The following is a 72,089-nucleotide window of genomic DNA, read 5'->3' as shown; positions in this document are numbered from 1 at the left end:
AGACAACGCAGGAGTGGCTTCGGTACAAGTCTCTGAATGTCCTTCAGTGGCCCCGCCAGAGCCCGGACTTGAACCCGATCAAACATCTCTGGAGACACCTGAAAATAACTGTGCAGCAACGCTCCCCATCCAACCTGACAGAGCTTGAGAGGATCTGCAGAGAAGAATGGGAGAAACTCCCCAAATACAGGTGTGCCAAGCTTGTAACGTCATACCCAAGAAGACTAGAGGCTGTAATCGCTGCCAAAGATGCTTCAACAAAGTACTGAGTAAAGAGTCTGAATACCTATGTAAATGTGATATTTCACATTTATATATATATAACAAAAAAATGTATGGGGTGTTGTGTGTAGATTGAATTTTTTTAAATACATTTTAGAATAAGGCTGTAACGTAACAATGTGTAAAAAGTTGAGGGGTCCGAAGGCACTGTATTACTGTGTGGTACATATTAGTGTACTGCATAGTACAGTAGAATACGCCTGTCTCCTCTGTCCAGGCAAAAGCCAGCCTAATAATGAGCTCCTTCCACCATGTTGTCCAACCACTTCACATTTCTCCATCGGTGGAAGTAATGAGGAGGAAGCCAGGCCAGATTTTTAAGTCATTGATATAGAGCCTCTCTCTTCCTCTTGGGTGTCATGTCAGCTGTAATGGAGCCAGTTGTCGACACTAAATCACACTCCTGAATCCCACCAGGCAGAACCTCAACGGTGGCAGTCATAAAGTAATTGTCTGACTAATGTAGCAGACTGGGTTTGTGGTCTAGAAGCTAATTTGATGTAGACAATGCAACCATGAGGAGGGAGGGAGTGACTTCCTGTTATCACTGTTCACTATGAGACACAGTCCACTAGACTTCCTGTTATCACAGTCCACTAGACTTCCTGTTATCACTGTTCACTATGAGACACAGTCCACTAGACTTCCTGTTATCACTGTCCACTAGACTTCCTGTTATCACTGTTCACTATGAGACACAGTCCACTAGACTTCCTGTTATCACTGTTCACTATGAGACACAGTCCACTAGACTTCCTGTTATCACTGTCCACTAGACTTCCTGTTATCACTGTTCACTATGAGACACAGTCCACTAGACTTCCTGTTATCACTGTTCACTATGAGACACAGTCCACTAGACTTCCTGTTATCACTGTTCACTATGAGACACAGTCCACTAGACTTCCTGTTATCACAGTCCACTAGACTTCCTGTTATCACTGTTCACTATGAGACACAGTCCACTAGACTTCCTGTTATCACAGTCCACTAGACTTCCTGTTATCACTGTTCACTATGAGACACAGTCCACTAGACTTCCTGTTATCACAGTCCACTAGACTTCCTGTTATCACAGTCCACTAGACTTCCTGTTATCACAGTCCACTAGACTTCCTGTTATCACAGTCCACTAGACTTCCTGTTATCACTGTTCACTATGAGACACAGTCCACTAGACTTCCTGTTATCACAGTCCACTAGACTTCCTGTTATCACTGTCCACTATGAGACACAGTCCACTAGACTTCCTGTTATCACTGTCCACTATGAGACACAGTCCACTAGACTTCCTGTTATCACTGTCCACTAGACTTCCTGTTATCACTGTTCACTATGAGACACAGTCCACTAGACTTCCTGTTATCACTGTCCACTATGAGACACAGTCCACTAGACTTCCTGTTATCACTGTCCACTATGAGACACAGTCCACTAGACTTCCTGTTATCACTGTCCACTATGAGACAGTCCACTAGACTTCCTGTTATCACTGTCCACTAGACTTCCTGTTATCACTGTCCACTATGAGACAGTCCACTAGACTTCCTGTTATCACTGTCCACTATGAGACACAGTCCACTAGACTTCCTGTTATCACTGTCCACTATGAGACACAGTCCACTAGACTTCCTGTTATCACTGTTCACTATGAGACACAGTCCACTAGACTTCCTGTTATCACTGTCCACTATGAGACAGTCCACTAGACTTCCTGTTATCACTGTCCACTATGAGACACAGTCCACTAGACTTCCTGTTATCACTGTTCACTATGAGACACAGTCCACTAGACTTCCTGTTATCACTGTCCACTATGAGACACAGTCCACTAGACTTCCTGTAATCACTGTCCACTATGAGACACAGTCCACTAGACTTCCTGTTATCACTGTCCACTATGAGACACAGTCCACTAGACTTCCTGTTATCACAGTCCACTAGACTTCCTGTTATCACTGTCCACTATGAGACAGTCCACTAGACTTCCTGTTATCACTGTCCACTATGAGACAGTCCACTAGACTTCCTGTTATCACTGTCCACTATGAGACAGTCCACTAGACTTCCTGTTATCACTGTCCACTATGAGACACAGTCCACTAGACTTCCTGTTATCACAGTCCACTAGACTTCCTGTTATCACTGTCCACTATGAGACACAGTCCACTAGACTTCCTGTTATCACTGTCCACTATGAGACACAGTCCACTAGACTTCCTGTTATCACTGTCCACTATGAGACACAGTCCACTAGACTTCCTGTTATCACAGTCCACTAGACTTCCTGTTATCACTGTCCACTATGAGACACAGTCCACTAGACTTCCTGTTATCACTGTCCACTAGAGGGCAACAGAGATGTGCATGAGGGCTGAACATTGAAACAGGGGACAGAAGTGATTGTTTTGCGTTTGACTTTGGCTGAAACACGCTAAATTCTATGCATTTCATCATTCTGTCATTGTCTCTCTCATAACCACACCTGTTCTCTGTCCAATCAGGAAACTGGCCCTGAAGTTCCACCCAGACAAGAACCCAGACAACCCCGAGGCTGCTGATAAGTTTAAGGAAATCAACAACGCCCACTCCATCCTGAACGACTGTACCAAGAGGAACATCTATGATAAGTACGGATCCCTGGGACTGTACGTGGCCGAGCAGTTTGGAGAGGAGAACGTCAACACCTACTTTGTCCTCTCCTCCTGGTGGGCCAAGGTAAGACAACGTCTCGTCCTCCTGGTGGGCCAGGGTAAGACAACGTCTCGTCCTCCTGGTGGGGCCGAGGTAAGACAACGTCTCGTCCTCCTGGTGGGCCAGGGTAAGACAACGTCTCGTCCTCCTGGTGGGGCCGGGGTAAGACAACGTCTCGTCCTCCTGGTGGGGCCGGGGTAAGACAACGTCTCGTCCTCCTGGTGGGGCCGGGGTAAGACAACGTCTCGTCCTCCTGGTGGGGCCGGGGTAAGACAACGTCTCGTCCTCCTGGTGGGGCCGGGGTAAGACAACGTCTCGTCCTCCTGGTGGGGCCGGGGTAAGACAACGTCTCGTCCTCCTGGTGGGGCCGGGGTAAGACAACGTCTCGTCCTCCTGGTGGGGCCGGGGTAAGACAACGTCTCGTCCTGCTGGTGGGGCCGGGGTAAGACAACGTCTCGTCCTCCTGGTGGGGCCGGGGTAAGACAACGTCTCGTCCTCCTGGTGGGGCCGGGGTAAGACAACGTCTCGTCCTCCTGGTGGGGCCGGGGTAAGACAACGTCTCGTCCTCCTGGTGGGGCCGGGGTAAGACAACGTCTCGTCCTCCTGGTGGGGCCGGGGTAAGACAACGTCTCGTCCTCCTGGTGGGGCCGGGGTAAGACAACGTCTCGTCCTCCTGGTGGGGCCGGGGTAAGACAACGTCTCGTCCTCCTGGTGGGGCCGGGGTAAGACAACGTCTCGTCCTCCTGGTGGGGCCGGGGTAAGACAACGTCTCGTCCTCCTGGTGGGGCCGGGGTAAGACAACGTCTCGTCCTCCTGGTGGGGCCGGGGTAAGACAACGTCTCGTCCTCCTGGTGGGGCCGGGGTAAGACAACGTCTCGTCCTCCTGGTGGGGCCGGGGTAAGACAACGTCTCGTCCTCCTGGTGGGGCCGGGGTAAGACAACGTCTCGTCCTCCTGGTGGGGCCGGGGTAAGACAACGTCTCGTCCTCCTGGTGGGGCCGGGGTAAGACAACGTCTCGTCCTGCTGGTGGGGCCGGGGTAAGACAACGTCTCGTCCTCCTGGTGGGGCCGGGGTAAGACAACGTCTCGTCCTCCTGGTGGGGCCGGGGTAAGACAACGTCTCGTCCTCCTGGTGGGGCCGGGGTAAGACAACGTCTCGTCCTCCTGGTGGGGCCGGGGTAAGACAACGTCTCGTCCTCCTGGTGGGGCCGGGGTAAGACAACGTCTCGTCCTCCTGGTGGGGCCGGGGTAAGACAACGTCTCGTCCTCCTGGTGGGGCCGGGGTAAGACAACGTCTCGTCCTCCTGGTGGGGCCGGGGTAAGACAACGTCTCGTCCTCCTGGTGGGGCCGGGGTAAGACAACGTCTCGTCCTCCTGGTGGGGCCGGGGTAAGACAACGTCTCGTCCTCCTGGTGGGGCCGGGGTAAGACAACGTCTCGTCCTCCTGGTGGGGCCGGGGTAAGACAACGTCTCGTCCTCCTGGTGGGGCCGGGGTAAGACAACGTCTCGTCCTCCTGGTGGGGCCGGGGTAAGACAACGTCTCGTCCTCCTGGTGGGGCCGGGGTAAGACAACGTCTCGTCCTCCTGGTGGGGCCGGGGTAAGACAACGTCTCGTCCTCCTGGTGGGGCCGGGGTAAGACAACGTCTCGTCCTCCTGGTGGGGCCGGGGTAAGACAACGTCTCGTCCTCCTGGTGGGGCCGGGGTAAGACAACGTCTCGTCCTCCTGGTGGGGCCGGGGTAAGACAACGTCTCGTCCTCCTGGTGGGGCCGGGGTAAGACAACGTCTCGTCCTCCTGGTGGGGCCGGGGTAAGACAACGTCTCGTCCTCCTGGTGGGGCCGGGGTAAGACAACGTCTCGTCCTCCTGGTGGGGCCGGGGTAAGACAACGTCTCGTCCTCCTGGTGGGGCCGGGGTAAGACAACGTCTCGTCCTCCTGGTGGGGCCGGGGTAAGACAACGTCTCGTCCTCCTGGTGGGGCCGGGGTAAGACAACGTCTCGTCCTCCTGGTGGGGCCGGGGTAAGACAACGTCTCGCCCTCCTGGTGGGGCCGGGGTAAGACAACGTCTCGCCCTCCTGGTGGGGCCGGGGTAAGACAACGTCTCGCCCTCCTGGTGGGGCCGGGGTAAGACAACGTCTCGCCCTCCTGGTGGGGCCGGGGTAAGACAACGTCTCGCCCTCCTGGTGGGGCCGGGGTAAGACAACGTCTCGCCCTCCTGGTGGGGCCGGGGTAAGACAACGTCTCGCCCTCCTGGTGGGGCCGGGGTAAGACAACGTCTCGCCCTCCTGGTGGGGCCGGGGTAAGACAACGTCTCGCCCTCCTGGTGGGGCCGGGGTAAGACAACGTCTCGCCCTCCTGGTGGGGCCGGGGTAAGACAACGTCTCGCCCTCCTGGTGGGGCCGGGGTAAGACAACGTCTCGCCCTCCTGGTGGGGCCGGGGTAAGACAACGTCTCGCCCTCCTGGTGGGGCCGGGGTAAGACAACGTCTCGCCCTCCTGGTGGGGCCGGGGTAAGACAACGTCTCGCCCTCCTGGTGGGGCCGGGGTAAGACAACGTCTCGCCCTCCTGGTGGGGCCGGGGTAAGACAACGTCTCGCCCTCCTGGTGGGGCCGGGGTAAGACAACGTCTCGCCCTCCTGGTGGGGCCGGGGTAAGACAACGTCTCGCCCTCCTGGTGGGGCCGGGGTAAGACAACGTCTCGCCCTCCTGGTGGGGCCGGGGTAAGACAACGTCTCGCCCCCCTGGTGGGGCCGGGGTAAGACAACGTCTCGCCCCCCTGGTGGGGCCGGGGTAAGACAACGTCTCGCCCCCCTGGTGGGGCCGGGGTAAGACAACGTCTCGCCCCCCTGGTGGGGCCGGGGTAAGACAACGTCTCGCCCCCCTGGTGGGGCCGGGGTAAGACAACGTCTCGCCCCCCTGGTGGGGCCGGGGTAAGACAACGTCTCGCCCCCCTGGTGGGGCCGGGGTAAGACAACGTCTCGCCCCCCTGGTGGGGCCGGGGTAAGACAACGTCTCGCCCCCCTGGTGGGGCCGGGGTAAGACAACGTCTCGCCCCCCTGGTGGGGCCGGGGTAAGACAACGTCTCGCCCCCCTGGTGGGGGGGGGGGGGGGGGGGGGGGGGCGTTATGTGTGTGCCTCTATCAAGAAGATGGAATCAATGAGGGGGTCATCCGGGCTAGTGGCTAGTTAGACCTTCAGCTTAGATAGCCAAATGATACCCCAGTAAATGTAGTGATGGACGTGGGGGTGGTGATTAGTCCCCAGTAAATGTAGTGATGGACGCGGGATGGTGATTAGTCCCCGGTAAATGTAGTGATGGACGCGGGATGGTGATTAGTCCCCGGTAAATGTAGTGATGGACGCGGGGTGGTGATTAGTCCCCGGTAAATGTAGTGATGGACGTGGGGGTGGTGATTAGTCCCCGGTAAATGTAGTGATGGACGTGGGGGTGGTGATTAGTCCCCGGTAAATGTAGTGATGGACGTGGGGGTGGTGATTAGTCCCCGGTAAATGTAGTGATGGACGTGGGGGTGGTGATTAGTCCCCGGTAAATGTAGTGATGGACGCGGGGTGGTGATTAGTCCCCGGTAAATGTAGTGATGGACGTGGGGGTGGTGATTAGTCCCCGGTAAATGTAGTGATGGACGTGGGGGTGGTGATTAGTCCCCGGTAAATGTAGTGATGGACGTGGGGGTGGTGATTAGTCCCCGGTAAATGTAGTGATGGACGCGGGGTGGTGATTAGTCCCCGGTAAATGTAGTGATGGACGCGGGGTGGTGATTAGTCCCCGGTAAATGTAGTGATGGACGCGGGATGGTGATTAGTCCCCGGTAAATGTAGTGATGGACGTGGGGTGGTGATTAGTTCCCGGTAAATGTAGTGATGGACGTGGGGGTGGTGATTAGTCCCCGGTAAATGTAGTGATGGACGTGGGGGTGGTGATTAGTCCCCGGTAAATGTAGTGATGGACGTGGGGGTGGTGATTAGTCCCCGGTAAATGTAGTGATGGACGTGGGGTGGTGATTAGTCCCCGGTAAATGTAGTGATGGACGTGGGGTGGTGATTAGTTCCCGGTAAATTTCACCCCTCAAGATCAATTAAAAAAGTCACCAGTTTGTGTGTCTCACCTCTGACCCCTCCCTGACGGTCTCCTCTCTCTGCAGGGCCTGTTCATCTTCTGTGGCTTGGCGACTGGCTGCTACTTCTGCTGCTGTCTGTGCTGCTGCTGTAACTGCTGCTGTGGGAAGTGTAAACCGCGGCCGCCCGTGGATCAGGAACCAGAGTTCTACATCTCCCCTGAAGACCTGGAGGCGCAGATGCAGTCTGACGAGAGAGGTGAGGAGTTTAATCAATCAATCAATAGAACTAGTTTAATCAATCAATCTGTTTTAAGTAGAGTGGATTTTCACTTGGTTAAATGAAGGGAAGACCGATAAAGAGGATTTGATCCCAGGCAGGGAACTGTACATAAAAACAGTTTAACTGGTCAGTCCTCTGTGTCTGGTCATTATAACAGTTTAACTGGTCAGTCCTCTGTGTCTGGTCGTTATAACAGTTTAACTGGTCAGTCCTCTGTGTCTGGTCATTAGGACAGTTTAACTGGTCAGTCCTCTGTGTCTGGTCATTAGGACAGTTTAACTGGTCAGTCCTCTGTGTCTGGTCATTAGAACAGTTTAACTGGTCAGTCCTCTGTGTCTGGTCGTTAGAACAGTTTAACTGGTCAGTCCTCTGTGTCTGGTCATTAGGACAGTTTAACTGGTCAGTCCTCTGTGTCTGGTCATTAGGACAGTTTAACTGGTCAGTCCTCTGTGTCTGGTCATTAGGACAGTTTAACTGGTCAGTCCTCTGTGTCTGGTCATTATAACAGTTTAACTGGTCAGTCCAACCTGGTCATTATAACAGTTTAACTGGTCAGTCCTCTGTGTCTGGTCATTAGAACAGTTTAACTGGTCAGTCCTCTGTGTCTGGTCATTAGAACAGTTTAACTGGTCAGTCCTCTGTGTCTGGTCATTAGAACAGTTTAACTGGTCAGTCCTCTGTGTCTGGTCGTTAGAACAGTTTAACTGGTCAGTCCTCTGTGTCTGGTCGTTAGAACAGTTTAACTGGTCAGTCCTCTGTGTCTGGTCGTTAGAACAGTTTAACTGGTCAGTCCTCTGTGTCTGGTCGTTAGAACAGTTTAACTGGTCAGTCCTCTGTGTCTGGTCGTTAGAACAGTTTAACTGGTCAGTCCTCTGTGTCTGGTCGTTAGAACAGTTTAACTGGTCAGTCCTCTGTCTGGTCGTTAGAACAGTTTAACTGGTCAGTCCTCTGTGTCTGGTCGTTAGAACAGTTTAACTGGTCAGTCCTCTGTGTCTGGTCATTAGAACAGTTTAACTGGTCAGTCCTCTGTGTCTGGTCGTTAGAACAGTTTAACTGGTCAGTCCTCTGTGTCTGGTCGTTAGAACAGTTTAACTGGTCAGTCCAACCTGTGTCTGTGGGTATATGTGCCAACAGAAATTGTATTTTAATTCCATAATTTTGCATTTGTATTAGATGATTGCATTTGAATTTGTAATACAGAAATTGATTTATTGACTTAATAAATGTAATTTGTATTTTTAATATTTGAGACCGAATTGAGTAAATGTTGCAATGTTTTAAAATTCAATTTAATTGAATATTCAAATTGAATATTTATATATTCAATTTCAATATGGTAGATTGTATATTTTTCTTTTTCTTTTTACACACTCCCTTCCAACGTGGCCTGTGATCATCATAGAGGGGAACAGGAAGCACATCCATGTACCAGAGAGTCTTTGCTTTCAGAAATGGGGTCATAACAGTTTATAGCCAAAACAGTTCAAATGCTAGAGCCAAATTCATAGGAAGAAAATTAATTCAACATGTCAAAATTGGCTTCAGAGCCCGCCAGAAGCTTCTGTTTACCGCAGTGAGCTTTTAATTGTATCAAATCAAAATGTATTTGCCACGTGCGCCGAATACAACAAGTGTAGGTATACCTTACAATGAAATGCTTACTAATTGTATCTGTTCTCCTCTACTTTTCCTGGCTGGCAAAGTACCAGGATGTTGTTTCTGGTTTAGAATCTGAATTTAGAGAACTGAATTTGAAAATTGGAATCTGAATTTAGAGAACTGAATTTGAAAATTGGAATCTGAATTTAGAGAACTGAATTTGAAAATTGGAATCAATTTAGAGAACTGAATTTGAAAATTGGAATCTGAATTTAGAGAACTGAATTTGAAAATTGGAATCTGAATTTCATCTGAGAAGTTGAATATATGAAACTTTGATTAACTTGAAATTGTAGTTTGTAAACTCGATACACAGAATAAAAGCAACATCTACCGTATTGAAACTGAATATATAAAGTTCAATTTGAATATTCAAATGCAATGTACACTCAATTCAGTTGCAAACCATGAAATACAAGTTCAATTTATGAATTCAATGATTTTAAATTTGTGCATCACAAATAAAATAAAAAATCTTACATTTAAGTTCAATATCCTAATACAAATTCAAAAATGAGGCGATTCAAATAGAATTTAGTTTGGCACTGAAATCGCTCCGTATGGGTTGGTCATTAGAACAGTTGAACTCTGGTCAGCCCAACCTGGGCCTGTGGGTTGGTCATTAGAACAGTTGAACTCTGGTCAGCCCAACCTGGGCCTGTGGGTTGGTCATGTGGTTGAAGCTGCCACCAATCACACAGTTATTTAGATTTGTAACATCTGTGTTGTTCTCGCCCCCAGACGTTGGTGGTGACCCCATCATGATGCAGCCGTCTGGAACAGAAACCACCAGGCTGACGTCAGACAACCACTCCTCCTACCGGACCGACACCGGACACAACTAAACCCTCTGTACCCCTACCCTCTACACCGGATACAACTAAACTCACCTAAACCTACACTCTGTACCCCTACCCTCTACACCGGATACAACTAAACCACCTGTATCCCTACCTTCTACACCGGATACAACTAAACTCACCTGTACCCCTACCCTCTACACCGGATACAACTAAACTCACCTAAACCTACCCTCTGTACCCCTACCCTCTACACCGGATACAACTAAACCACCTGTATCCCTACCTTCTACACCGGATACAACTAAACTCACCTAAACCTACACTCTGTACCCCTACCTTCTACACCGGATACAACTAAACCACCTGTACCCCTACCCTCTACACCGGATACAACTAAACTCACCTGTACCCCTACCCTCTACACCGGATACAACTAAACCACCTGTACCCCTACCCTCTACACCGGATACAACTAAACTCACCTGTATCCCTACCCTCTACACCGGATACAACTAAACCCCATGTACCCCTACCTTCTACACCGGATACAACTAAACCACCTGTACCCCTACCCTCTACACCGGATACAACTAAACTCACCTGTACCCCTACCCTCTACACCGGATACAACTAAACCACCTGTACCCCTACCCTCTACACCGGATACAACTAAACCACCTGTACCCCTACCCTCTACACCGGATACAACTAAACTCACCTAAACCTACCCTCTACACCGGATACAACTAAACCACCTGTATCCCTACCCTCTACACCGGATACAACTAAACTCACCTGTACCCCTACCCTCTACACCGGATACAACTAAACTCACCTGTATCCCTACCTTCTACACCGGATACAACTAAACTCACCTGTACCCCTACCCTCTACACCGGATACAACTAAACTCACCTGTATCCTTACCTTCTACACCGGATACAACTAAACTCACCTGTACCCCTACCCTCTACACCGGATACAACTAAACTCACCTGTATCCCTACCCTCTACACCGGATACAACTAAACTCACCTGTACCCCTACCCTCTACACCGGATACAACTAAACTCACCTGTATCCCTACCTTCTACACCGGATACAACTAAACTCACCTAAACCTACCCTCTGTACCCCTACCCTCTACACCGGATACAACTAAACTCACCTGTACCCCTACCTTCTACACCGGATACAACTAAACCCCATGTACCCCTACCCTCTACACCGGATACAACTAAACTCACCTAAACCTACCCTCTACACCGGATACAACTAAACCACCTGTACCCCTACCTTATACACCGGATACAACTAAACCACCTGTACCCCTACCCTCTACACCGGATACAACTAAACCACCTGTATCCCTACCTTCTACACCGGATACAACTAAACCCTCTGTACCCCTACCCTCTACACTGGATACAACTAAACTCACCTGTACCCCTACCTTCTACACCGGATACAACTAAACCACCTGTACCCCTACCCTCTACACCGGATACAACTAAACCCTCTGTACCCCTACCTTCTACACCGGATACAACTAAACCCTCTGTACCCCTACCCTCTACACCGGATACAACTAAACTCACCTGTATCCCTACCCTCTACACCGGATACAACTAAACCACCTGTATCCCTACCTTCTACACCGGATACAACTAAACCCTCTGTATCCCTACCCTCTACACCGGATACAACTAAACCCTCAGTACCCCTACCCTCTACACCGGATACAACTAAACCCTCTGTACCCCTACCCTCTACACCCCTACCCTCTACACCGGATACAACTAAACCCCATGTACCCCTACCCTCTACACCGGATACAACTAAACTCACCTAAACCTACCCTCTACACCGGATACAACTAAATCCCATGTACCCCTACCCTCTACACCGGATACAACTAAACCACCTGTACCCCTACCCTCTACACCGGATACAACTAAACTCACCTAAACCTACCCTCTACACCGGATACAACTAAACCCCATGTATCCCTACCCTCTACACCGGATACAACTAAACTCACCTGTACCCCTACCCTCTACACCGGATACAACTAAACTCACCTGTACCCCTACCTTCTACACCAGATACAACTAAACCACCTGTACCCCTACCCTCTACACCGGATACAACTAAACTCACCTGTATCCCTACCCTCTACACCGGATACAACTAAACCCTCTGTACCCCTACCCTCTACACCGGATACAACTAAACTCACCTGTATCCCTACCCTCTGTACCCCTACCCTCTACACCGGATACAACTAAACCCCATGTACCCCTACCCTCTACACCGGATACAACTAAACTCACCTGTACCCCTACCTTCTACACCGGATACAACTAAACCCTCTGTACCCCTACCCTCTACACCGGATACAACTAAACCACCTGTACCCCTACCCTCTACACCGGATACAACTAAACTCACCTGTACCCCTACCCTCTACACCGGATACAACTAAACCACCTGTACCCCTACCCTCTACACCGGATACAACTAAACTCACCTAAACCTACCCTCTACACCCCTACCCTCTACACCGGATACAACTAAACTCACCTGTATCCCTACCCTCTACACCGGATACAACTAAACTCACCTGTACCCCTACCCTCTACACCGGATACAACTAAACTCACCTGTATCCCTACCCTCTACACCGGATACAACTAAACTCACCTGTACCCCTACCCTCTACACCGGATACAACTAAACTCACCTGTATCCCTACCTTCTACACCGGATACAACTAAACTCACCTAAACCTACCCTCTGTACCCCTACCCTCTACACCGGATACAACTAAACTCACCTGTACCCCTACCTTCTACACCGGATACAACTAAACCCCATGTACCCCTACCCTCTACACCGGATACAACTAAACTCACCTAAACCTACCCTCTACACCGGATACAACTAAACCACCTGTACCCCTACCTTCTACACCGGATACAACTAAACCACCTGTACCCCTACCCTCTACACCAGATACAACTAAACCACCTGTATCCCTACCTTCTACACCGGATACAACTAAACCCTCTGTACCCCTACCCTCTACACCGGATACAACTAAACTCACCTGTACCCCTACCTTCTACACCGGATACAACTAAACCCTCTGTATCCCTACCCTCTACACCGGATACAACTAAACCCTCAGTACCCCTACCCTCTACACCGGATACAACTAAACCCTCTGTACCCCTACCCTCTACACCCCTACCCTCTACACCGGATACAACTAAACCCCATGTACCCCTACCCTCTACACCGGATACAACTAAACTCACCTAAACCTACCCTCTGTACCCCTACCCTCTACACCGGATACAACTAAACCACCTGTACCCCTACCCTCTACACCGGATACAACTAAACTCACCTAAACCTACCCTCTACACCGGATACAACTAAACCCCATGTACCCCTACCCTCTACACCGGATACAACTAAACCACCTGTACCCCTACCCTCTACACCGGATACAACTAAACTCACCTAAACCTACCCTCTACACCGGATACAACTAAACCCCATGTATCCCTACCCTCTACACCGGATACAACTAAACTCACCTGTACCCCTACCTTCTACACCGGATACAACTAAACTCACCTGTATCCCTACCTTCTACACCGGATACAACTAAACTCACCTGTACCCCTACCTTCTACACCGGATACAACTAAACTCACCTGTACCCCTACCTTCTACACCGGATACAACTAAACTCACCTGTACCCCTACCTTCTACACCGGATACAACTAAACCCCATGTACCCCTACCCTCTACACCGGATACAACTAAACTCACCTGTACCCCTAACTTCTACACCAGATACAACTAAACCACCTGTACCCCTACCCTCTACACCGGATACAACTAAACTCACCTGTATCCCTACCCTCTACACCGGATACAACTAAACCCTCTGTACCCCTACCCTCTACACCGGATACAACTAAACTCACCTGTACCCCTACCTTCTACACCGGATACAACTAAACCCCATGTACCCCTACCCTCTACACCGGATACAACTAAACTCACCTAAACCTACCCTCTACACCGGATACAACTAAACCACCTGTACCCCTACCTTCTACACCGGATACAACTAAACCACCTGTACCCCTACCCTCTACACCAGATACAACTAAACCACCTGTATCCCTACCTTCTACACCGGATACAACTAAACCCTCTGTACCCCTACCCTCTACACCGGATACAACTAAACTCACCTGTACCCCTACCTTCTACACCGGATACAACTAAACCCTCTGTATCCCTACCCTCTACACCGGATACAACTAAACCCTCAGTACCCCTACCCTCTACACCGGATACAACTAAACCCTCTGTACCCCTACCCTCTACACCCCTACCCTCTACACCGGATACAACTAAACCCCATGTACCCCTACCCTCTACACCGGATACAACTAAACTCACCTAAACCTACCCTCTGTACCCCTACCCTCTACACCGGATACAACTAAACCACCTGTACCCCTACCCTCTACACCGGATACAACTAAACTCACCTAAACCTACCCTCTACACCGGATACAACTAAACCCCATGTACCCCTACCCTCTACACCGGATACAACTAAACCACCTGTACCCCTACCCTCTACACCGGATACAACTAAACTCACCTAAACCTACCCTCTACACCGGATACAACTAAACCCCATGTATCCCTACCCTCTACACCGGATACAACTAAACTCACCTGTACCCCTACCTTCTACACCGGATACAACTAAACTCACCTGTATCCCTACCTTCTACACCGGATACAACTAAACTCACCTGTACCCCTACCTTCTACACCGGATACAACTAAACTCACCTGTACCCCTACCTTCTACACCGGATACAACTAAACTCACCTGTACCCCTACCCTCTACACCGGATACAACTAAACCCCATGTACCCCTACCCTCTACACCGGATACAACTAAACCCTCTGTACCCCTACCTTCTACACCGGATACAACTAAACCCTCTGTACCCCTACCCTCTACACCGGATACAACTAAACTCACCTGTATCCCTACCCTCTACACCGGATACAACTAAACCACCTGTATCCCTACCTTCTACACCGGATACAACTAAACCCTCTGTATCCCTACCCTCTACACCGGATACAACTAAACCCTCAGTACCCCTACCCTCTACACCGGATACAACTAAACCCTCTGTACCCCTACCCTCTACACCCCTACCCTCTACACCGGATACAACTAAACCCCATGTACCCCTACCCTCTACACCGGATACAACTAAACTCACCTAAACCTACCCTCTACACCGGATACAACTAAATCCCATGTACCCCTACCCTCTACACCGGATACAACTAAACCACCTGTACCCCTACCCTCTACACCGGATACAACTAAACTCACCTAAACCTACCCTCTACACCGGATACAACTAAACCCCATGTATCCCTACCCTCTACACCGGATACAACTAAACTCACCTGTACCCCTACCCTCTACACCGGATACAACTAAACTCACCTGTACCCCTACCTTCTACACCAGATACAACTAAACCACCTGTACCCCTACCCTCTACACCGGATACAACTAAACTCACCTGTATCCCTACCCTCTACACCGGATACAACTAAACCCTCTGTACCCCTACCCTCTACACCGGATACAACTAAACTCACCTGTATCCCTACCCTCTGTACCCCTACCCTCTACACCGGATACAACTAAACCCCATGTACCCCTACCCTCTACACCGGATACAACTAAACTCACCTGTACCCCTACCTTCTACACCGGATACAACTAAACCCTCTGTACCCCTACCCTCTACACCGGATACAACTAAACCACCTGTACCCCTACCCTCTACACCGGATACAACTAAACTCACCTGTACCCCTACCCTCTACACCGGATACAACTAAACCACCTGTACCCCTACCCTCTACACCGGATACAACTAAACTCACCTAAACCTACCCTCTACACCCCTACCCTCTACACCGGATACAACTAAACTCACCTGTATCCCTACCCTCTACACCGGATACAACTAAACTCACCTGTACCCCTACCCTCTACACCGGATACAACTAAACTCACCTGTATCCCTACCCTCTACACCGGATACAACTAAACTCACCTGTACCCCTACCCTCTACACCGGATACAACTAAACTCACCTGTATCCCTACCTTCTACACCGGATACAACTAAACTCACCTAAACCTACCCTCTGTACCCCTACCCTCTACACCGGATACAACTAAACTCACCTGTACCCCTACCTTCTACACCGGATACAACTAAACCCCATGTACCCCTACCCTCTACACCGGATACAACTAAACTCACCTAAACCTACCCTCTACACCGGATACAACTAAACCACCTGTACCCCTACCTTCTACACCGGATACAACTAAACCACCTGTACCCCTACCCTCTACACCAGATACAACTAAACCACCTGTATCCCTACCTTCTACACCGGATACAACTAAACCCTCTGTACCCCTACCCTCTACACCGGATACAACTAAACTCACCTGTACCCCTACCTTCTACACCGGATACAACTAAACCCTCTGTATCCCTACCCTCTACACCGGATACAACTAAACCCTCAGTACCCCTACCCTCTACACCGGATACAACTAAACCCTCTGTACCCCTACCCTCTACACCCCTACCCTCTACACCGGATACAACTAAACCCCATGTACCCCTACCCTCTACACCGGATACAACTAAACTCACCTAAACCTACCCTCTGTACCCCTACCCTCTACACCGGATACAACTAAACCACCTGTACCCCTACCCTCTACACCGGATACAACTAAACTCACCTAAACCTACCCTCTACACCGGATACAACTAAACCCCATGTACCCCTACCCTCTACACCGGATACAACTAAACCACCTGTACCCCTACCCTCTACACCGGATACAACTAAACTCACCTAAACCTACCCTCTACACCGGATACAACTAAACCCCATGTATCCCTACCCTCTACACCGGATACAACTAAACTCACCTGTACCCCTACCTTCTACACCGGATACAACTAAACTCACCTGTATCCCTACCTTCTACACCGGATACAACTAAACTCACCTGTACCCCTACCTTCTACACCGGATACAACTAAACTCACCTGTACCCCTACCTTCTACACCGGATACAACTAAACTCACCTGTACCCCTACCTTCTACACCGGATACAACTAAACCCCATGTACCCCTACCCTCTACACCGGATACAACTAAACTCACCTGTACCCCTAACTTCTACACCAGATACAACTAAACCACCTGTACCCCTACCCTCTACACCGGATACAACTAAACTCACCTGTATCCCTACCCTCTACACCGGATACAACTAAACCCTCTGTACCCCTACCCTCTACACCGGATACAACTAAACTCACCTGTACCCCTACCTTCTACACCGGATACAACTAAACCCCATGTACCCCTACCCTCTACACCGGATACAACTAAACTCACCTAAACCTACCCTCTACACCGGATACAACTAAACCACCTGTACCCCTACCTTCTACACCGGATACAACTAAACCACCTGTACCCCTACCCTCTACACCAGATACAACTAAACCACCTGTATCCCTACCTTCTACACCGGATACAACTAAACCCTCTGTACCCCTACCCTCTACACCGGATACAACTAAACTCACCTGTACCCCTACCTTCTACACCGGATACAACTAAACCCTCTGTATCCCTACCCTCTACACCGGATACAACTAAACCCTCAGTACCCCTACCCTCTACACCGGATACAACTAAACCCTCTGTACCCCTACCCTCTACACCCCTACCCTCTACACCGGATACAACTAAACCCCATGTACCCCTACCCTCTACACCGGATACAACTAAACTCACCTAAACCTACCCTCTGTACCCCTACCCTCTACACCGGATACAACTAAACCACCTGTACCCCTACCCTCTACACCGGATACAACTAAACTCACCTAAACCTACCCTCTACACCGGATACAACTAAACCCCATGTACCCCTACCCTCTACACCGGATACAACTAAACCACCTGTACCCCTACCCTCTACACCGGATACAACTAAACTCACCTAAACCTACCCTCTACACCGGATACAACTAAACCCCATGTATCCCTACCCTCTACACCGGATACAACTAAACTCACCTGTACCCCTACCTTCTACACCGGATACAACTAAACTCACCTGTATCCCTACCTTCTACACCGGATACAACTAAACTCACCTGTACCCCTACCTTCTACACCGGATACAACTAAACTCACCTGTACCCCTACCTTCTACACCGGATACAACTAAACCCCATGTACCCCTACCCTCTACACCGGATACAACTAAACTCACCTGTACCCCTACCTTCTACACCAGATACAACTAAACCACCTGTACCCCTACCCTCTACACCGGATACAACTAAACTCACCTGTATCCCTACCCTCTACACCGGATACAACTAAACCCTCTGTACCCCTACCCTCTACACCGGATACAACTAAACTCACCTGTACCCCTACCCTCTGTACCCCTACCCTCTACACCGGATACAACTAAACCCCATGTACCCCTACCCTCTACACCGGATACAACTAAACTCACCTGTACCCCTACCTTCTACACCGGATACAACTAAACCCTCTGTACCCCTACCCTCTACACCGGATACAACTAAACCCTCTGTACCCCTACCCTCTACACCGGATACAACTAAACCACCTGTACCCCTACCCTCTACACCGGATACAACTAAACTCACCTGTACCCCTACCCTCTACACCGGATACAACTAAACCACCTGTACCCCTACCCTCTACACCGGATACAACTAAACTCACCTAAACCTACCCTCTACACCCCTACCCTCTACACCGGATACAACTAAACCCCATGTACCCCTACCCTCTACACCGGATACAACTAAACCCCATGTACCCCTACCCTCTACACCGGATACAACTAAACCACCTGTACCCCTACCCTCTACACCGGATACAACTAAACCACCTGTACCCCTACCCTCTACACCGGATACAACTAAACCCCATGTACCCCTACCCTCTACACCGGATACAACTAAACTCACCTGTACCCCTACCTTCTACACCGGATACAACTAAATTCACCTGTATCCCTACCTTCTACACCGGATACAACTAAACTCACCTGTACCCCTACCCTCTACACCGGATACAACTAAACTCACCTGTACCCCTACCTTCTACACCAGATACAACTAAACCACCTGTACCCCTACCCTCTACACCGGATACAACTAAACTCACCTGTATCCCTACCCTCTACACGGGATACAACTAAACTCACCTGTACCCCTACCCTCTACACCGGATACAACTAAACTCACCTGTATCCCTACCCTCTACACCGGATACAACTAAACCCTCTGTACCCCTACCCTCTACACCGGATACAACTAAACCCTCTGTACCCCTACCCTCTACACCGGATACAACTAAACCCTCTGTACCCCTACCCTCTACACCGGATACAACTAAACCCCATGTACCCCTACCCTCTACACCGGATACAACTAAGCTCACCTGTACCCCTACCCTCTACACCGGATACAACTAAACCACCTGTACCCCTACCCTCTACACCGGATACAACTAAACTCACCTAAACCTACCCTCTACACCCCTACCCTCTACACCGGATACAACTAAACTCACCTGTACCCCTACCTTCTACACCGGATACAACTAAACTCACCTGTACCCCTACCTTCTACACCGGATACAACTAAACTCACCTGTACCCCTACCTTCTACACCGGATACAACTAAACCCCATGTACCCCTACCCTCTACACCGGATACAACTAAACTCACCTGTACCCCTACCTTCTACACCAGATACAACTAAACCACCTGTACCCCTACCCTCTACACCGGATACAACTAAACTCACCTGTATCCCTACCCTCTACACCGGATACAACTAAACCCTCTGTACCCCTACCCTCTACACCGGATACAACTAAACCCTCTGTACCCCTACCCTCTACACCGGATACAACTAAACTCACCTGTACCCCTACCCTCTACACCGGATACAACTAAACCCTCTGTACCCCTACCCTCTACACCAGATACAACTAAACCACCTGTACCCCTACCCTCTACACCGGATACAACTAAACCACCTGTACCCCTACCCTCTACACCGGATACAACTAAACTCACCTAAACCTACCCTCTACACCCCTACCCTCTACACCGGATACAACTAAACCCTCTGTACCCCTACCCTCTACACCGGATACAACTAAACCCCATGTACCCCTACCCTCTACACCGGATACAACTAAACTCACCTGTACCCCTACCTTCTACACCGGATACAACTAAACTCACCTGTATCCCTACCCTCTACACCGGATACAACTAAACCCACCTGTACCCCTACCCTCTACACCGGATACAACTAAACCACCTGTATCCCTACCCTCTACACCAGATACAACTAAACTCACCTGTATCCCTACCCTCTACACCGGATACTACTAAACCCCATGTACCCCTACCCTCTACACCGGATACAACTAAACTCACCTGTACCCCTACCCTCTACACCGGATACAACTAAACCCCATGTACCCCTACCCTCTACACCGGATACAACTAAACTCACCTGTACCCCTACCTTCTACACCGGATACAACTAAACCCCATGTACCCCTACCCTCTACACCGGATACAACTAAACTCACCTGTACCCCTACCCTCTACACCGGATACAACTAAACCACCTGTACCCCTACCCTCTACACCGGATACAACTAAACCCACCTGTACCCCTACCCTCTACACCGGATACAACTAAACTCACCTGTACCCCTACCTTCTACACCGGATACAACTAAACTCACCTGTACCCCTACCTTCTACACCGGATACAACTAAACTCACCTGTACCCCTACCCTCTACACCGGATACAACTAAACCACCTGTACCCCTACCCTCTACACCGGATACAACTAAACCCACCTGTACCCCTACCCTCTACACCGGATACAACTAAACTCACCTGTACCCCTACCTTCTACACCGGATACAACTAAACTCACCTGTACCCCTACCTTCTACACCGGATACAACTAAACTCACCTGTACCCCTACCTTCTACACCGGATACAACTAAACCCCATGTACCCCTACCCTCTACACCGGATACAACTAAACTCACCTGTACCCCTACCTTCTACACCAGATACAACTAAACCACCTGTACCCCTACCCTCTACACCAGATACAACTAAACTCACCTAAACCTACCCTCTACACCGGATACAACTAAACCACCTGTATCCCTACCCTCTACACCAGATACAACTAAACTCACCTGTATCCCTACCCTCTACACCGGATACTACTAAACCCCATGTACCCCTACCTTCTACACCGGATACAACTAAACCCCATGTACCCCTACCCTCTACACCGGATACAACTAAACTCACCTGTACCCCTACCTTCTACACCAGATACAACTAAACCACCTGTACCCCTACCCTCTACACCGGATACAACTAAACTCACCTGTACCCCTACCCTCTACACCGGATACAACTAAACCCTCTGTACCCCTACCCTCTACACCAGATACAACTAAACTCACCTGTACCCCTACCCTCTACACCCCTACCCTCTACACCGGATACAACTAAACCACCTGTACCCCTACCCTCTACACCGGATACAACTAAACCCCATGTATCCCTACCCTCTACACCGGATACAACTAAACCCCATGTACCCCTACCCTCTACACCGGATACAACTAAACCCACCTGTACCCCTACCCTCTACACCGGATACAACTAAACCACCTGTATCCCTACCCTCTACACCAGATACAACTAAACCACCTGTATCCCTACCCTCTACACCAGATACAACTAAACCACCTGTACCCCTACCCTCTACACCGGATACTACTAAACCCCATGTACCCCTACCCTCTACACCGGATACAACTAAACCCCCTGTACCCCTACCCTCTACACCGGATACAACTAAACCCCATGTACCCCTACCCTCTACACCGGATACAACTAAACTCACCTGTACCCCTACCTTCTACACCAGATACAACTAAACCACCTGTATCCCTACCCTCTACACCGGATACTACTAAACCCCATGTACCCCTACCCTCTACACCGGATACAACTAAACTCACCTGTACCCCTACCCTCTGTACCCCTACCCTCTACACCGGATACAACTAAACTCACCTGTACCCCTACCTTCTACACCGGATACAACTAAACTCACCTGTACCCCTACCCTCTACACCCCATGCCCTACACCACTATCCTGCCTCTGAGAAAGAGAGTAGAGGATACATGGCAAGAGAGAGAGGAAGATGGCAAGGAGGAGGTCAAAGGAAGTAGCATATCTTTGGTAGAGTGTGCGCAGCTCGCCTTGCTCCATCTAACAGATTTTGAGATTTTTTTCATGAAAGAAATGCAAAGTAATATATAAGTAATATATAAGGATTTTTTTTATTTTTTTTTTTATTTAACTAGGCAAGTCAGTTAAGAACAAATTCTTATTTACAATGACGGCCTACCTTTACCCCTTACTTATATATATTATCTTAGTTGGACTAGTAACCGAAAAGTTGCAAGACATATCCTCCGAGCTGACAAGGTAAAAATCTGTCGTTCTGCCCCTGAACAAGGCAGTTCAGGGGTGTTCCCCGGTAGGCCGTCATTGTAAATAAGAATTTCTTCTTAACTGACTTTTTCATCAGTCATCAACTGACTTGCATATCAAACGCTAGGCTAGACGCTAGCTAAATAGTTTGTTGCTAGCAAACCTGCTAGTATGACAACCGAATTCAAACTTATCAGTTGCTGAAAACAGCTGGACGAGTTCGAAATTTCATGTGTGGAAGATTTGAAAGCATAGCGCCACTTGCGTCATGACGACAGTAGGGACCGGAGAAATTCATGTTCATCACGCAACGCGTTAGGTCATCAGATGCTCCACAACAACAACAACAAAAATCAATTGCTAGCTATATACGGGTTTCTTCGTTAGACCTGCGTTTTAGAATGTATCCCGTTTCAGTTTGTGGGGTTGTTGGTTTAGCTTTCTGTAACTTTGTAGTATGGGATGCATGTGTGTAGCTGCTTATTGCGTCAGGATTGCAAGGTGTCCCCATATCTTTTCCAACTGTCCCATTCATCTGGTCTTACTGTCCATTCTAGATTGCCCTTCTAGCCAATCAGAAACGAGTATTCAACAACGCTGTGGTATAATGTAAAGTAATGCCTTACTTTTGTTTAAACTAATCCGCAACACTGCTAAACACACAGCAACAACTTGTCTGAGGCATTTCTGATCTGTTCGTCTCTCAGAAGGGTTTTGTCTTTGTTTCCCTGTGTTTTAATATCTGTTTCCACCTTGTCTGTCTAGGCTGGAGTTTAGAGATAATGTTATTTTAGGCTTGTTTCTGACTCAGAAAGCAGGAAGTAGATCCTTCAAAGCAGGAAGTTAATTTGAAATCATTGCTTTTAATGAAAATTCCACTATACTTTGGGCCAATCATGGCAGGCACCTGAGGCAGAGCTGTGTCTTAAACTTGTACCTCACCCACAATACTTGGTCTTCTCTCCTGTGTTATTGTATGTTGTTGTTGTTATTTGTAAACTCAGGTTCCCTTTTGATCTAATATTAGGTTTTGGTTTATTTTTATTATTTATTTCACCTTTATTTAACCAGGTAGGCTAGTTGAGAACAAGTTCTCATTTGCAACTGTGACCTGGCCAAGATAAAGCATAGCAGTTCGACACATAAGTAATTACAATATAGCAATTAGACACTGGAATGGTAGATGTGCAGAAGATGAATGTGCAAGTAGAGGTACTGGGATGCAAAGGAGCAAGATAAATAAATACAGTATGGGGAGGAGGTAGTTGGATGGGCTGTTTACAGATGGGCTATGTACAGGTGCAGTGATCTGTGAGCTGTGAGCTGCTCTGACAGCTGGTGCTTAAAGCTAGTGAGGGAGATATGGGTCTCCAGCTTCAGTGATTGGAAGGAAAGGCGACCAAAGCACGAATTGGCTTTGGGGGTGACCAGTGAGATATACCTGCTGGAGCGTGTGCTATGGGTGGGTTAACATTCGGTATCAAAAATATGCAAAAATAGAGAAAATCAGAAAATACTTTTTCACGGAATGGTATTCCAAATTTTACACGTACACCGCTTCATCGAGAAGATTCAAATACTGCTCGTTTCTTTTCCTGGAAAACTTTTTTTGCGTCCTAATGCTAAGCTAGCAGTAGCCACAATATCTTCTGGCAAATTACAGCTACCTATACTTTTATTGTCTATACAATATAGTATGGACAGTGGAATGATTTCCATTAATTTCTCTGAGAACAATATCTTCATTTAACTCCATGTCATCAGGCAGATGGATGCTTTCCCTCTTCCTCTACTTTCTCCTCCTCTTCCTCACTTCTTCCACTCCTCTGCTCTGGCTCTCTGTGTGTTTTCTCTCCAATACTACCACTGCTACTACTACTACTACTACTACTACTACCACTGCTACTACTACTACTACTACTACTACTACCACTACTACCACTGCTACTACTACCACTGCTGCTACTACTACTACTACTACCACTCCTGCTACTACTACCACTACTACTACTACTACTACCGCTGCTACTACTACTACCACTACTACCACTGCTACTGCTACTGCTACTACTACTACTACTACCACTACTACTACTACTACTACTACTACTACTACCACTGCTGCTACTACTACTACTACCACTGCTACTACTACTACCACTACTACTACTACTGCTACTACTACTACTACCGCTGCTGCTACTACTACTACTACTACTACTACTACTACTACTACTGCTACTACTGCTACTACTGCCACTGCTACTGCTACTACTACTACTACTACTACTACTACTACTACTACTACTACTACTACTACTACTACTACTACAACCTCAACGCACACACGTGTGTGTACACACTACAGTGTGTGTGTGTGTTAGTGTACTCCAAATGTCTCCCTCTCTGAACCTGGTACTACCACAAATACATTCAACTGCTTGTTTTAGTTTTCAGATTTTCTGTGAGGAAGTAATTAAAAATGTAACTGGTGTATGTATGTTCGGATTTTATTAAGTTGTGTCTATTTTGAGTTTTGCAAAAACAACCAAGTTTTTTTTATTTATTTTTTTATTTGTTTTTATTGATGTTGTCGGAGAAGGGAGGATCAGATTTAAGATATCCAAAATAGTGGTTGTCTGTTGGCCTACAGCTCTGTATGTAGTCCGGCTCTGCAACTGAATAGGAGAAAATTGTTGTGTCCAAAAATGACATCCTATTCCCTATGTAGTGCACTACTTTTTACCAGAGTCCTATGGGCCTTGATCAAAAAGTAGTGCACTACATAGGGATTAAGGTGCTATTTGGGACGTGAACTAAAAAAAACAGTTTACAACAATCAAGCAGCATCAGGTGATAGGTTTCTCAGCACCATCAGTAGTCTTCTAAACACTTCAAGTGTTGTACGTTTCCAGTAACTTTCCCCAAATCCTCTGGTTTTCCAAATAATTCAAGGATTCTAGGAATTTCAGGGGGAAAGTTACTGGAATTTTGCAACCCTTAGCCCCTCCCACTAGCACTCCGTTACTCCTTAGACTCTAGCCAATCATCTTTGAGCAGCGTGGCGGTTGTATGTAAGTGTGATGTAATGCAATGATGAATCTCATGTATTTTTAGATGTATTGTTGTTAGACCTCGTTTTACCTCGTGTTTTACCTGTGTTATTTACTCATACCATTTCAGTGTCAATCTAACATTTTTATCTACTTGTCATTTTTTATTTTGCCTGAGTGCCAGTTGTTTATGCGATCATACCATCTGGGACCAGGCTAACTGGTAACAAACAGGTCTGGGACCAGGCTAACTGGTAACAAACAGGTCTGGGACCAGGCTAACTGGTAACAAACAGGTCTGGGACCAGGCTAACTGGTAACAAACAGGTCTGGGACCAGGCTAACTGGTAACAAACAGGTCTGGGACCAGGCTAACTGGTAACAAACAGGTCTGGGACCAGGCTAACTGGTAACAAACAGGTCTGGGACCAGGCTAACTGGTAACAAACAGGTCTGGGACCAGGCTAACTGGTAACAAACAGGTCTGGGACCAGGCTAACTGGTAACAAACAGGTCTGGGACCAGGCTAACTGGTAACAAACAGGTCTGGGACCAGGCTAACTGGTAACAAACAGGTCTGGGACCAGGCTAACTGGTAACAAACAGGTCTGGGACCAGGCTAACTGGTAACAAACAGGTCTGGGACCAGGCTAACTGGTAACAAACAGGTCTGGGACCAGGCTAACTGGTAACAAACAGATATGGGACCAGGCTAACTGGTAACAAACAGATCTGGGACCAGGCTAACTGGCAACAAACAGATCTGAGACCAGGCTAACTGGCAACAAACAGGTCTGGGACCAGGCTAACTGGCAACAAACAGGTCTGGGACCAGGCTAACTGTCAACAAACAGATCTGGGACCAGGCTAACTGGCAACAAACAGATCTGGGACCAGGCTAACTGGCAACAAACAGGTCTGGGACCAGGCTAACTGGCAACAAACAGGTCTGGGACCAGGCTAACTGGCAACAAACAGGTCTGGGACCAGGCTAACTGGCAACAAACAGGTCTGGGACCAGGCTAACTGGCAACAAACAGGTCTGGGACCAGGCTAACTGGCAACAAACAGGTCTGGGACCAGGCTAACTGGCAACAAACAGGTCTGGGACCAGGCTAACTGGCAACAAACAGGTCTGGGACCAGGCTAACTGGCAACAAACAGGTCTGGGACCAGGCTAACTGGCAACAAACAGGTCTGGGACCAGGCCAACTGGCAACAAACAGGTCTGGGACCAGGCCAACTGGCAACAAACAGGTCTGGGACCAGGCCAACTGGCAACAAACAGGTCTGGGACCAGGCCAACTGGCAACAAACAGGTCTGGGACCAGGCTAACTGGCAACAAACAGATCTGGGACCAGGCCAACTGGCAACAAACAGGTCTGGGACCAGGCCAACTGGTAACAAACAGGTCTGGGACCAGGCCAACTGGTAACAAACAGGTCTGGGACCAGGCCAACTGGTAACAAACAGGTCTGGGACCAGGCCAACTGGCAACAAACAGGTCTGGGACCAGGCCAACTGGCAACAAACAGGTCTGGGACCAGGCTAACTGTCAACAAACAGGTCTGGGACCAGGCTAACTGGTAACAAACAGGTCTGGGACCAGGCTAACTGGTAACAAACAGGTCTGGGACCAGGCCAACTGGTAACAAACAGGTCTGGGACCAGGCCAACTGGCAACAAACAGGTCTGGGACCAGGCCAACTGGCAACAAACAGGTCTGGGACCAGGCCAACTGGTAACAAACAGGTCTGGGACCAGGCCAACTGGTAACAAACAGGTCTGGGACCAGGCCAACTGGTAACAAACAGGTCTGGGACCAGGCCAACTGGTAACAAACAGGTCTGGGACCAGGCCAACTGGTAACAAACAGGTCTGGGACCAGGCCAACTGTCAACAAACAGGTCTGGGACCAGGCCAACTGGTAACAAACAGGTCTGGGACCAGGCTAACTGGTAACAAACAGGTCTGGGACCAGGCTAACTGGCAACAAACAGGTCTGGGACCAGGCTAACTGGCAACAAACAGGTCTGGGACCAGGCTAACTGGTAACAAACAGGTCTGGGACCAGGCTCATTTTGTTACGCTCCAGTCTAAGTCTGATAGCATCTTCCTTTTTATTCCCTTCTTTCTTTTCATTTATTGCTAAGAAGATTCTATTATCAAGTGAGACATTTTTAATTGGTTGTAGTTTTGTCCCGCCACTGCAGTCTCATTTTGATTTGATTGGTTGTATTACGACGGAGATGTGGTTGTCCCACATAGCTTATCGTAAGATGAATGCACTGACTGTAAGTCGCTCTGGGTAAGAATATCTGTTATCATGATAACGTTGACAAATTAAAATGATATTTCTGGGACTTTTTTTCTCCTCTGCGATATTAAACATGCAACTTGTCTGAGTGAATGCGATGTGTATATATATATACAATACTAAGTTATACCGGATCAAGAAAAAACATTTATTTTAGGAACTTACAAAAAAAAAATTACATTATTACATTTTTGTTCTCTTTTTAATAAATGAATGTTTTATTTTTTTTATTTAACCTTTTATTTAACTAGGCAAGTTAGTTAAGAACAAATTCTTATTTACAATGACGGCCTACCCAGGACGACGCTGGGACAATTGTGCACCGCCCTATGGGACTCCCAATCACGGCCGTTAAGTATAAATGGTATGTAACTAGGTGTGGCCATTTGAACGAACGGTCGATATCTCCTGTACATTTAGTGGAAGCACGTAGAAGTTAGGATTTATGTTTTAGCATGGTCATCTACTGTGTCTGAAAGAGAAGAAGGAAGGTCCTGTATCTGATGTGCCGTTGTAAAATAAATGTTTCTGATGCTTTGACGTGTCTCATTTGTGACTCCTTTCTGAAAATAATGATATGTCTGTGGATTGTCTGTAATGTCGTCTTCAGTTTGGTTAAGTCCACACCCACAAAACACTAGGATGTTAGTTGCAGTCCAGGGCATTGTTAATGCCGCTCCCCTGCACAGAATATACAATCTCAATAGATCATTTGGACGCCTGGGAAAAGTGTTAATTGCCTCACAAAACACCGATATGATAGCAATTTATTTAACCTACTGAAAAGCTCCCAGACTTTGATTGCAGAGGACCTACAGTACTGGCCTACTGGCTCATACTACCCTGCTGCTGGGTCTGTGTAGACATGACTGATACTGGCCTACTGGCTCATACTAGCCTGCTGCTGGGTCTGTGTAGACATGACTGATACTGGCCTACTGGCTCATACTAGCCTGCTGCTGGGTCTGTGTAGACATGACTGATACTGGCCTACTAGCTCCTACTAGCCTGCTGCTGGGTCTGTGTAGACATGACTGATACTGGCCTACTAGCTCCTACTACCCTGCTGCTGGGTCTGTGTAGACATGACTGATACTGGCCTACTGGCTCATACTAGCCTTCTGCTGGGTCTGTGTAGACATGACTGATACTGGCCTACTGGCTCATACTACCCTGCTGCTGGGTCTGTGTAGACATGACTGATACTGGCCTACTGGCTCATACTAGCCTGCTGCTGGGTCTGTGTAGACATGACTGATACTGGCCTACTAGCTCCTACTACCCTGCTGCTGGGTCTGTGTAGACATGACTGATACTGGCCTACTGGCTCATACTAGCCTGCTGCTGGGTCTGTGTAGACATGACTGATAGCAAGGCAGGGGAGGTAACTGTAGAAAGATCACTGGCATGACCTGCCTCAGCCTGCATACCACCCAGCACCTGATATGGCCTGACACACACACACACACACACACAGACCGATATGGCCTGAGACACACACATACACACAGACCGATATGGCCTGAGACACACACACACCGATATGGCCTGAGACACACACACACACACAGATATGGCCTGAGACACACACACACACACAGACCGATATGGCCTGAGACACACACAAACACACACACATACCGATATGGCCTGAGTACATTAGGGGGCTGCCCATTGGGGGGGGGGGGTATTTTCTAGTAACATGACACTCCCAACCCCCTCTGACAAACACACTCACCCTTCCATCGCTACAGCCCCGAGATCTATCTATCCCAGTGGAGTGGATGGTTCAGGAATAAACACACACACACAGTCCTCGCCGTGGACGGTTGGCAGACCAACTAACATGTACCCAGGGAGAAGGCCTGGACAGAGGAAGGGTGGAGTGTTATGACTGAGAAAGCAGGGATGGTGGAAGAAGAGGAAGAGTGACAAGTAGAAAGAAGACGGAGAGAAGTTCTTGACAGAGTTTCAAGAGGCGCTGTCGAAGAATCACGTCTGGACATTCTCCACGGTCAGTGTGTTGGCGATGTGATCCCTGCTGTCCGATAGAGGAAGGACAGAGACAGAGGGACTGGTCCGAGACCTGACTGTCTGGCCTGAGCTGTTTACTTTATGAGGGTGACTGGTCAGAGACCTGACTGTCTGGCCTGAGCTGTATACTTTATGAGGGTGACTGGTCAGAGACCTGACTGTCTGGCCTGAGGTGTATACTTTATGAGGGGGACTGGTCCGAGACCTGACTGTCTGGCCTGAGCTGTATACTTTATGAGGGGGACTGGTCCGAGACCTGACTGTCTGGCCTGAGCTGTTTACTTTATGAGGGTGACTGGTCCGAGACCTGACTGTCTGGCCTGAGCTGTTTACTTTATGAGGGGGACTGGTCCGAGACCTGACTGTCTGGCCTGAGCTGTATACTTTGAGGGGGACTGGTCCGAGACCTGACTGTCTGGCCTGAGCTGTTTACTTTATGAGGGTGACTGGTCCGAGACCTGACTGTCTGGCCTGAGCTGTTTACTTTGAGGGGGACTGGTTCGAAACCTGACTGTCTGGCCTGAGCTGTTTACTTTATGAGGGTGACTGGTCCGAGACCTGACTGTCTGGCCTGAGCTGTTTACTTTGAGGGGGACTGGTTCGAGACCTGACTGTCTGGCCTGAGCTGTTTACTTTATGAGGGTGACTGGTCCGAGACCTGACTGTCTGGCCTGAGCTGTTTACTTTGAGGGGGACTGGTTCGAGACCTGACTGTCTGGCCTGAGCTGTTTACTTTATGAGGGGGACTGGTCCGAGACCTGACTGTCTGGCCTGAGTTATATACTTTATGAGGGGGACTGGTCTGAGACCTGACTGTCTGGCCTGAGCTGTTTACTTTATGAGGGGAACTGGTCCGAGACCTGACTGTCTGGCCTGAGTTATATAGTTTATGAGGGGGACTGGTCTGAGACCTGACTGTCTGGCCTGAGCTGTTTACTTTATGAGGGGAACTGGTCCGAGACCTGACTGTCTGGCCTGAGTTATATAGTTTATGAGGGGGACTGGTCCGAGACCTGACTGTCTGGCCTGAGTTATATACTTTATGAGGGGGACTGGTCCGAGACCTGACTGTCTGGCCTGAGCTGTATACTTTATGAGGGGGACTGGTCCGAGACCTGACTGTCTGGCCTGAGGTATATACTTTCTGAGGGGGACTGGTCCGAGACCTGACTGTCTGGCCTGAGCTGTTTACTTTATGAGGGGGACTGGTCCGAGACCTGACTGTCTGGCCTGAGCTGTTTACTTTGAGGGGGACTGGTTCGAGACCTGACTGTCTGGCCTGAGCTGTTTACTTTATGAGGGGGACTGGTCCGAGACCTGACTGTCTGGCCTGAGCTGTTTACTTTGAGGGGGACTGGTTCGAGACCTGACTGTCTGGCCTGAGCTGTTTACTTTATGAGGGGGACTGGTCCGAGACCTGACTGTCTGGCCTGAGTTATATACTTTATGAGGGGGACTGGTCTGAGACCTGACTGTCTGGCCTGAGCTGTTTACTTTATGAGGGGAACTGGTCCGAGACCTGACTGTCTGGCCTGAGTTATATAGTTTATGAGGGGGACTGGTCCGAGACCTGACTGTCTGGCCTGAGCTGTTTACTTTATGAGGGGAACTGGTCCGAGACCTGACTGTCTGGCCTGAGTTATATAGTTTATGAGGGGGACTGGTCCGAGACCTGACTGTCTGGCCTGAGTTATATACTTTATGAGGGGTACTGGTCCGAGACCTGACTGTCTGGCCTGAGCTGTTTACTTTGAGGGGGACTGGTTCGAGACCTGACTGTCTGGCCTGAGGTATATACTTTATGAGGGGGACTGGTCCGAGACCTGACTGTCTCCCCTGAGTCAGTGAGTCAGTCAGTCCGATATTTGTCTTCTTGTGTTTTGGATCTCAGTCAGACAGGCCGTCCACCATGTCTGTCCCCCTGGAGCAGGGCTCCTACCCCGGGGACAGGGACAGGGAGCAGGCAGGTCTGGGGACCCTACAGAGACAGCTCATCTGTCCTATCTGTCTGGAAGTATTCACCAAACCAGTGGTCATCCTGCCATGCCAACACAACCTCTGCAGGAAGTGTGCCAACGACCTCTACCAGGTAGGAGCTAAAAGCCAGAGTCGGTCATATTCATTAGAACACACCGCAGCAAAACATTTTGCAACAGGAAAGGAAAATAAGCATGTATTGTTAAGCATGTACTGCGTTCAAGTCTCAGTGTGTCTGAAACTGTGCCCTTTCACTGTGAGCTCAGAGGATCTGTAAGCAGTCAAAATAGATCCTGTAGCTATGTAATTGAGAGAAGCGTCAGTCTATGTATAACGGTGTTAACATGATTACTGTAGTTGACTTCCTCATATCTCTGAGCGCTGGGGAGATAGATAATCAAGGAGATTGGATGAGATACTCAACAAGCATACTCAACTCCAGCTTCAATTCATAATGAGATACTCAACTCCAGCTTCAATTCATAATGAGATACTCAACTCCAGCTTCAATTCATAATGAGATACTCAACTCCAGCTTCAATTCATAATGAGATACTCAACTCCAGCTTCAATTCATTATGAGATACTCAACTCCAGCTTCAATTCATAATGAGATACTCAACTCCAGCTTCAATTCATAATGAGATACTCAACTCCAGCTTCAATTCATAATGAGATACTCAACTCCAGCTTCAATTCATAATGAGATACTCAACTCCAGGTTCAATTCATTATGAGATACTCAACTCCAGCTTCAATTCATAATGAGATACTCAACTCCAGCTTCAATTCATTATGAGATACTCAACTCCAGCTTCAGTTCATAATGAGATACTCAACTCCAGCTTCAATTCATTATGAGATACTCAACTCCAGCTTCAATTCATAATGAGATACTCAACTCCAGCTTCAATTCATTATGAGATACTCAAACCCAGCTTCAATTCATTATGAGATACTCAAACCCAGCTTCAATTCATTATGAGATACTCAAATCCAGCTTCAATTCATAATGAGATACTCAACTCCAGCTTCAATTCATAATGAGATACTCAACTCCAGCTTCAATTCAGAATGAGATACTCAACTCCAGCTTCAATTCAGAATGAGATACTCAACTCCAGCTTCAATTCATTATGAAATACTCAACTCAAGCTTCAATTCAGAATGAGATACTCAACTCCAGCTTCAATTCAGAATGAGATACTCAACTCCAGCTTCAATTCATTATGAGATACTCAACTCCAGCTTCAATTCATTATGAGATACTCAACTCCAGCTTCAATTCATTATGAGATACTCAACTCCAGCTTCAATTCATAATGAGATACTCAACTCCAGCTTCAATTCATTATGAGATACTCAACTCCAGCTTCAATTCATTATGAGATACTCAACTCCAGCTTCAATTCATAATGAGATACTCAACTCCAGCTTCAATTCATTATGAGATACTCAAACCCAGCTTCAATTCATTATGAGATACTCAAACCCAGCTTCAATTCATTATGAGATACTCAAATCCAGCTTCAATTCATAATGAGATACTCAACTCCAGCTTCAATTCATAATGAGATACTCAACTCCAGCTTCAATTCAGAATGAGATACTCAACTCCAGCTTCAATTCAGAATGAGATACTCAACTCCAGCTTCAATTCATTATGAGATACTCAACTCCAGCTTCAATTCATTATGAGATACTCAACTCCAGCTTCAATTCAGAATGAGATACTCAACTCCAGCTTCAATTCATTATGAGATACTCAACTCCAGCTTCAATTCAGAATGAGACACTCAACTCCAGCTTCAATTCAGAATGAGATACTCAACTCCAGCTTCAATTCATTATGAGATACTCAACTCCAGCTTCAATTCAGAATGAGACACTCAACTCCAGCTTCAATTCAGAATGAGACACTCAACTCCAGCTTCAATTCATAATGAGATACTCAACTCCAGCTTCAATTCATAAAAGCACATCTGGTTGTATTGGCAAACTGCATTGTTGACTGTAACCCTATACTTCCTGCTTGTATTCTCACTCAGATGTCTAGTTGTATGTTGCTAGTCTGAATTTCACCGGCATCCACACCCTTCATGCTCCATCACACCCTTCTCCCCCCTCATCCTCCATCACACCCTTCTCCCCCCTCATCCTCCATCACACCCTTCATCCTCCATCACACCCTTCATCCTCCATCACACCCTTCTCCCCCCTCATCCTCCATCACACCCTTCATCCTCCATCACACCCTCTCCCCCCTCATCCTCCATCACACCCTTCTTCCCCCTCATCCTCCCTCACACCCTTCTCCCCCCTCATCCTCCATCACACCCTTCATCCTCCATCACACCCTTCCCCCCCTCATCCTCCATCACACCCTTCTCCCCCCTCAGTCTCCATCTCACCCTTCTCCCCCCTCATCCTCCATCACACCCTTCTCTCCCCTCAGTCTCCATCTCACCCTTCATCCTCCATCACACCCTTCTCCCCCCTCAGTCTCCATCACACCCTTCAGCCTCCATCACACCCTTCATCCTCCATCACACCCTTCCCCCCCCTCATCCTCCATAACACCCTTCTCCCCCCTCAGTCTCCATCTCACCCTTCAGCCTCCATCACACCCTTTTCCCCCCTCAGTCTCCATCTCACCCTTCTCCCCCCTCATCCTCCATCACACCCTTCTCCCCCCTCATCCTCCATCACACCCTTCATCCTCCATCACACCCTCTCCCCCCTCATCCTCCATCACACCCTTCTCCCCCCTCATCCTCCCTCACACCCTTCTCCCCCCTCATCCTCCATCACACCCTTCATCCTCCATCACACCCTTCTCCCCCCTCATCCTCCATCACACCCTTCTCCCCCCTCAGTCTCCATCTCACCCTTCTCCCCCCTCATCCTCCATCACACCCTTCTCTCCCCTCAGTCTCCATCTCACCCTTCATCCTCCATCACACCCTTCTCCCCCCTCAGTCTCCATCACACCCTTCTCCCCCCTCAGTCTCCATCACACCCTTCAGCCTCCATCACACCCTTCTCATCCTCCATAACACCCTTCTCCCCCCTCAGTCTCCATCTCACCCTTCAGCCTCCATCACACCCTTCTCCCCCCTCAGTCTCCATCTCACCCTTCTCCCCCCTCATCCTCCATCACACCCTTCTCCCCCCTCAGTCTGCATCTCACCCTTCAGCCTCCATCACACCCTTCTGCCCCTCATCCTCCATCACACCCTTCTCACCCTTCAGCCTCCATCACACCCTTCAGCCTCCATCACACCCTTCTCACCCTTCAGCCTCCATCACACCCTTCTCATCCTCCATAACACCCTTCTCCCCCCTCAGTCTCCATCTCACCCTTCAGCCTCCATCACACCCTTCTCCCCCCTCAGTCTCCATCTCACCCTTCTCCCCCCTCATCCTCCATCACACCCTTCTCCCCCCTCAGTCTGCATCACACCCTTCTGCCCCTCATCCTCCATCACACCCTTCTCACCCTTCAGCCTCCATCACACCCTTCAGCCTCCATCACACCCTTCTCACCCTTCAGCCTCCATCACACCCTTCTCCCCCCTCAGTCCCCATCACACCCTTCAGTCTCCATCACACCCTTCTCCCACTTAGCCTCCATCACACCCGTCAGCCTCCATCACACCCTTCAGTCTACCTCAGACCCTTCAGCCTCCATCACACCCTTCAGCCTCCATCAGACCCTTCAGCCTCCATCACACCCTTCAGCCTCCATCACACTCTTCAGCCTCCATCACACCCTTCAGCCTCCATCACACCCTTCAGCCTCCATCACACCCTTCAGCCTCCATCACACCCTTCAGCCTCCATCACACCCGTCAGCCTCCATCACACCCTTCAGCCTCCATCACACCCTTCAGCCTCCATCACACTCTTCAGTCTCCATCACACCCTTCAGCCTCCATCACACCCTTCAGCCTCCATCACACTCTTCAGTCTCCATCACACCCTTCAGCCTCCATCAGACCCTTCAGCCTCCATCACACCCTTCAGCCTCCATCACACTCTTCAGCCTCCATCACACCCTTCAGCCTCCATCACACCCTTCAGCCTCCATCACACCCTTCAGCCTCCATCACACTCTTCAGCCTCCATCAGACCCTTCAGCCTCCATCACACCCTTCAGCCTCCATCACACTCTTCAGCCTCCATCACACCCTTCTGCCCCTCATCCTCCATCACACCCTTCTCACCCTTCAGCCTCCATCACACCCTTCTCCCCCCTCAGTCTCCATCTCACCCTTCTCCCCCCTTAGCCTCCATCACACCCTTCAGCCTCCATCAGACCCTTCAGCCTCCATCACACCCTTCAGCCTCCATCACACCCTTCAGCCTCCATCACACTCTTCAGCCTCCATCACACCCTTCAGCCTCCATCACACTCTTCAGCCTCCATCACACCCTTCAGCCTCCATCACACCCTTCAGCCTCCATCACACTCTTCAGTCTACCTCAGACCCTTCAGCCTCCATCACACCCTTCAGCCTCCATCACACCCTTCAGCCTCCATCACACCCTTCATCACACCCTTCAGCCTCCATCACACCCTTCAGCCTCCATCACACCCTTCAGCCTCCATCACACTCTTCAGTCTACCTCAGACCCTTCAGTCTACCTCAGACCCTCTTATCCACACAGATACACAACGTATGCCTATCAGGATTTCCAAGCAGGGGTTAGAGAGGGATGTTTAACCTCTGTACACTTTGCTGCAGTACAGATCCGTAACAGGTGTGTGGATTATGAACTGCTAATTTGAGCCATGGTGAAGACATCTGAGACTATATTCATAATGGAGGCCACAGCCCACTTCTACTGCTGTTGCTTAGGTAGTTAGGCCCATGTTAGGCCCATGTTAGGCCCATGTTAGGCCCATGTCAGGCCTATGTTAGGCCCATGTCAGGCCCATGTTAGGCCTATGTTAGGCCCAGACTCAGGCCATAGAGATGGACAAAAGAGTAATTCTTAGTCAAGGTGAAGCCTCTATCAGATCATGAACGTTATCTACGACTATCACCGTCTCTATGGTTGTGCTTTAATGTGAAGTTTATTTGGCAGGACGAACCCTCCAATGGTACACAGCTTTCAACTGTCAAAACCTCTCAACCAAGCCCCACTAGTGACACAAACGACACGGTTTCAGACAGCTACTCCCCTACCCTGGTTACAGACAGTTACTCCCCAACCCTGGTTACATACAGTTACTCCCCTACCCTGGTTACAGACAGTTACTCCCCAACCCTGGTTACAGACAGTTACTCCCTGGTTACAGACAGTTACTCTCCAACCCTGGTTACAGACAGTTACTCCCCAACCCTGGTTACAGACAGTTACTCCCCTACCCTGGTTACAGACAGTTACTCCCTGGTTACAGACAGTTACTCCCTGGTTACAGACAGTTACTCCCCAACCCTGGTTACAGACAGTTACTCCCTGGTTACAGACAGTTACTCCCCAACCCTGGTTACAGACAGTTACTCCCCAACCCTGGTTACAGACAGTTACTCCCTGGTTACAGACAGTTACTCTCCAACCCTGGTTACAGACAGTTACTCCCTGGTTACAGACAGTTACTCTCCAACCCTGGTTACAGACAGTTACTCTCCAGCCCTGGTTACAGACAGTTACTCCCCAACCCTGGTTACAGACAGTTACTCCCTGGTTACAGACAGTTACTCCCTGGTTACAGACAGTTACTCCCCAACCCTGGTTACAGACAGTTACTCCCTGGTTACAGACAGTTACTCCCCAACCCTGGTTACAGACAGTTACTCCCTGGTTACAGACAGTTACTCCCCAACCCTGGTTACAGACAGTTACTCCCCAACCCTGGTTACAGACAGTTACTCTCCAGCCCTGGTTACAGACAATTAATCCCCAACCCTGGTTACAGACAGTTACTCCCCAACCCTGGTTACAGACAGTTACCCCCTAACCCTGGTTACAGACAGTTGCTCCCTGGCTACAGACAGTTACCCCCCAACCCTGGTTACAGACAGTTACTCCCCGACCCTGGTTACAGACAGTTACCCCCCAACCCTGGTTACAGACAGTTACTCCCCGACCCTGGTTACAGACAGTTACCCCCCAACCCTGGTTACAGACAGTTACCCCCCAACCCTGGTTACAGACAGTTGCTCCCTGGCTACAGACAGTTACCCCCCAACCCTGGTTACAGACAGTTACTCCCTGGTTACAGACAGTTACTCCCTGGTTACAGACAGTTACTCCCCAACCCTGGTTACAGACAGTTACTCTCCAACCCTGGTTACAGACAGTTACTCCCTGGTTACAGACAGTTACCCCCCAACCCTGGTTACAGACAGTTACTCTCCAACCCTGGTTTCAGACAGTTACTCTCCAACCCTGGTTACAGACAGTTACTCTCCAACCCTGGTTCTAGACAGTTACTCTCCAAACCTGGTTACAGACAGTTACTCCCCAACCCTGGTTACAGACAGTTACTCCCCAACCCTGGTTACAGACAGTTGCTCTCCAGCCCTGGTTACAGACAGTTACTCCCCAACCCTGGTTACAGACAGTTACTCCCTCTATCCAGACAGTTACTCTCCAACCCTGGTTACAGACAGTTACTCCCCGACCCTGGTTACAGACAGTTATCCCCCAACCCTGGTTACAGACAGTTACCCCCCAACCCTGGTTACAGACAGTTACTCCCTGGTTACAGACAGTTACTCCCTGGTTACAGACAGTTACTCCCCAACCCTGGTTACAGACAGTTACTCTCCAACCCTGGTTACAGACAGTTACTCCCTGGTTACAGACAGTTACCCCCCAACCCTGGTTACAGACAGTTACTCTCCAACCCTGGTTTCAGACAGTTACTCTCCAACCCTGGTTACAGACAGTTACTCTCCAACCCTGGTTCTAGACAGTTACTCTCCAGCCCTGGTTACAGACAGTTACTCCCCAACCCTGGTTACAGACAGTTACTCCCCAGCCCTGGTTACAGACAGTTACTCCCCAACCCTGGTTACAGACAGTTTCTCCCCAACCCTGGTTACAGACAGTTACTCCCCAACCCTGGTTACAGACAGTTACTCCCCAACCCTGGTTACAGACAGTTTCTCCCCAACCCTGGTTACAGACAGTTACTCCCCAACCCTGGTTACAGACAGTTACTCCCCAACCCTGGTTACAGACAGTTCTTGACATGAACCCGATAGGTTTCTCTGCACCATTCTCCATCCGGTGGGATAGCACCGCCCCCACACCATACGATGAGGCATCACACGATAGGATGAGATCTCTGTCTGCTGAGTAGTGCACTAGCCCTTCAGCTGATTGCAGTAACACCTTTGACTTTGCAAAAGCTTCTTCCTGTCTTTCTGACCATTTCCAGGCCACATCCTTCCTTAGCAGTTGATGTAGAGGAGCTAAGAGGGTAGAGAGGTTCGGGAGGAAGCGATTGTAATAGTTCAGTAAGCCTAGATAGGCTTTCAGCTCTGTAACGTTTGTCGGAGCTGGAGCTTCCACAACAGCCCTCACTTTAGCTTTGACAGTGTGTAACTTATACTGTGATTATCGGAAGTGGACAAAGACTAAGGAGACATGTGGATCAGATCCGAGCTCGAATTCCAGTTCCATCCGGAGATCTGGATCAATTCTTAAACGAGCAGGACAGGACATTGGAACGTTCCCCAGAGTTGCAGTTGGACAAACCACCTGAGACCAACAATGCTCAACTTCCTGAGACCACCAGTCCGGGACGACCTCCTCCTGTGAAGTCTCCACAAACGGACTTTGTTTCACCATCAAGGGGTGAAGATCTGGTGGTACCAGCTACACCACCTCTGAGACGCTCTATTAGAGAGAGACGTCCGCCAGACTTTTTCAGATCCTAAAGGAGATCATTTTTGAAAAAATGTAAATAAGAATATAGCATAGCTCAGAAAGGAATTAAATTGGGTTATTAGCTTTAAAGGGGGGGAATGTAGTAACCTGGTATATTTATGTTTACCAATAGATGGCAGTATTGACTCAAGACGAGGGTTTGCTTCCCGCTATCCATAGCTATTTCCTATGTCTGCCTATTTAACTATGATTAAGAAAGCTTCAGGGAGGTTTAAGCCAGGTGCATAAGATAATGTAAATCTAAGTTACAATTAAATACTAAACCGTATGTAAGTCTCATGAGTCGTAATTCTAAGAAGCCTTAAAGGATACTACACCCCCCAACCCTGGTTACAGACAGTTACTCCCCAACCCTGGTTTCAGACAGTTACTCCCCAACCCTGGTTACAGACAGTTACTCCCTGGTTCCTGACAATTACTCCCCAACCCTGGTTCCAGACAGTTACTCCCCAACCCTGGTTACAGACAGTTACTCCCCAACCCTGGTTACAGACAATTAATCCCCAACCCTGGTTACAGACAGTTACTCCCCAACCCTGGTTACAGACAGTTACTCCCTGGTTACAGACAGTTACTCTCCAACCCTGGTTACAGACAGTTACTCCCCAACCCTGGTTACAGACAGTTACTCCCCTACCCTGGTTACAGACAGTTACTCCCTGGTTACAGACAATTACTCCCTGGTTACAGACAGTTACTCCCCAACCCTGGTTACAGACAGTTACTCCCTGGTTACAGACAGTTACTCCCCAACCCTGGTTACAGACAGTTACTCCCCAACCCTGGTTACAGACAGTTACTCCCTGGTTACAGACAGTTACTCTCCAACCCTGGTTACAGACAGTTACTCCCTGGTTACAGACAGTTACTCTCCAACCCTGGTTACAGACAGTTACTCTCCAGCCCTGGTTACAGACAGTTACTCCCCAACCCTGGTTACAGACAGTTACTCCCTGGTTACAGACAGTTACTCCCTGGTTACAGACAGTTACTCCCCAACCCTGGTTACAGACAGTTACTCCCTGGTTACAGACAGTTACTCTCCAACCCTGGTTACAGACAGTTACTCCCTGGTTACAGACAGTTACTCTCCAACCCTGGTTACAGACAGTTACTCCCCAACCCTGGTTACAGACAGTTACTCTCCAGCCCTGGTTACAGACAATTAATCCCCAACCCTGGTTACAGACAGTTACTCCCCAACCCTGGTTACAGACAGTTACCCCCTAACCCTGGTTACAGACAGTTGCTCCCTGGCTACAGACAGTTACCCCCCAACCCTGGTTACAGACAGTTACTCCCCGACCCTGGTTACAGACAGTTACCCCCCAACCCTGGTTACAGACAGTTACTCCCCGACCCTGGTTACAGACAGTTACCCCCCAACCCTGGTTACAGACAGTTACCCCCCAACCCTGGTTACAGACAGTTGCTCCCTGGCTACAGACAGTTACCCCCCAACCCTGGTTACAGACAGTTACTCCCTGGTTACAGACAGTTACTCCCTGGTTACAGACAGTTACTCCCCAACCCTGGTTACAGACAGTTACTCTCCAACCCTGGTTACAGACAGTTACTCCCTGGTTACAGACAGTTACCCCCCAACCCTGGTTACAGACAGTTACTCTCCAACCCTGGTTTCAGACAGTTACTCTCCAACCCTGGTTACAGACAGTTACTCTCCAACCCTGGTTCTAGACAGTTACTCTCCAAACCTGGTTACAGACAGTTACTCCCCAACCCTGGTTACAGACAGTTACTCCCCAACCCTGGTTACAGACAGTTGCTCTCCAGCCCTGGTTACAGACAGTTACTCCCCAACCCTGGTTACAGACAGTTACTCCCTCTATCCAGACAGTTACTCTCCAACCCTGGTTACAGACAGTTACTCCCCGACCCTGGTTACAGACAGTTATCCCCCAACCCTGGTTACAGACAGTTACCCCCCAACCCTGGTTACAGACAGTTACTCCCTGGTTACAGACAGTTACTCCCTGGTTACAGACAGTTACTCCCCAACCCTGGTTACAGACAGTTACTCTCCAACCCTGGTTACAGACAGTTACTCCCTGGTTACAGACAGTTACCCCCCAACCCTGGTTACAGACAGTTACTCTCCAACCCTGGTTTCAGACAGTTACTCTCCAACCCTGGTTACAGACAGTTACTCTCCAACCCTGGTTCTAGACAGTTACTCTCCAGCCCTGGTTACAGACAGTTACTCCCCAACCCTGGTTACAGACAGTTACTCCCCAGCCCTGGTTACAGACAGTTACTCCCCAACCCTGGTTACAGACAGTTTCTCCCCAACCCTGGTTACAGACAGTTACTCCCCAACCCTGGTTACAGACAGTTACTCCCCAACCCTGGTTACAGACAGTTTCTCCCCAACCCTGGTTACAGACAGTTACTCCCCAACCCTGGTTACAGACAGTTACTCCCCAACCCTGGTTACAGACAGTTCTTGACATGAACCCGATAGGTTTCTCTGCACCATTCTCCATCCGGTGGGATAGCACCGCCCCCACACCATACGATGAGGCATCACACGATAGGATGAGATCTCTGTCTGCTGAGTAGTGCACTAGCCCTTCAGCTGATTGCAGTAACACCTTTGACTTTGCAAAAGCTTCTTCCTGTCTTTCTGACCATTTCCAGGCCACATCCTTCCTTAGCAGTTGATGTAGAGGAGCTAAGAGGGTAGAGAGGTTCGGGAGGAAGCGATTGTAATAGTTCAGTAAGCCTAGATAGGCTTTCAGCTCTGTAACGTTTGTCGGAGCTGGAGCTTCCACAACAGCCCTCACTTTAGCTTTGACAGTGTGTAACTTATACTGTGATTATCGGAAGTGGACAAAGACTAAGGAGACATGTGGATCAGATCCGAGCTCGAATTCCAGTTCCATCCGGAGATCTGGATCAATTCTTAAACGAGCAGGACAGGACATTGGAACGTTCCCCAGAGTTGCAGTTGGACAAACCACCTGAGACCAACAATGCTCAACTTCCTGAGACCACCAGTCCGGGACGACCTCCTCCTGTGAAGTCTCCACAAACGGACTTTGTTTCACCATCAAGGGGTGAAGATCTGGTGGTACCAGCTACACCACCTCTGAGACGCTCTATTAGAGAGAGACGTCCGCCAGACTTTTTCAGATCTTAAAGGAGATCATTTTTGAAAAAATGTAAATAAGAATATAGCATAGCTCAGAAAGGAATTAAATTGGGTTATTAGCTTTAAAGGGGGGGAATGTAGTAACCTGGTATATTTATGTTTACCAATAGATGGCAGTATTGACTCAAGACGAGGGTTTGCTTCCCGCTATCCATAGCTATTTCCTATGTCTGCCTATTTAACTATGATTAAGAAAGCTTCAGGGAGGTTTAAGCCAGGTGCATAAGATAATGTAAATCTAAGTTACAATTAAATACTAAACCGTATGTAAGTCTCATGAGTCGTAATTCTAAGAAGCCTTAAAGGATACTACACCCCCCAACCCTGGTTACAGACAGTTACTCCCCAACCCTGGTTTCAGACAGTTACTCCCCAACCCTGGTTACAGACAGTTACTCCCTGGTTCCTGACAATTACTCCCCAACCCTGGTTCCAGACAGTTACTCCCCAACCCTGGTTACAGACAGTTACTCCCCAACCCTGGTTACAGACAGTTACTCCCCGACCCTGGTTACAGACAGTTACTCCCCAACCCTGGTTACAGACAGTTACTCCCCGACCCTGGTTACAGACAGTTACTCCCCAACCCTGGTTACAGACAGTTACTCTCCAACCCTGGTTACAGACAGTTACTCCCCGACCCTGGTTACAGACAGTTACTCCCCAACCCTGGTTACAGACAGTTACTCCCCGACCCTGGTTACAGACAGTTACTCCCCGACCCTGGTTACAGACAGTTACTCCCCAACCCTGGTTACAGACAGTTACTCTCCAGCCCTGGTTACAGACAGTTACTCCCCAACCCTGGTTACAGACAGTTACTCCCCAACCCTGGTTCCAGACAGTTACTCCCCAACCCTGGTTCCAGACAGTTACTCCCCAACCCTGGTTCCAGACAGTTAGTCCCCAACCCTGGTTCCAGACAGTTACTCCCCAACCCTGGTTCCAGACAGTTACTCCCCAACCCTGGTTACAGACAGTTACTCCCCAACCCTGGTTACAGACAGTTACTCTCCAACCCTGGTTACAGACAGTTACTCCCTGGTTCCAGACAGTTACTCCCCAACCCTGGTTCCAGACAGTTACTCTCCAACCCTGGTTACAGACAGTTACTCCCTGGTTCCAGACAGTTACTCCCCAACCCTGGTTCCAGACAGTTACTCCCCAACCCTGGTTACAGACAGTTACTCCCCAACCCTGGTTACAGACAGTTACTCCCTCTATCCAGACAGTTACTCTCCGACCCTGGTTACAGACAGTTACTCCCTGGTTACAGACAGTTACTCTCCAACCCTGGTTACAGACAGTTACTCCCTGGTTCCAGACAGTTACTCCCCAACCCTGGTTCCAGACAGTTACTCCCCAACCCTGGTTCCAGACAGTTACTCCCCAACCCTGGTTACAGACAATTAATCCCCAACCCTGGTTACAGACAGTTACTCTCCGACCCTGGTTACAGACAGTTACTCCCTGGTTACAGACAGTTACTCTCCAACCCTGGTTACAGACGGTTACTCTCCGACCCTGGTTACAGACAGTTACTCCCTGGTTACAGACAGTTACTCTCCAACCCTGGTTACAGACGGTTACTCTCCTACCCTGGTTACAGACAGTTACTCCCTGGTTACAGACAGTTACTCCCCAACCCTGGTTACAGACAGTTACTCCCCAACCCTGGTTACAGACAGTTACTCCCTGGTTACAGACAGTTACTCCCCAGCCCTGGTTACAGACAGTTACTCCCCAACCCTGGTTACAGACAGTTACTCCCCAACCCTGGTTACAGACAGTTACTCCCCAACCCTGGTTACAGACAGTTACTCCCCAACCCTGGTTACAGACAGTTACTCCCCAACCCTGGTTACAGACAGTTACTCCCCAACCCTGGTTACAGACAGTTACTCCCCAACCCTGGTTACAGACAGTTACTCCCCAACCCTGGTTACAGACAGTTACTCCCTGGTTACAGACAGTTACTCCCCAACCCTGGTTACAGACAGTTACTCCCCAACCCTGGTTACAGACAGTTACCCCCGAACCCTGGTTACAGACAGTTACTCCCCAACACTGGTTCTAGACAGTTACTCTCCAACCCTGGTTACAGACAGTTACTCCCCAACCCTGGTTACAGACAGTTACTCCCCAACCCTGGTTACAGACAGTTACCCCCGAACCCTGGTTACAGACAGTTACCCCCCAACCCTGGTTACAGACAGTTACTCCCCAACCCTGGTTACAGACAGTTACTCCCCAGCCCTGGTTACAGACAGTTACTCCCCAGCCCTGGTTACAGACAGTTACTCCCTGGTTACAGACAGTTACTCTCCAACCCTGGTTACAGACAGTTACTCCCCAACCCTGGTTCCAGACAGTTACTCCCTGGTTATAGACAGTTACTCTCCAACCCTGGTTACAGACAGTTACTCCCCAACCCTGGTTACAGACAGTTACTCCCCAACCCTGGTTACAGACAGTTACTCCCTGGTTACAGACAGTTACCCCCGAACCCTGGTTACAGACAGTTACCCCCCAACCCTGGTTACAGACAGTTACTCCCCAACCCTGGTTACAGACAGTTACTCCCTGGTTACAGACAGTTTCTCCCCAACCCTGGTTCCAGACAGTTACTCCCCTACCCTGGTTACAGACAGTTACTCTCCAACCCTGGTTACAGACAGTTACCCCCCAACCCTGGTTACAGACAGTTACTCTCCAGCCCTGGTTACAGACAGTTACTCTCCAGCCCTGGTTACAGACAGTTACTCTCCAACCCTGATTACAGACAGTTACTCTCCGACCCTGGTTACAGACAGTTACTCTCCAGCCCTGGTTACAGACAGTTACTCCCTGGTTACAGACAGTTACTCCCTGGTTACAGACAGTTACTCTCCAACCCTGATTACAGACAGTTACTCCCCAACCCTGGTTACAGACAGTTACTCTCCAACCTGGGTTACAGACAGTTACTCTCCAGCCCTGGTTACAGACAGTTACTCCCTGGTTACAGACAGTTACTCCCTGGTTACAGACAGTTACTCCCTGGTTACAGACAGTTACTCTCCAACCCTGTTTCCAGGCACATTCATTTACTGCTCCTCTTCAAACCCAGCTGGTCCGTAATGAAAGAGAGGAGCACTGAGAGGAGTGATCTGCTGTTATACCCAGAAGCAGCTGAGGACAAGAGCACGATTCTCGGACCTCTATCTGTCTTTCACTCTGTCTCTGATCTGTCCATCTCCTCTCCTCTGCTATGGGGGGGGGGGGGGGGGGGGGGGGGGGGGTGAAGTGGGATCACTGAGTGTGTTTCTGTCTGTAAACTACTAAACTTATTCGATGAAGGAGTCTGCCCTCAGCAAGGCCACTAAAACACTTTATCTCCCAGTTGATCAACAGAGGGTTGGTTATTAGATTATTCTGGATGATGATCTGTGGCTTCAAATGTTTGATACTTGCATGATAATACCCAACTGACGTCAGAACAGCTGTTTCAGAACAGCTGAGAGTTGTTTACAGAGAGGAGAGACTATTTCCCGTAATACTTAGCCAATTACTCAGAGCGAAGATCCGTTAATGTTTTCTGGGCACAGTGGGCAAGTTTCAGGTCGTCCTTATATCCAGTCACCGCTCTCACAAACACCTGGAGAAGTCTCTGGAGTCACATTACTATCATAAAGCAATGTTCTGAGATGTGCAGCAACCCGACGGAATGGACGTCACACTGAGTGTATATGTATACATTATATATAACTACCGGTCAAAAGTTTTAGAGCACCTACTCATTCAAGGGTTTTTCCTTTATTTTTTAGTGTTTTCTACATTGTAGAATAATAGTGAAGACATCAAAACTATGAAATAACACATATGGAATCATGTAGTAACCAAAAAAGTGTTAAACAAATCAAAATATATTTTATCATTGAGATTATTCAAATAGCCACCATTTGCCTTGATGACAGCTTTGCACACTTGGCATTCTCTCAACCAGCTTCACCTGGAATGCTTTTCCAACAGTCTTGAAGAAGTTCCCACATATGCTTAGCACTTGTTAGCTGCTTTTCCTTGACTCTGCTGTCCGACTCATCTCAAACCATCTCAATTGGGTTGAGGTCAGGTGATTGTGGAGGCCAGATCATCTGATGCAGCACTCCATCACTCTCCTTCTTGGTCAAATAGCCCTTACACAGCCTGGAGGTGTGTTGGGTCACTGTCCTGTTGACAAACGATAGCCCCAATAAGCCCAAGCCAGATGGGATGGTGTATCGCTGCAGAATGCTGTGGTAACCATGCTGTTTAAGTGTGCCTTGAATTCTAAATAAATCACAAACAGTGTCACCAGCAAATCACCATCACACCACCTCCATGCTTTACGGTGGGAAATACACATTCACCCACACCGCATCTCACAATGACACCCTTATTGATGTCACTTGTTAAATTCACTTCAAAGAGTGTAGATGAAGGGGAGGAGACAGGTTAAAGAAGGATTTTTAAGCCTTGAGACAATTGAGACATGGCTTGTGTTTGTGTGTGTGCCATTCAGAGGGTGAATGGGCAAAACAAAAGATGTAAGTGTGTAACGGCTGTCTAATTCCTCCTCCTCGGATGAGGAGAAGGAGTAAGGGTCGGACCAAAACGCAGCGTTGTATGATGACATAATGAATATTTGTTAAAGCAAAGACGAACATACGAAGAACACTTGAATAGAAACAAAACAACAAAACGACGTAGACAGACCTGATCTTGAGAACTTACATAGACACGAAGAACGCACGAACAGGAAAGACTAGCCAAACGAACGAACAAACGAAACAGTCCCGTGTGGTGCAACAGACACAGACACAGGAACAATCACCCACAAACAAACAGTGAGAACAGCCTACCTTAATATGGTTCTCAATCAGAGGAAACGTCAAACACCTGCCCCTAATTGAGAACCATATCAGGCAACACATTTAACCCACATAGAAACACATAACATAGAATGCCCACCCCAACTCACGCCCTGACCAACTAAACACATACAAAAACAAGGAAAACAGGTCAGGAACGTGACAGAACCCCCTCCTCAAGGTGCGAACTCCGGGCGCACCACCTAAAGTCTAGGGGAGGGTCTGGGTGGGCATCTGTCCACGGTGGCGGCTCCGGCTCCGGACGTGGTCCCCACCCCACCAGAGTCAAACCCCGCTTCCGTAGCTTCCTCCAACTGGCCACCCTCCAAATTAACCCCACTGGATTAAGGAGCAGCACCGGACTAAGGGGCAGCACCGGACTGAGGGGCAGCTCCGGACTGAGGGGCAACACCGGAATGAGGGGCAGCTCCGGACTGAGGGGCAGCTCCGGACTGAGGGACAGCTCCGGACTGAGGGACAGCTCTGGACTGAGGGACAGCTCCGGACTGAGGGACAGCTCCGGACTGAGGGGCAGCTCCGGACTGAGGGGCTGCTCATGGCTGGCTGACGGCTCTGGCTGCTCATGGCTGGTTGACGGCTCTGGCTGCTCATGGCTGGCGGACGGCTCTGGCTGCTCATGGCTGGCGGACGGCTCTGGCTGCTCATGGCTGGCTGGCGGCTCTGGCTGCTAATGGCTGGCGGACGGTTCTGGCTGCTCATGGCTGGCGGACGGCTCTGGCTGCTCATGGCTGGCGGACGGCTCTGGCTGCTCATGGCTGGCGGACGGCTCTGGCTGCTCATGGCTGGCGGACGGCTCTGGCTGCTCATGGCTGGCTGGCGGCTCTGGCTGCTCATGGCTGGCGGACGGCTCTGGCTGCTCATGGCTGGCTGGCGGCTCTGGCTGCTCATGGCTGGCTGGCGGCTCTGGCTGCTCATGGCTGGCTGGCGGCTCTGGCTGCTCATGGCTGGCTGGCGGCTCTGGCTGCTCATGGCTGGCTGGCGGCTCTGGCTGCTCATGGCTGGCGGAAGGCTCTGGCTGCTCATGGCTGGCGGAAGGCTCTGGCTGCTCATGGCTGGCGGAAGGCTCTGGCTGCTCATGGCTGGCGGAAGGCTCTGGCTGCTCATGGCTGGCGGAAGGCTCTGGCTGCTCATGGCTGGCGGAAGGCTCTGACTGCTCCTGTCTGGCGGAAGGCTCTGGCTGCTCCTGTCTGGCGGAAGGCTCTGGCTGCTCCTGTCTGGCGGAAGGCTCTGGCTGCTCCTGTCTGGCGGAAGGCTCTGGCTGCTCCTGTCTGGCGGAAGGCTCTGGCGGCTCCTGTCTGGCGGACGGCTCTAGCGGCTCCTGTCTGGCGGACGGCTCTGAAGGCTCAGGACAGACGGGCGGCTTTGAAGGCTCAGTACAGACGGGCGGCTTTGCAGGCTCAGTACAGACGGGCGGCTTTGAAGGCTCAGTACAGACGGGCAGTTCAGGCGGCGCTTGGCAGACGGACAGCTCAGACGGCGTTGGGCAGACGGGCAGTTCAGGCGCCGCTGGGCAGACGGACAGCTCAGACGGCGTTGGGCAGACGGGCAGTTCAGGCGCCGCTGGGCAGACGGCAGACTCTGGCCGGCTGAGGCGCACTGTAGGCCTGGTGCGTGGTGCCGGAACTGGAGGTACCGGGCTAAGGACACGCACCTTCAGGCTAGTGCGGGGAGCAGCAACAGGACGCACAGGACTCTGGAGACGCACAGGAGGCTTGGTGCGTGGTGTAGGCACTGGTGGTAATGGGCAGGAGACACGCACCATAGGGCTAGTGCGTGGAGGAGGAACAGGGCTCTGGAGACGCACAGGAGGCTTGGTGCGTGGTGCCGAAACTGGTGGTACCGGGCTGAAGACACGCACCATAGGGCTAGTGCGTGGAGGAGGAACAGGGCTCTGGAGACGCACAGGAAGCCTGGTGCGTGGTGTAGGCACTGGTGGTACTGGGCTGGGGCGGGGAGGTGGCGCCGGATATACCGGACCATGCAGGCGTACTGGCTCCCTTGAGCACTGAGCCTACCCAACCTTACCTGGTTGTATGCACACGTAGCCCGACCAGTGCGGGGAGGTGGAATAACCCGCACTGGGCTATGTAGGCGAACCGGGGACACCATGCGTAAGGCTGGTGCCATGTATGACATCCGGCTCAATACTCAATCTAGCCCTGCCAGTGCGGGGAGGTGGAATAACCCGCACCGGGCTATGCACACGTACAGGAGACACCGTGCGCTCTACCGCATAACACGGTGTCTGCCCGTACTCTCGCTCTCCACGGTAAGATCGGGAAGTTGGCGCAGGTCTCCTACCTGACTTCACCACACTACCCTTTAGCCCCCCCCCCCCCCCCCCCAAGAAATTTTTGGCCTTGACTAACAGGCTTCCTACCGCGTCGTCGTGCTGCCTCCATTCGCCGGTATCCCTCCTCACACTGCGCCAGAGAATCCCAGGCGGGCTCCGGCACTCTCCTTGGGTCGATCGCCCACCTGTCGATCTCCTCCCACGTAGTGTAGCCCAGATCCTTCTCCTGCTTCCGGGCTAGCTCCTCAAAACGCCGCCTCTCTGCTTTCGCTGCCTCCAGCTCAGCTTTGGGGCGGCGATATTCTCCTGGCTGTGCCCATGGACCTTTACCGTCCAATATTTCCTCCCATTTCCATGAATCCTGCGATCGCTGTTGCTTTCTCCCACGCCGCTTGGTCTTTGATTGGTGGGTGATTCTGTAACGGCTGTCTAATTCCTCCTCCTCGGATGAGGAGAAGGAGTAAAAACGCAGCGTTGTATGATGACATAATGAATATTTGTTAAAGCAAAGACGAACATACGAAGAACACTTGAATAGAAACAAAACAACAAAACGACGTAGACAGACCTGATCTTGAGAACTTACATAGACACGAAGAACGCACGAACAGGTAAGACTAGCCAAACGAACGAACAAACGAAACAGTCCCGTGTGGTGCAACAGACACAGACACAGGAACAATCACCCACAAACAAACAGTGAGAACAGCCTACCTTAATATGGTTCTCAATCAGAGGAAACGTCAAACACCTGCCCCTAATTGAGAACCATATCAGGCAACACATTTAACCCAACATAGAAACACATAACATAGAATGCCCACCCCAACTCACGCCCTGACCAACTAAACACATACAAAAACAAGGAAAACAGGTCAGGAACGTGACAAAGTGCCTTTGAACAGTGTATGATAGTAGGTGCCAGGCGCACCGGTTTGTGTCAAGATCTGCAACGCTGCTGGGTTTTTCATGCTCAACAATTTCCGGTGTGTATTTAGAACGGTCCACCACCCAGAGACAACTTCACATAACTGTGGGAAGCATTGGAGTCAACATGGGCCAGCTTCCCTGTGGAACGCTGGGTGGTAGCCAAGCGGTTAAGAGGTTGGGCCAGTAACCGAAAGGTTGCTGGTTCGAATCCTCAAGCTGACTAGGCTAAATCTGCCGATGTGTCTTAAGCAAGGCACTTAACCCTAATTGCTCTTGTAAGTTGCTCTGGATAGGAGTGTCTGCTAAATGACTAAAATGTAAATTAACGCTTTCGGCACCTTGTAGACTCCATGCCCTGACGAATTGAAGCTGTTCTGAGGGCAAGGAGTGGGGGTGCAACTCAGTATTAGGAAGGTGTTCTTAAGATGGCGCCGGAGGGTAGGGCTGCCGGTTAACCAACCATGCTATTTTGTTTGTTTTTTCACGTTGTTCGTAACTTGTTTTGTACATAATGTTGCTGCTACCGTCTCTTATGACTGAAAAGAGCTTCTGGACATCAGAACTGTGATTACTCACCTCAGATTGGACGAGGAGTTCTTCTTCAATGAGTCGGACGCGAGGGATATACTACAGACACCCGACCAGATCCAGATCCCCGTGATTCGCTGGAAAAGGGAAACGTAGGTTTCGCGGAAAGAGATCAGGATGCCTTGTGAGGATCAGGAGACGAGGGGCTAATCTTCCCTTGCCTTTCGTTCTGCTAGCTAACGTTCAATCGCTGGAAAATAAATGTGATGAACTGAAAGAACGTATATCCTACCAACGGGACGTTAAAAACTGTAATATCTTATGTTTCACCAAGTTGTGGCTTAATGATGACATTAAGAACATACAGCTGGCAGGTTATAGAACAGCAGCCTCTGGTAAGACACGGGGCGGGGGCCTATACATATTTGTAAACAATAGCTGGTGCACAATATCTAAGGAAGTCTCAGGGTTTTGCTCGCCTGAGGTAGAGTATTTCATGATAAGCTGTAGACCACACTATCTACCAAGAGACTTTTCATCTGTATTTTCGTAGTTGTCTACATACCACCACAGACCGAGACTGGCACTAAAACCACACTCAATGAGCTGTATACCGCCATAAGCAAACAGGAAAACGTTCATCCAGAGACGGCGCTCCTAGTGGCCGGGGACTTTAATGCAGGGAAACTTAAATCAGTTTTATCAAAAGGTTTTACAGCTGCAACATCGAAAGCATCCTGACGGGTTGCATCACTGCCTGGTATGGCAACTGCTTGGCCTCCGACCGCAAGGCACTACAGAGGGTAGTGCGTAAGGCCCAGTACATCAATGGGGCCAAGCTTCCTGCCATCCAGGACCTCTATACCGAGCAGTGTCAGAGGAAGGCCCTAAAAATTGTCAAAGACTCCAGCCACCCAAGTCATAGACTGTTCTTTCTGCTACCGCACGGCAAGCGGTACCAGAGTGTCAAGTCTAGGTCCAAGAGACTTCTAAACAGCTTCTACCCCCAAGCCATAAGACTCCTGAACATCTAATCAAATGGCTACCCAGACTATTTGCATTGCCACCCCCTCTTCCCCCCCTTCTACGCTACTGCTACTCTCTGTTATTATCTATGCATAGTTACTTTAATAACTACCTACATGTACATAATTACCTCAATTACCTCGACACCGCACATTGACACATTGACTCTGTACCGGTACCCCCTGTATATAGTCCCGCTATTGTTATTTACTGCTGCTCTTTAATAATTTTTTATTCTTATCTCTTACATTTTTAGGGATTTTCTTAAAACTGCATTGTTGATTAAGGGCTTGTAAGTAAGTATTACTGTAAGGTCTACAGCTGTTATATTCGGCGCATGTGAGAAATCAAATTTGATTTGATGTTTTGTACATTCAGTGTATATATAATGTTCTATATTTAAACTGAGACTCAGCAATATGACGTTGCCACGAGCAACAGGCCCGATACAGCTGTTTACTTCCTGCATCGCTGTGTATGTGCATGTGTGTGTGTTTATAGACAGCATGCTGAGTAAGGTGTGTAGCCCTCTCTGTTCCAGGTGGGGTCTGGAGGGAGGTTCCGCTGTCCGTCCTGCAATCAGGAAGTTGTGTTGGACCGTCACGGTGTCTACGGGCTGCAGCGCAACCTGCTGGTAGAGAATATTATTGACGTCTACAAACAGGAGTCCACCAGGTGAGAACAGAGGTCTTTAATGTAAAGAGCTTTGGTAAGGGAGGGGATGGGATTAGACAGGGGTGGCCAGGTCAACCCTCATCTTGGTGGACTATATTAGTGACGTCTACAAACAGGAGTCCACCAGGTGAGGGAGTGGAATGTGGGTCGCTCTCCTGAAGGTTTCAAAATAAGGATGCCAAAGGAATATCAACAAATTACATCTAGACGGCATTTTAGTTTTTACTTTGGCTTCCTAATCCTGACTGACATTTCCTCCTCATCTCCTTCCCACAATCCTCCTAGCTCTAGATCCCAGTCGTCAAAGCCTGTGGGCCAGCCCACCTGTGAGGAGCACAACGGTGAGAAGGTCAACATTTACTGCATCACCTGTCAGGTGCCCACTTGTTCCCTCTGCAAGGTGTTCGGTGCCCACAACACCTGCCAGGTGGCACCGCTGACACAAGTCTACCAGCAGCAGAAGGTGAGTGAGTGAGGCCACAGGCATGGGTCGCACATTGATGACATCACAGAAGGCAACTTTCACCTGGGTAGTGTTCATTAGGGCACACTGTAGCAAAAAAAAAAAAATATCTTATTGGACAAGTTCTGTGGGATGATACCTGGGTGTAGAGATGGGCCTTGGAAATCATTGGTTAATTTGTGCTGTAACGTATCAGGGGGCTCATCATGGATCATATTAGACTAGGAAAGAAAGTAGCCTGACTCACCAGGCAGTTACAGGTTTTGCTTCTGTGAAACTTTTACACTTTAGATGTATGATGATATCATAAGATGTGTAGAATAGAAAATAAAATGATTCTGACTGCACCAGTAACAGTAGCTACGGTAATTCCTCTGTGAAACCTCTCCTTTCTCTCAACAGGCTGAGCTGAGTGAGGAGGTTAGCTCCTTGGTGGCGTCGAACGGCCAAGTCCAAGCCTTCATCGATGAGTTGGAAGTGACCTGCAAGACTGTTGAGGTTAGCGCTGTTTGTGTTGTATCTTCTCTGGTGTGTTGTCACTTTTTACACCTATAAAGTGTTGAGTGCTGCTTGGTGTAGTTATAAGATCAAGATTCAAATCAACAGTGAGCCAAAGTTTTGTTTATACTCAGCCTGTAACTAATACAATATTTTTATTTTATTTTTATTTAACCTTTTATTTAACTGGACAAGTCGGTTAAGAACAAATTATTATTTACCGTGACGGCCAAAACCAAACCCAGACAGCGCTGGGCCAATTGTGCTCCGCCCTATCGGACTCCCAATCACGGCCCGTTGTGATACAGCCTGGAATCGAACCAGAGTCTGTAGCGACGCCTCTAGCACTGAGATGCAGTGCCTTAGAGCGCTGTGCCACTCGGGAGCCCAATCTATGAGTTATACTTTTCCAGTTGTTCAGTTATAAAGAATGTTGATGTTAGTGCCTTTTTGTGTCTGTTCTACTTTGATGTATTGTCATGGACACCCATAAAGTGGATGAGTGCTGCTTGGTTTTGATCAGTAATACTCTGCCAACAAAACTTGTCCTTACGACATCCCGGAACGTCCCAAAATGATCCCTATAAAGTCGTCAGGACGTCTGAAAAAGTTTGACCGCGTGTCTGTGTTTCTACAGGAGAACTGTAAGACCCAGAAGCAGACAGTGTGTGAGAAGTTTAACCGTATCCTCGCCATCCTGGAGGAGCGACAGAGGATCATGAAGCAGCGAGTCACGTACGAGCAGGAGGAGAAGACGGGTCACGCTCGTTCGCTGGTGCAATCCTACAGAGAGAGCGTAGAGACCAGCACCAAACTGGCAGAGACTGCTGTGACCACCATGGAGGAACCTGAGATGGCTGCCTTCATGAAGGTACAATACCGTACAGTACAATACAGTACCATACAATACAATACAGTATGATACAATACAGTACCATACCATACAATACAATACGATACCATACAATACAGTACGATACAATACAGTACGATACCGTACAATACAATACAGTACGATACCATACAATACAGTACGATACAATACAGTACGATACCATACAATACAGTACGATACCGTACAATACAATACAGTATGATACCATACAATACAGTACGATACCATACCATACAATACGATACAGTACGATACCGTACAATACAATACAGTACGATACCATACAATACAGTACGATACAATACAGTACGATACCGTACAATACAATACAGTACGATACCATACAATACAGTACGATACCATACAATACAGTACGATACCATACAATACAGTATGATACCGTACAATACAATACAGTACCATACCATACAATGCAGTATGATACCATACCATACCATACAGTACGATACCATACAATACAGTACGATACAATACAGTACGATACCATACAATACAATACAATACAGTACGATACCATACAATACAGTACGATACCATACAATACAGTACGATACCATACAATACAGTATGATACCGTACAATACAATACAGTATGATACCATACAATACAGTACGATACCGTACAATACAGTATGATACCATACAATACAGTACGATACAATACAGTACGATACCATACAATACAACACAGTACGATACCATACAATACAGTACGATACAATACAGTATGATACCATACAATACAATACAATACAGTACGATACCATACAATACAATACAGTACGATACAGTATGATACCATACAATACCATACAATACAATACAGTATGATACCATACGATACAATACCATACAATACAGTACGATACCATACAATACCGTACAATACAATACAGTACGATACCATACAATACAGTACGATACAATACAGTACGATACCATACAATACAACACAGTACGATACCATACAATATAATACAGTATGATACCATACAATACAATACAGTATGATACCATACGATACAATACCATACAATACAATACAATACAATACGATACCGTACGATACAATACAGTACGATACAAGAGGGAGTACTGGTACAGAGTCAGTGTGGAGGCTATATACAGGGGGTACTGGTACAGAGTCAATGTGGAGGCTATATACAGGGGGTACTGGTACAGAGTCAATGTGGAGGCTATATACAGGGGGTACCGGTACAGAGTCAATGCGGAGGCTATATACAGGGGGTACCGGTACAGAGTCAATGTGGAGGCTATATACAGGGAGTACTGGTACAGAGTCAATGTGGAGGCTATATACAGGGTGTTATGGTACAGAGTCAATGTGGAGGCTATATACAGGGGGTACTGGTACAGAGTCAATGTGGAGGTTATATACAGGGGGTACCGGTACAGAGTCAATGTGGAGGCTATATACAGGGGGTACCGGTACAGAGTCAATGTGGAGGCTATATACAGGGTGTTACGGTACAGAGTCAATGTGGAGGTTATATACAGGGTGTTACGGTACAGGGTCAATGTGGGGGCTATATACAGGGGGTACCGGTACAGAGTCAATGTGGAGGCTATATACAGGGTGGTACCAACTCAATGTGCGGGGGTACAGGTTAGTCGAGGTAAATTGTACAGGAGTGAGTGAGTGAGTGAGTGAGTGAGTGAGTGAGTGAGTGAGTGAGTGAGTGAGTGAGTGAGTGAGTGAGTGAGTGAGTGAGTGAGTGAGTGAGTGAGTGAGTGAGTGAGTGAGTGCATGTGTGCTAAGATGTGGAGAATCAGTGCAGGTGATCAGTCCAGTTCAAGTGTTCAGCAGTCTGATGGCTTGTAGATAGAACCTGTCTCTGAGCCTGTTGGTATCAGACCTCATACCCGACGGTAAGGGAGTGAACAGCACGGTCCCAGTGATGGGAGCACGGTCCCAGTGATGTACTGGGCCAACTGGTGGACCTTTTGGTCGTGGACAGAGCAATTCCCGTACCAGGCCGTGATGCAACCGGGCAGGATGCTCTCGATCGTATTTGGAGAGGACCTGGGTCGGCATGCCGTATTTCTTCAGCTGCCGTAGGAAGTAGAGACGCTGTTGTGCCCTCTTGACCAGAGTGGTGGAGGTGTTGGTACATGTTAAGTCCTCGGTGATGTGGACGCTGAGGAACTTAAAACTGCTGACTCTCTTCACTGCAGTCCTCGGTGATGTGGATCGGGGCATGGTCCTTCCTCTGCTTCCTGAAGTCAACAATCAACTCCTTTGTGTTGCTGACATTAAGGGAGTGGTTGTTGTCCTGGCACCACAATGCCAGTTCAATTACCTCCTCCCTATAGGCTGACTCGTCGTTGTTGGTTATCAGGCCTATAACTGTGGTGTTGTGCAAAGCCACACAGTCGTGGGTGAACGGGGACTACAGCTGAGGACACCACGGTGTTAAGAGTCAGTGTAAAGGAAGTGTTGTTGCCAATCCTCACAGCCTGTGGTCTGCCGGTCAGGAAGTGTTGTTGCCAATCCTCACAGCCTGTGGTCTGCCGGTCAGGAAGTGTTGTTGCCAATCCTTACAGTCTGTGGTCTGCCCGTCAGGAAGTGTTGTTGCCAATCCTTACAGTCTGTGGTCTGCCCGTCAGGAAGTGTTGTTGCCAATCCTTACAGTCTGTGGTCTGCCCGTCAGGAAGTGTTGTTGCCAATCCTTACAGCCTGTGGTCGGCCCGTCAGGAAGTCCAGGATCCAGTTGCAGAGGGTAGTGTCTAGACCCAGGGCTCTGAGCTTGGTGTCGCATTTGGAGGGAACAAAAGTGTTGAATGCTGAACTGTAGTCAATGAACAGCATTTTCACATAGGTGTCCCTCTTGTCCAGATGTGTTACGTCCGTGTGAGTAGCGATGGAAATAACATCTTCCGTGGATCTGTTGGAGTGGGTCCAGCGTCCCCGGCATGTGGGCCATGACCAGCCTCTCGAAGCACTTCATGATGACCAGCTTGAGCACGACGGGGCGATTTAATCATTTCGGTATATCACCTTTGTTTTTCTTGGGCACTGGGACGATGGTGGCCTCCTTGAAGGAGGTGGGGACTACAGCCTGGGACAGGGACAGGTTAAATGTGTCCGAGAAGACGCCCGCCAGTTGGTCAGCACACACCCTGAGGACGCGGCCAGGGATTCCATCTGTGCTGTTGGTTTTGCGAGTCTACACTCTTTTGAGAGTTTTCCTCACGTCAGCATCGGAGAGCGAAAGCACCTGGTCGTCCAGAGCAGTGAGAGTTTTCCTGGATGGCTCGGTATTGTCTACCTCAAAGTGAGCATAGAATGTTTTTTGCTCGTCTGGGACGGAGGCTTCAGTGGGAACCACACCGCTGGATTTGCCTATGTATTCTGTGATAGTCTGTGGTCCTTGCCACATCCGTCGTGAGTCTAAATTGTCGAACATCAATTCAAGTTTGAGTCTGTATTGTCTTTTTGAGTCCCTAATGGATTTGCGGACCTCGTACCTGCTTGCCCTGTACGCGCCGTGCGTCACCGAGTCATCGGGGTTCATTCTGCTGACATTGAATGTTCTCAGTATGGATATCTCTGTTCGTCCAGGGTTTTTGGTTGGGGTATGTCCGGTTTGTTATTGTGGGTACAACATCATCAAACACATTTCCTAATGAAGAATGTGACTGACGATGTATATTCACTCAATGTTGATGGATGCAATACAATACAATACAATATTGAAAGACTTTGATAGGGAAACATATTTCATACTGGAATTGTTATTATCTATCTTTTACGTCAATTGCTTTTAATCATTTTGCCTTTTTTCCCTTTTTCTCAGATTGCAAAAGACTTGATTGTAAAGTGAGTGCCCTCTTATTTTTAATCTGGTACTGATAATAAGTAACTAATAATAAATAACTAATAAGAAGTAACTAATAAGAAGTAACTAATAAGAAGTACGATTTGTTAGAAGTTTGGAACGGTTTAGGCCATTCTACTGATAAATACTTTATTTCTATTTTGTTTCTGTCTCATTCAAACTCTCTCTGTCTGTCCCACATGCTGTCTATCCTTCTCTCTCTATCCTTCTCTCTCTGTGTCTGTGCTACCTCATCTATATCCCCCTCTCCTTGCCAGGGTGAATGAGGCGTCCAGTACCTGCATCGTGGAGACCCTGGAGCCTGGTTATGAGAACATGGACCACTACAGGGTCAACTTCAACGCAGAGAAGAGGGCTCTGTACAAGTTGGACTTCATCAAAGGTACCGTGGCTGCGTCTGAACTATCTTAGACCCTATATAGAGCACCACTATCTTTTAGCCGGAGCCCCATTGGCCATCAGTGTGTTCTACTGATGTTCAACAGTAGAGAAGACACACCTAACCTGTTTTATTGTCTCTGTTCATTGTAGTGGAGGAGGAGGGAGAGGAGGTTCCTGAGGAGGCAGAACCAGAGCCGGAACCAGAATGTGAACCAGTTCTGGACCTAGAACCGGAGGCCGTTCTGGAACCAGCAACAGTTCATGAACCAGTGGCACTGCCAGCACTGGTGCAAGAACTAGAGCCAGAATTAGTACCACAGCCAGTGCCGGTGACAGTGTCGGTGCCGGTGCCAGTACTGGTGGAAGACCTACGGACAGAACCAGAGCAGGTGCCAGTGACAAAGCGACAGCTAGTTCCAGAACATGTGGCAGTTCTAGAGCCGCTGGAAGTTCTAGAACCAGAGTCAGCATCCAGTCAGGTCCTGGATGCAGAGCCTGTGTTGGAGCTGAAGACAGTGGGAGAGTGTTGGGGACTGAAGGACCCAGCAGAGCTGACAGAGCAGCTCAGGGATCAAGCAGAGGGGTGTGATGCAGACCTGCAGAAAGAGGAGTTCTGTGACCGAGAGGGCTTAAATACACAACAGGTATAGTACGCTATACATGACATGTATTTCCTCACCAATTGGAAGAAAAATTATGTAATTGCTACATGTTATGTTACATACATGAACTAATTTCAGACATGTTATGAGAATATTAATAATACTTAGTGATTTCTTCATTGACAGACAAGTGAGAACAAAGGATTTCATTTTATTGTTGCCCTAACCATTTCTCTCTTTGAGAAAGACAACAGAATAAAGAGTCAGGGTGTCCTGACAGAGTAAAGAGTCAGGGTGTCCTGACAGACAACAGAGTAAAGAGTCAGGGTGTCCTGACAGACAACAGAGTAGAGTCAGGGTGTCCTGACAGAGAACAGAGTAAAGAGTCAGGGTGTCCTGACAGACAACAGAGTAAAGAGTCAGGGTGTCCTGACAGAGAACAGAGTAAAGAGTCAGGGTGTCCTGACAGACAACAGTAAAGAGTCAGGGTGTCCTGACAGAGAACAGAGTAAAGAGTCAGGGTGTCCTGACAGAGAACAGAGTAAAGAGTCAGGGTGTCCTGACAGACAACAGAGTAAAGAGTCAGGGTGTCCTGACAGACAACAGAGTAAAGAGTCAGTGTCCAGACAGAGAACAGAGTAAAGAGTCAGGGTGTCCTGACAGAGAACAGAGTAAAGAGTCAGGGTGTCCTGACAGACAACAGAGTAAAGAGTCAGGGTGTCCTGACAGACAACAGAGTAAAGAGTCAGGGTGTCCTGACAGAGAACAGAGTAAAGAGTCAGGGTGTCCTGACAGAGAACAGAGTAAAGAGTCAGGGTGTCCTGACAGACAACAGAGTAAAGAGTCAGGGTGTCCTGACAGAGTAAAGAGTCAGGGTGTCCTGACAGAGTAAAGAGTCAGGGTGTCCTGACAGACAACAGAGTAAAGAGTCAGGGTGTCCTGACAGAGAACAGAGTAAAGAGTCAGGGTGTCCTGACAGAGAACAGAGTAAAGAGTCAGGGTGTCCTGACAGAGAACAGAGTAAAGAGTCAGGGTGTCCTGACAGAGAACAGAGTAAAGAGTCAGGGTGTCCTGACAGACAACAGAGTAAAGAGTCAGGGTGTCCTGACAGACAACAGTAAAGAGTCAGTGTCCAGACAGAGTAAAGAGTCAGGGTGTCCTGACAGACAACAGAGTAAAGAGTCAGGGTGTCCTGACAGACAACAGAGTAAAGAGTCAGGGTGTCCTGACAGACAACAGAGTAAAGAGTCAGGGTGTCCTGACAGAGAACATAGTAAAGAGTCAGGGTGTCCTGACAGACAACAGAGTAAAGAGTCAGGGTGTCCTGACAGAGTAAAGAGTCAGGGTGTCCTGACAGACAACAGAGTAAAGAGTCAGGGTGTCCTGACAGACAACAGAATAAAGAGTCAGGGTGTCCTGACAGACAACAGAGTAAAGAGTCAGGGTGTCCTGACAGAGAACAGAGTAAAGAGTCAGAGTGTCCTGACAGACAACAGAGTAAAGAGTCAGGGTGTCCTGACAGAGAACAGAGTAAAGAGTCAGGGTGTCCTGACAGAGAACAGTAAAGAGTCAGGGTGTCCTGACAGAGAACAGAGTAAAGAGTCAGGGTGTCCTGACAGAGAACAGTAAAGAGTCAGGGTGTCCTGACAGAGAACAGTAAAGAGTCAGGGTGTCCTGACAGACAACAGAGTAAAGAGTCAGGGTGTCCTGACAGAGAACAGAATAAAGAGTCAGGGTGTCCTGACAGACAACAGAGTAAAGAGTCAGGGTGTCCTGACAGACAACAGTAAAGAGTCAGGGTGTCCTGACAGACAACAGAGTAAAGAGTCAGGGTGTCCTGACAGAGAACAGAGTAAAGAGTCAGGGTGTCCTGACAGAGTAAAGAGTCAGGGTGTCCTGACAGACAACAGAGTAAAGAGTCAGGGTGTCCTGACAGAGAACAGTAAAGAGTCAGGGTGTCCTGACAGACAACAGAGTAAAGAGTCAGGGTGTCCTGACAGAGAACAGAATAAAGAGTCAGGGTGTCCTGACAGACAACAGAGTAAAGAGTCAGGGTGTCCTGACAGACAACAGAGTAAAGAGTCAGGGTGTCCTGACAGAGAACAGAATAAAGAGTCAGGGTGTCCTGACAGAGAACAGAATAAAGAGTCAGGGTGTCCTGACAGACAACAGAGTAAAGAGTCAGGGTGTCCTGACAGACAACAGAGTAAAGAGTCAGGGTGTCCTGACAGAGAACAGAATAAAGAGTCAGGGTGTCCTGACAGACAACAGAGTAAAGAGTCAGGGTGTCCTGACAGACAACAGAGTAAAGAGTCAGGGTGTCCTGACAGAGAACAGAATAAAGAGTCAGGGTGTCCTGACAGAGAACAGAATAAAGAGTCAGGGTGTCCTGACAGACAACAGAGTAAAGAGTCAGGGTGTCCTGACAGACAACAGAGTAAAGAGTCAGTGTCCCGACAGACAACAGAGTAAAGAGTCAGGGTGTCCTGACAGAGAACAGTAAAGAGTCAGGGTGTCCTGACAGACAACAGAGTAAAGAGTCAGGGTGTCCTGACAGACAACAGAATAAAGAGTCAGGGTGTCCTGACAGACAACAGAATAAAGAGTCAGGGTGTCCTGACAGAGAACAGAGTAAAGAGTCAGGGTGTCCAGACAGAGAACAGAGTAAAGAGTCAGGGTGTCCAGACAGAGAACAGAGTAAAGAGTCAGGGTGTCCAGACAGAGAACAGAGTAAAGAGTCAGGGTGTCCAGACAGAGAACAGAGTAAGGGTGTCCTGACAGAGTAGAGAGTCAGGGTGTCCTGACAGAGTAGAGAGTCAGGGTGTCCTGACAGAGTAGAGAGTCAGGGTGTCCTGACAGAGTAGAGAGTCAGGGTGTCCTGACAGAGTAGAGAGTCAGGGTGTCCTGACAGAGTAAAGAGTCAGGGTGTCCTGACAGACAACAGAGTAAAGAGTCAGGGTGTCCTGACAGAGTAAAGAGTCAGGGTGTCCTGACAGAGTAAAGAGTCAGGGTGTCCTGACAGACAACAGAGTAAAGAGTCAGGGTGTCCTGACAGACAACAGAGTAAAGAGTCAGGGTGTCCTGACAGAGAACAGAGTAAAGAGTCAGGGTGTCCTGACAGAGAACAGAGTAAAGAGTCAGGGTGTCCAGACAGAGAACAGAGTAAAGAGTCAGGGTGTCCTGACAGACAACAGAGTAGAGAGTCAGGGTGTCCTGACAGAGAACAGAGTAAAGAGTCAGGGTGTCCTGACAGACAACAGTAAAGAGTCAGGGTGTCCTGACAGACAACAGAGTAAAGAGTCAGGGTGTCCTGACAGACAACAGTAAAGAGTCAGGGTGTCCTGACAGACAACAGAGTAAAGAGTCAGGGTGTCCTGACAGACAACAGTAAAGAGTCAGGGTGTCCTGACAGACAACAGAGTAAAGAGTCAGGGTGTCCTGACAGACAACAGTAAAGAGTCAGGGTGTCCTGACAGACAACAGTAAAGAGTCAGGGTGTCCTGACAGACAACAGTAAAGAGTCAGGGTGTCCTGACAGACAACAGAGTAAAGAGTCAGGGTGTCCTGACAGACAACAGTAAAGAGTCAGGGTGTCCTGACAGACAACAGAATAAATAGTCAGGGTGTCCTGACAGACAACAGAGTAAAGAGTCAGGGTGTCCTGACAGACAACAGTAAAGAGTCAGGGTGTCCTGACAGAGAACAGAGTAAAGAGTCAGGGTGTCCTGACAGACAACAGAGTAAAGAGTCAGGGTGTCCAGACAGACAACAGAGTAGAGAGTCAGGGTGTCCTGACAGACAACAGAATAAAGAGTCAGTGTCTTAACAGAGTAAAGAGTCAGGGTGTCCAGACAGACAACAGAGTAAAGAGTCAGGGTGTCCTGACAGACAACAGAGTAAAGAGTCAGGGTGTCCAGACAGAGAACAGAGTAAAGAGTCAGTGTCCAGACAGACAACAGAGTAAAGAGTCAGGGTGTCCAGACAGACAACAGAGTAAAGAGTCAGGGTGTCCTGACAGACAACAGAGTAAAGAGTCAGGGTGTCCTGACAGACAACACGCTGTCTTGTTTTAAATGTCCCAACTGTGTCCCAAATGGCACCCAGGCCTATTCCATTATTAGTGCACTACTTTTGGTCAGAGACGGGTTCTTAGTTGTAGTGCACTATATAGGGAATAGGAGACCGTACACATGGACCATGCAGGGCCAGATTCAAAGCCAGAGCTGTGGCAGGAGGAACATGATGCAGGAGGTGACTTGGAGCTCCAGGACCAGCAAGCTGAGGCCAGTGAAGACACTAGACTCTACCCCAGCTGGTACACCCATGGCTGGACAGTGGTTAGAGGGGTGGTCTCGAGAGGCACTTGACGTACCTGGGGCTGGGAGAAGGAGCATCTTCCCACTAGCTAGGGAGCTCCAGGCCCAGCTCCAACCCCTGCCTCAGCCCCAGCCTTTACTCCAACCCCAGCCTCAGCCTCTACTCAAACCCCTGCCTAGGCCCCAGCCTTTACTCAAACCCCTGCCTCAGCCCCAGCCCCTACTCCAACCCCCAACCCCAGCCTCTACTCCAACCCCTGCCTCAGCCCCAGACTCTACTCCAACCCCAGCGCCAGGCTCGACCACCCCAGTATCCCCCTACCCCATGATAACCAATCACCAACCACCAGCTCCACATCCACCTCTTACTCATCCAGTCAGTCCTCCAGTCATCATGGCCGTCACTGCCTCTGCTCTGTCACCTGTATTACTTATGGAGGGTTTCTGATAGCTTTGACCCTGTGTTGTGAATGGCCCTGTGTTGTGAATGGCCCCGTGTTGTGAATGGCCTCCGTGTTGTGAATGGCCCCGTGTTGTGAATGGCGCCGTGTTGTGAATGGCCCCGTGTTGTGAATGGCCCCGTGTTGTGAATGGCCTCCGTGTTGTGAATGGCCCCGTGTTGTGAATGGCCCCGTGTTGTGAATGGCCCCGTGTTGTGAATGGCCCCGTGTTGTGAATGGCCCCGTGTTGTGAATGGCCTCCGTGTTGTGAATGGCCCCGTGTTGTGAATGGCCTCCGTGTTGTGAATGGCCTCCGTGTTGTGAATGGCCCCGTGTTGTGAATGGCCTCCGTGTTGTGAATGGCCCTGTGTTGTGAATGGCCCCCCGTGCTGTGAATGGCCTCCGTGTTGTGAATGGCCCCGTGTTGTGAATGGCCCCGTGTTGTGAATGGCCTCCGTGTTGTGAATGGCCCCGTGCTGTGAATGGCCTCCGTGTTGTGAATGGCCTCCGTGTTGTGAATGGCCCCGTGCTGTGAATGGCCTCCGTGTTGTGAATGGCCTCCGTGTTGTGAATGGCCCTGTGTTGTGAATGGCCCCGTGCTGTGAATGGCCTCCGTGTTGTGAATGGCCCCGTGTTGTGAACGGCCCCCCGTGTTGTGAATGGCCCCGTGTTGTGAATGGCCCCGTGCTGTGAATGGCCTCCGTGTTGTGAATGGCCCCGTGTTGTGAATGGCCCCGTGTTGTGAATGGCCCCCCGTGCTGTGAATGGCCTCCGTGTTGTGAATGGCCCCCCGTGCTGTGAATGGCCTCCGTGTTGTGAATGGCCTCCGTGTTGTGAATGGCCCTGTGTTGTGAATGGCCCCGTGCTGTGAATGGCCTCCGTGTTGTGAATGGCCCCGTGTTGTGAACGGCCCCCCGTGTTGTGAATGGCCCCGTGTTGTGAATGGCCCCGTGCTGTGAATGGCCTCCGTGTTGTGAATGGCCCCGTGTTGTGAATGGCCCCGTGTTGTGAATGGCCCCCCGTGCTGTGAATGGCCTCCGTGTTGTGAATGGCCCCCCGTGCTGTGAATGGCCTCCGTGTTGTGAATGGCCTCCGTGTTGTGAATGGCCCTGTGTTGTGAATGGCCCCGTGCTGTGAATGGCCTCCGTGTTGTGAATGGCCCCGTGTTGTGAACGGCCCCCCGTGTTGTGAATGGCCCCGTGCTGTGAATGGCCTCCGTGTTGTGAATGGCCCCGTGTTGTGAATGGCCCCGTGTTGTGAATGGCCCCCCGTGCTGTGAATGGCCTCTGTGTTGTGAATGGCCCCTGTGTTGTGAATGGCCCCGTGTTGTGAATGGCCTCCGTGTTGTGAATGGCCCCGTGTTGTGAATGGCCTCCGTGTTGTGAATGGCCCCCCGTGCTGTGAATGGCCTCCGTGTTGTGAATGGCCCTCCGTGTTGTGAATGGCCTCCGTGTTGTGAATGGCCCCTGTGTTGTGAATGGCCCCGTGTTGTGAATGGCCCTGTGTTGTGAATGGCCCCGTGTTGTGAATGGCCCCGTGCTGTGAATGGCCCCCCGTGCTATGAATGGCCTCCGTGTTGTGAATGGCCTCCGTGTTGTGAATGGCCTCCGTGTTGTGAATGGCCCCGTGTTGTGAATGGCCCCGTGTTGTGAATGGCCCCGTGTTGTGAATGGCCCCGTGTTGTGAATGGCCCCGTGTTGTGAATGGCCCCTGTGTTGTGAACGGCCCCCCGTGCTGTGAATGGTCCTTCCATCCCCAATGCACTTCTGTAATTGTCAGTCTTTTCCTCAATTTTGTATCATTTTCTACCCTTTTCTTTCATAATTTCCATCTGTCCATCCATCTCTCTCTCCCTATAGGCTGTCACGCTCTTCTTCTTCATCCTGGCCCTGGTCATCATGCTCCAGACTGTGTGGGCCCACATCAAGAGCCTTGCTTTTATATAGCAGAGAACAGCAGCAGGATTCACACTGCAACCTGGTTGATAATACTAAGGTACTGGTCTGGAGTGGCACGGAGGGCGACTAGGCAGGGTATTCAGTTTAGGAGGTGCTTACCTCGGATCAGTTTTGGTCTTTTGGATAATAATGAATAAGAGTATCTGGACGGGGGGACCTGATCCTAGATCAGTTCTCCTGTTCTAGGACACTGTATGAATAACTACCATCACATCATGTCCCTGGGATGTTGGCGATGGGTATTTCTTCTGGGAAAGAAAGAAATACAAATCGGTCTCGGAGTTTTATCTGTGAATATTGACTGTTTAGCATGGAACTGATGAAAAATTGACAGGCAATCCTTAACAATTTACCCGGCTTGAAGTCATCGTTTTTTGTGTGTGTGGTCAACAAACTGATGTTTTTTAGTGGCTGTTTGACTTGCAATCTGAACTAGATGTTTCTACCTGCAGATGGTAACCATGGTTTGTCTTTCTGAGATAATTGGTATTTTGCTGCAGCGAAGGCTTGTCGTATAGGTTGTAACTACTGGCAATGTCGATCCGACGTATTTTGATGACGTTGTCTGAAGATACGGCATCACTCGGATTTGTTTTGTTTTCTGTTGTCTTGGTTACCATCTGACTGAGGAAACAAAAAGCAGCACAAATCGAAGCAGCAGGTCTTTCAGCGAGAGAGAAGTTTCCTGATACTCCCTCCACTTGATAATCCATCTCTGTTACCTCCCTCCTCTTCTAGGGTCTAACCCTTTCGGTGGGACCACAGGAAAGGGAGAGGAGGGATGGGAGCAGAGCATTGACACACATTGTAGCCCCCAACAGCACTACTAATGCTGCCACCTTGTGGCTATAGAGTGGTATGACAGGCAGTCGGTCTGGTGGGTGGCTGCTGGCGCTGGTAGGAATGTAAGGCTAAGACAGGATGTAATGGAGGATCGTATTTGTGTAATGTTATTTTGTGAGAAGAATCACACCCAAAACCCAATCACACAAAATAAAACATTATATAGTGGGGCATTATGGTAGCTGCTGCTGCTATCTCATAACAATGGTTCTCTTATGGTCCAAGTTCCAACCCTCTTCTGTTATCTATGGTTCCCTTATGGTCCAAGTCCCAACCCTCTTCTGTTATCTATGGTTCCCTTATGGTCCAAGTCCCAACCCTCTTCTGTTATCTATGGTTCCCTTATGGTCCAAGTCCCAACCCTCTTCTGTTATCTATGGTTCCCTTATGGTCCAAGTCCCAACCCTCTTCTGTTATCTATGGTTCCCTTATGGTCCAAGTCCCAACCCTCTTATGTTATCTATGGTTCCCTTATGGTCCAAGTCCCAACCCTCTTCTGTTATCTATGGTTCCCTTATGGTCCAAGTCCCAACCCTCTTCTGTTATCTATGGTTCCCTTATGGTCCAAGTCCCAACCCTCTTCTGTTATCTATGGTTCCCTTATGGTCCAAGTCCCAACCCTCTTCTGTTATCTATGGTTCCCTTATGGTCCAAGTCCCAACCCTCTTCTGTTATCTATGGTTCCCTTATGGTCCAAGTCCCAACCCTCTTCTGTTATCTATGGTTCTCTTATGGTCCAAGTTCCAACCCTCTTCTGTTATCTATGGTTCCCTTATGGTCCAAGTCCCAACCCTCTTCTGTTATCTCAGCCCAACTGGAAGCTTGTGGTCAGAAGTGGGCAGGACTTGCGGTGCTGTCTTGTGCTCTCACAAAATCTTTTAGCATTCACTTATGCTCGTCCATTGAATCATGACGCTCCTTGCTGCATGAAATAGGTTTGACATCATGATTAACTTTCTTTGTTATAAACACATTTATTTTATTTAACCTTTATTTAACTAGGCAAGTCAGTTAAGAACAAATTCTTATTTACAATGACGGCCTACCAAAAGACAAAAGGCCTCCTGCTGCGACGGAGGCCTGGGATAAAAAATAAAAAAAACTATATAAATATAGGACAAAATACACATCACAACAAGAGAGACAACACAACACTACATAAAGAGAGACCTAAGACAACATCATAGCAAGGCAGCAACACATGACAACACAGCATGGTAGCAACACAACATGGTAGCAGCACAAAACATGGTACAAACATTATTGGGCACAGACAACAGCACAAAGGGCAAGAAGGTAGAGACAACAATACATCACGCAGAGCAGCCACAACTGTCAGTAAGAGTGTCCATGATTGAGTCTTTGAATGAAAAGATTGAGATAAAACTGTCCAGTTTGAGTGTTTGTTGCAGCTCATTCCAGCCGCTAGCTGCAGCGAACTGAAAAGAGGAGCGACCCAGGGATGTGTGTGCTTTGGGGACCTTTAACAGAATGTGACTGGCAGAACGGGTGTTGTATGTGGAGGAGGAGGGCTGCAGTAGGTATGTCAGATAAGGGGGAGTGAGGCCTAAGAGGGTTTTATAAATAAGCATCAACCAGTGGGTCTTTCGACGGCTATACAGAGATGACCAGTTTACAGAAGAGTATAGAGTGCAGTGATGTGTCCTATAAGGAGCATTGGTGGCACATCTGATGGCCGAATGGTAAAGAACATCTAGCCAGCTCAAGAGCATCCTTAACTGCCGATCTATAAATTACATCTCCATAATCTAGCATGGGTAGGATGGTCATCTGAATCAGGGTTAGTTTGGCAGCTGGGGTGAAAGAGGAGTGATTACAATAGAGGAAACCAAGTCTAGATTTAACTTTAGCCTGCAGCTTTGATATGTGCTGAGAGAAGGACAGTGTACCGTCTAGCCATACTCCCAAGTACTTGTATGAGGTGACTACCTCAAGCTCTAAACCCTCAGAGGTAATAATTACAACGGTGGGCAAAGGGGCATGCTTCTTACCAAACCACATGACCTTTGTTTTGGAGGTGTTCAGAACAAGGTTAAGGGCAGAGAAAGCTTGTTGGACACTAAGAAAGCTTTGTCGTAGAGCATTTAACACAAAATCCGGGGAGGGACCAGCTGAGTATGAGACTGTATCATCTGCATATAAATGGATGAGAGGGCTTCCTACTGCCTGAGCTATGTTATTGATGTAAATTGAGAAGAGCGTGGGGCCTAGGATCGAGCCTTGGGGTGCTCCCTTGGTGACAGGCAGTGGCTGAGACAGCATATTTTCTGACTTTATACACTACACTCTTTGAGAGAGGTAGTTAGCAAACCAGGCCAAAGACCCCTCAGAGACACCAATACTCCTTAGCCGGCCCACAAGAATGGAATGGTCTACCGTATCAAAAGCTTTGGCCAAGTCAATAAAAATAGCAACAAAATATTGCTTAGAATCAAGGGCAATGGTGACATCATTGAGGACCTTTAAGGTTGCAGTGACACATCCATAACCTGAGCGGAAACCAGATTGCATACCAGAGAGAATACTATAGACATCAAGAAAGCCAGTCAGTTGATTATTGACAAGTTTTTCCAACACACATGAATGATTCCATGTAAGCATTCCATGTAAGCATTCCATGTAAGCATCTCTCTGTGTCTCCATATAATGCATTCTTGGTGTGCTCTCTTGAATAGCCTATGTGACCTTTTCACTAGCTTATTGGCCTAAATAGATTAGGCATCCTTATCTGTAGTACCTTGCATTTGAAGGCATCTGTCCATCTCCTTTCTCTGTCCAGATTGAGCCTGGGTCAGAGAACCACACACCACAGGAAGGTGGTCCCTCCTCCCACTCCTCCCCCTCCTCTCCTTCCTCCAGTGAGTCCCCTCGTCTCAGCTTCTCTTCCTCCTGGCTCAACGCTCTCTCCAAGAAGAAGAAATGAAGAAGAGATTGTCTGTACCACCGAGGGCCTGTCTGAACCATCATGGCTACAGAGGGCCTGTCTGAACCATCATGGCTACAGAGGGCCTGTCTGAACCATCATGGCTACAGAGGGCCTGTCTGAACCATCATGGCTACAGAGGGCCTGTCTGAACCATCATGGCTACAGAGGGCCTGTCTGAACCATCATGGCTACAGAGGGCCTGTCTGAACTATCCCTACAGAGGGCCTGTCTGAACTATCCCTACAGAGGGCCTGTCTGAACCATCATGGCTACAGAGGGCCTGTCTGAACTATCCCTACAGAGGGCCTGTCTGAACCCTCATGGCTACAGAGGGTCTGTCTGAGCCATCATGGCTACAGAGGGCCTGTCTGAACCATCATGGCTACAGAGGGCCTGTCTGAACCATCATGGCTACAGAGGGCCTGTCTGAACCATCATGGCTACAGAGGGCCTGTCTGAACCCTCATGGCTACAGAGGGCCTGTCTGAACCATCCCTACAGAGGGCCTGTCTGAACCATCCCTACAGAGGGCCTGTCTGAACAATCCCTACAGAGGGGACAGGCCAGGCAGAGACAAGGCCAAGATGGTTGAAACGTCAATGATGTCAAATTCTTCTAATTAAATGATTTTTAACGTCAAGAGCCGAGAGCTGCATGTGTTTTCCCAGGCACACAGAGAAAACTCAATATTCACTGACCATTTTGCAGGTCTTAAATTTGGTACCTACTGTACGTTATTGTGCTCATGTACACTATGTGTTGGGGTAGGATACGATTTAAATATCTCTTCATTATTTGTTCTACTTCATTGATTGTTATTATCATGTGATGCATGATGGGTCTATCCAGTGTGTGTGTTTATCTGTTGGGAAATTTTCTTTAGCATATCTAGTTTTGTTGTTCTGGCATCGCACCGATGCATGATAAGTTGTCGTTTTCACTGTTCTTGTTAATCCCTGTATACAGAGCCTTCAGAAAGGTTTCACAACACTTGACTTTTTCCACATTTTGTTGTGCCACAGCTTGAATTTTAAATTTATTAAATTTAGATTTTTTTGGGGGGGGGGGGTCACTGTCCTACACACAATACCACATAATGGCAAAGTAGAATTGTGTTTTTAGAAATTTTTACAAATTAATTAAAAATGAAAAGCTGAAATGTCTTAAGTGGATAAGTATTCTACCCCTTTGTTATGACAAGCCTAAATAAGTTCAGGAGGACACGTTGGCTTAACAAGTCACATAATAAGTTGCATGGACTCACTCTGTGTGCAACAATAGTGTTTAATATGATTTTTGAATGACTATCTCATCTCTGTACCCTACACATACAATTATCTGTAAGGTCCCTCAGTCAAACAGTGAATTTCAAACACAGATTCAACCACAAAGACCAGGGAGGTTTTCCAATGCCTCACAAAGCAGAAAAAAAAGTTAAAAAAAAAAAAAAAA

General features: G+C 48.9%; 2 protein-coding genes across 2 annotated transcripts in view; both read left to right on the top strand.

Moving 5' to 3' along the window:
- LOC120058778 (dnaJ homolog subfamily C member 5-like) overlaps positions 1–9,836 on the top strand; it is an 11,763-nt gene extending 1,927 nt beyond the window's left edge. Inside the window, exons 2-4 of the mRNA XM_039007517.1 lie at positions 2,787–3,000; positions 7,137–7,308; positions 9,733–9,836. Of these exons, the coding sequence (XP_038863445.1) occupies positions 2,787–3,000; positions 7,137–7,308; positions 9,733–9,836 (490 nt within the window). The remainder of the gene's footprint in view (positions 1–2,786; positions 3,001–7,136; positions 7,309–9,732) is intronic.
- Positions 9,837–31,903: 22,067 nt separating this feature from the next.
- On the top strand, positions 31,904–66,835 carry LOC120059548 (E3 ubiquitin-protein ligase TRIM63-like). The gene is made up of 9 exons (XM_039008681.1): positions 31,904–32,083; positions 53,265–53,404; positions 53,705–53,876; positions 54,279–54,374; positions 55,012–55,245; positions 59,109–59,131; positions 59,408–59,532; positions 59,682–60,175; positions 66,749–66,835. Exons 1-9 carry the CDS (start codon positions 31,904–31,906, stop codon positions 66,833–66,835), a joined length of 1,551 nt encoding a protein of 516 aa, XP_038864609.1.
- The last annotated feature ends 5,254 nt before the right edge of the window (positions 66,836–72,089 follow it).

The sequence above is a fragment of the Salvelinus namaycush genome, chromosome 14 (genome assembly GCF_016432855.1).
Source record: "Salvelinus namaycush isolate Seneca chromosome 14, SaNama_1.0, whole genome shotgun sequence".
NCBI lineage: Eukaryota > Metazoa > Chordata > Actinopteri > Salmoniformes > Salmonidae > Salvelinus > Salvelinus namaycush.
Note: the sequence above shows the minus strand (reverse complement) of the source record. Positions and strands in the feature narration are given on the sequence as shown.

What these genes read in the sequence shown, in the direction of transcription:
- LOC120059548 (XM_039008681.1), top strand. Translation starts at nt 31,904, where the DNA reads ATGTCTGTCCCCCTGGAGCAGGGCTCCTACCCCGGGGACAGGGACAGG. An exon ending in GTGCCAACGACCTCTACCAG is followed by an intron (nt 32,084 to 53,264) that starts GTAGGAGCTAAA and finishes TAAGGTGTGTAG; the next exon opens with CCCTCTCTGTTCCAGGTGGG. An exon ending in AAGTCTACCAGCAGCAGAAG is followed by an intron (nt 53,877 to 54,278) that starts GTGAGTGAGTGA and finishes TTCTCTCAACAG; the next exon opens with GCTGAGCTGAGTGAGGAGGT.